At 42.6% G+C, this 52,981-nt stretch overlaps 2 protein-coding genes and 1 long non-coding RNA gene across 3 annotated transcripts; all 3 read right to left on the bottom strand.

The window, feature by feature from the left end:
* Positions 1-13,226: 13,226 nt before the first annotated feature.
* On the bottom strand, positions 13,227-15,368 carry LOC146716580 (uncharacterized). Its single transcript, XR_014919192.1, has 7 exons — positions 15,292-15,368; positions 14,789-14,990; positions 14,528-14,677; positions 14,215-14,358; positions 13,970-14,117; positions 13,359-13,853; positions 13,227-13,261 (listed from the first exon to the last, which is right to left on the bottom strand). It is a non-coding gene; the product is annotated as an uncharacterized LOC146716580 (long non-coding RNA).
* Positions 15,369-17,025: 1,657 nt separating this feature from the next.
* LOC146716579 (NACHT, LRR and PYD domains-containing protein 1 homolog) lies at positions 17,026-19,533 on the bottom strand. Its single transcript, XM_085452489.1, has 4 exons — positions 18,740-19,533; positions 18,170-18,289; positions 17,936-18,077; positions 17,026-17,792 (listed from the first exon to the last, which is right to left on the bottom strand). Exons 1-4 carry the CDS (start codon positions 18,941-18,943, stop codon positions 17,473-17,475), a joined length of 786 nt encoding a protein of 261 aa, XP_085308615.1. The 5' UTR covers positions 18,944-19,533; the 3' UTR covers positions 17,026-17,472.
* Positions 19,534-23,193: 3,660 nt separating this feature from the next.
* Positions 23,194-30,920, bottom strand: LOC146716578 (protein NLRC3-like). The gene is made up of 4 exons (XM_085452540.1): positions 30,697-30,920; positions 28,764-30,555; positions 25,758-25,934; positions 23,194-23,389 (listed from the first exon to the last, which is right to left on the bottom strand). Exons 1-4 carry the CDS (start codon positions 30,902-30,904, stop codon positions 23,194-23,196), a joined length of 2,373 nt encoding a protein of 790 aa, XP_085308666.1. The 5' UTR covers positions 30,905-30,920.
* Between the last annotated feature and the right edge of the window lie 22,061 nt (positions 30,921-52,981).

The raw sequence follows: 52,981 nt of genomic DNA, 5'->3' as shown, positions 1-52,981 counted from the left end.
CATTTTTAGAATATTGTCAGGAAGCAGGTTATTTATTGCTTTATATATAATTTGTGCTGTGAGAAAATGAACCAGATCTGTGAATTTTAGAATTTTTGATTTTAAGAATAGTGGATTTGTATGATCTCTGTAACCAGTTTTATGGATTATCCTTATGGCCCTTTTTTGTAGTGTTCATGCATGTGTGTTCTAAGGTGCATTTAAAACCCAGGAGGGCATGGAGCTACCTGCCAGAGAGCAGCAGGTAAGCGCATAGTCCCTCCTGCTAGCCCTCAATGTCTACGTGTATTTAAAATTGAGAGGTGGGCAACGACACCAGGGGTGAGGTGTACACCCTGATGGTAATTTGGACTCCGTGTGTCGTGCCCACCCCCAAGATCCCATATGTATGTGTAATGAGAGTGTGAGTAATGTGAATGTCTAAGTTGTGGGATAAAATTGAGGCAGAGGCAGCCAGAAGGGGACAGAGAGCGGGGGGGGGGGGGGGGGGGGGGTTAACCTCCTCTGCACCCTGGTGACATACCCCTACTCCAAGGCCCTGCATGTGTGGGTGGTTGTGGTGGAGCGGGAAGAGGGAGGCAGCTGGAGATGGGGAGGGAAGGAAGGGAGGGGCAAGTGACCCTCCCTGGGGCCAGCTCCCCCGCTGACCCCAGTAGGCACCCCCATACTCCGCGACCCGCCAGGGAAAGGGGGCCCAGGCCCATCCAGACCGGGGCCCAGCGCAGCAGCGCCCCCCGGCCCCACAGAGCCTGGGACAGTCCACCCAACCCCACCACAGAGAAAACTGCACCCACCCCACCATCCACTCATCTTCCAGACTACATAAGACAATAGACGCCCAGGCTGAGATCTTCCTCCACCTCTCCTGTATCTCCCCCTCCTGCAGAGAGAGTTCCTGAAGAGCGGAAAGCTCCTGCGAGATGTGACAATCTCCCCCACCAGTTGAAGAGCCCCCCAGGTGGCTCGACGCACCGGCGGCACCCTGCACCAGGGCTGGGCCCCCATGCACCCACCCGCCCACAACCCCGGCAACACACCAACCAGGACCCAAGCTCCCGAGGCCCGGCCAGGGCCCCCGCCCAGAGACGGAGCGCCCCCAGAACCTCACGCCCATCCCGGACCCACCCAGGGGCAGCCAGGCTACCAGGTCAGTAACCCACGTCCGTCAGCACAGACCCTCCCCTAGCCCCGCTGCACGCAGCCACGAGGAAACAGTCACCCGAGAGCCAACAGAGCCCCTAACCGGACATGACCGCTACCCCGGATTGAGCCCCCCAAGGAAGATGCCCCTGGGGAACCCCCCGACGCCCTAGGCCTGTCCTTACCCCCACACCAATCACAACAGTGAAGGCGGGACCAAACTATGACCCCCCCACCCCCACTAGGTGATGGAGCTGATCAAAGGAGCCCAGAGCAATTGATCTGGTGTGGTGGCAGAGGCTGTATCAAGACTAATGTAATCTAATAGATAATTTCTATATTGGTTAGAATTAAGATTATTTTTATTTTTCCAGTTCATGAGGACTGTTTTCTTGGCTATGCATAGGGCAGTGAAAACCATATGGGCTATATTCTTTTCTGAAGTGACATTATCTAAGCTGCCCAACAAACACACCAAGGGGAAGTTGGAATGTTACATTTCAGACACTTCGATAAGTCTTCACATATCTCGCGCCAAAACTTCTGAACTGGTGGACAGAACCAAAGAGCGTGGATATAATTGTCCGGTGAATTGGTTTGGCAGTGTGAGCAGTTGTTGGTAGACGTAAAGCCCATCTTGAACATCCGATGACCTGTATAGTGCATTCTATGTAATATTTTGTATTGAATTAATTGAAGACTGGGATTTCTGATTAGATGAAAGGTTTTTAAGCAAGTCTGAGACCAGAAGTTTTGGTCTAAGTTAACTGATAAATCCGCTTCCCATTTTGCAATAGGAAGTGATATTGATTCATCTGTTTTAGAAAGCATTCTATATATTTTGGATAGTAATTTGGGGGTTTTAAGAGTAAGAAATTGAACCACACTTGGTGGTGTTTGTAGTTCAACTTGACCCGGTTTAAATTTCTTTTTTACTATGGATTTAATTTGTTGATATTCTAAAAATCTTTTCTTGTTGATCCCATATTGTGTAACTAGTCCATCAAATGAAATAAATTCTGTTCCTTCTAGTATATGTTCTAAATATTTGATTCCTTTACCACTCCAATCTGAAAAGTTTATCATATTATTGTTTTGTAATATGTCAGGGTTGTTCCAGATAGGTGTACGTTTCATGGGATTAATGAAGATGCCGTCAATTTTAGAAACTCCCACCATGCTGTCAGAGAAGAGCTGATGTCGATGCTTTTAAAGCATTCATGTCGTTGGATGTTTGAGCTGATAAATGGTAGGTCTGAGATCTCTAAATTATTGCAAAGTGCTTGTTCTACACGACGTTCTTCCTTTTCAGATGCTCATGCATCGCCGTCATACTGTCATGCAAGGCAAGTTCCATTTTGCAGATTTTGCATTGGACCTTCTTTTCTTTTGTTTTGTCAAAATGCTCCCAGACTTTTGAGTTCCGTTGCCGAGTAGCCATGATAACAGAGACAGCTTCTGTACACCGTTATAAGCGTGCCACAAAACCAACCAATCACAGACTCGGATGCAAAAATTCTGATTGGCTGTTTTGGTCTCCAATCAGCTTGCTAGCTACTGTAGCTAAGCCCAGGCAAATATCCCAGAATGCATTTCATCCACAACTCAAATTGAGGCAGTGGTGGAGGAACGCAGAATTTGAAATATACATATTTCTTTCTGGGTCACAAAATAAAAGATATTTTCAGGATAGATTGTTGCTGTCAGGACATCACATATTTGCAAAAGTGCTCTAACATTTTCAAAGATGCCTGTTACCCACCAGCTGACCTCACAGCTGGACTGGCCATCGGGCATACTGGGCATTTGACACAAAGCTGGAGTTATTCTGTCTTTGCTGCACAGCTGCCTCTTCTCTCCTCCTCTCCCCCTCCCTCTCCTGTTGCCACTTCAATCATGAAACTGATCAATGATCAGCTGATCGGCTTTTCTTTCGCAAGTCCTGTCGGTCTTGTTTATCACCCACCTTGCGCCAAAAAGAGGAAACAAGCAGATGTCACGATGAACAACAGCAGCGTTTAAGCTTGATCAGCTGTTGTTAGAATTTATTTAATATTAATTTCTAGTATCAGCTGATGTTTGTTGGAGCCACAGCTGTAAAAGCTGCTGGTCATGATATCGGGTTGGATATGTGGTGAGAGGGAAACATGAAGATGAAACCAGGAGATGTCCTTAAGTGGTCATCTGGTGTAAACTGTATAGAAATCATACATACAGTGGCGGCTCCTGAAAAAAATCTCAGGGGGGGCAATTTTTATGATATCGACTAAAATGACCCATTTAATGAGTACATCAAACAACACAATTTTAATTTAAATTTAAAATGAACAACCATATTCTGGCCATTTGTATAGATTTGTAAAAATGAACAACCATATTCTGGCCATTTGTATAGATTTGTAAAAATGAACATGAACAGATTTTTTTTTTTTTTTTTTTGAATGAATGAAAAATAACTATTGAAAACAACAACTGTAAACTGATTGGGGGGGTGGGCTAAAGAGAGAAAGAGAGAGGGATGGAGAAAGAGAGTAAATATGGTTAAGGGTTCTTATTTGTACAAGAACTTTGCTCGTCTGTCTTTCTGAGTGGCAAATTTCTCGATGACCCTGGTGTTGAAATCAGGAAGTTCTTGTGTGAGTTTTTTCTCTATGGACAGCATAGCCAGAGCGTTGAGCCGATCCTGAGCCATATTGTTTCTCAGGAAAGTTTTTATCCTCTTTAAAGTAGAGAAACACCTCTCCGATTCTGATGTTGTCATTGGTGTGGTGATGAGGATGTTAAGAAGACTTACAGTTTCGGTGAATGTGTCTTGAAGGTTGTTTTCCATCAGAACCTGATAGAGCGCCAGCGCACCACTACAACTCTGAAACTCCTCGTTGTCGTAGATCAGGGACAGTTCTGTTTTAAGTCTGGCTTTGTCCAATGAGGGATAGGCTTCCACTGTGGTTTGTAGTGCTGCATCTGGAAAATTTTTGCTGTGTTGTTGGAACAAGTCTCCTTGCAACAGAGTGGCGCTGACAAGGTGCTTGGTGAAAGAAAACCTCTCCTTGGCATGGCTCATAATGGTGTCGCACACCTATCCAATAATATATAATTGGTAAGAGTTAGATTCAGTGGTAAGACTTTGGCACATGTCTCATGTTAATCATTATTCTGAAAAAAAAAATCTGTCCATAACAAAACAAAACAGTCATGACCACTATATCAAATGACATCTGACAGCATCGTCATTAGATTTTATCTGATGATCCGATTTAAATCAGACCAAGCAGCTAGTGCTTACCTCCAGTGCCAAATGGTGTTGCCTGTCTTCCCCCAATGTTCTCCGTCTCTTTGTGGGTGGGTCTTGAACAGGTCCCCTGTACTCCTCATCCACAACCAGATTAGGAAGTGCCTCCCTGATCCAATACATAAGTTTCATTAATGGCTTCTGAAAACTGAATAGGGATATATTAACCAAACACAAACCAAACAAAGGTTGTGTTCTAATTACCGGGAATTACCGGATTTAATTAATAACCGGACCTGGTTTAATGGCTGGGGGAAAACCAGTGCAAGTAAATAAAGGCCCTGGCCATAATTTCAGGAAATAGCCTATGGTATAGGCTACATCAAATCATTACTGGGAATATACTTCATCAAATATACTTAATCAAATATTTTTCATAAAATTACTTCAAAGGCTGATATAAATCAAAATTATCTGAATTCCATTAAACATTTAAGTCACAGAACACAGAATATATGCAGAGAATTTGATAGAATCTATGCATAGATAATTAACATTTATTCTAGGTTACATATTTATGCTTTTATGCCTACCTGATAGCCTGCATGCGGCTGATGAATGTCTGGGTGATCCCTGCGATGGTGACAGAATCGATGTTTCTCTTCTGTAGGTGGTTATACAGCATGTCTACATGTGGCATTATCTTGTGAAACAAGGCCAGGAAAAAACAGAAAGCTTCGTCTTCCAGCATTCTCACGAAACCACCGGCATCTCTCTTTGTAGGGGCATCAAATCCTTCACTGTTACGGATGGTCTGAAAACACCTCACCAGATCGTCTTTATGTTCATACACTGTATTCACAGCACGACTGTTGAAGTTCCAACGGGTTGCCGATGCACTTGGAAGTCGGTGCGCCACCACCTCGTCAAGCACTGCAGTCCTCTTGCTCGATTTAGTAAAAAAAGAAGCAAATCCTGCTATGTCGGAAAAAAAGTGACGGATTTGAGGGATGTGGGAGGTTGCTTGTTGCATTACCAGGTTTAACTGATGGGCATAACAATGTACGTAGTGAGCGTTAGCATAAATGTCCTGTATCTTACGCTGCACTCCTCCAGTGGTACCCCTCATTACAGCGGCCCCATCGTAGGCCTGGGCGATCAACTTTCTCTCTTGTCCCTGGGGGAGGATGAAGCGCAGCCTCTCCGATAAGGCACTGGCTATTGCATCTGCACAAGCATTGGGTAGCTTGATGAATTCAAAAAAACGCTCTTGAATACGGTTTCGTTGGTCAATGTATCTTAGCACCATGACTAACTGACAGTGTGTAGAAATGTCAGTGGTTTCATCAGCTTGAATGGCTAAAAACTTCGCTGCCTTTACTTCTTCCACGATCCTTTCTCTCAGAACTGCCAACATGCAATCCAGGATCTCGTTCTGGACTGTTTTCGAGGTGCCTTTAAATACAGTAGCATTTTCAAGGTGTTGCCTCAAGTCGTGATCAATTGATGCCATCAAGTCGACTAAACCTCTAAAAATCCCTGGATTGTCTGAGGAATCACTTTCATCATGTCCCCGCATTGCTAGCTCAAAAGCACCACAAAACTTAATACAATCGATGATTTTAGATAAAATATGACGGTTTTTATCTACCTCTTCGTTGTGCCTTCTTAAAGCAATCCGATGTCCATCATCTAGCTGCGCCGCTATGCTAGTTTTCCCTAGCACAGCTAGCTTTACACTGTTGTCCATATGAACTCGTGAGCTTTCATGTTTCTTGATTCGTTCGGAGAGGTGCTTTAAGTCGGTTTGTCCAGATTGTGTCCACGTCAAATCACACTTGTCACTTTTGAACAGTATGCACGGGAAACAAAAAAGTGCATTAGCTGTTCCACAGCCTGTCAGCCACGACTTGCGCTGGAACCAACTCCGACAAAAAGTCCTGTTGTATGCTTTTGACTTCTCCTTCGTTGCCTGGGTTAGTTGAATTTCGGGCTTGTCAGGTCCCAACTCTTTAACTTGCAGTTTTTCTGCCATTGTCCTTCTGGCAAAAGGGTAGGTTAGAAGCGATCTAACCGAATTTGGGGGAGGCTGTGCCTCAACCGTTAACAATACCGCTGCCATCGTCTCTCTCTGACCTTATAGCTCACTTAGGCTACTGACTGAGGTAAAATTCTAGAACAGCAAATCTTCGCGCGTTTTCTGCAGGGGCGCAATTTTAAGCGCCCCCAAACCATTTAATTCAGCGACGCTGATAGGTCAAATATTTATTATTTTCCCCTGGCAACCATTTAATGATAGGCTATTTCGCTGCATATCAAGGGCGCTTTGACGAGCGCCCCAGAAGAAGAAAAACACCGTTTGTTGGTTGAACTTTAATGAGTCAGCTGGTGAAAATGTTAAAATACGCCTGGCTGTATATGGGCACACACATAGTAAAACTATCATTGATGAATTTTTAAAAAATATATATTTTTACTCCTCCACATTTGGGGGGGCGGAGCCCGAGCGCCCCCTATGGGCCAGCCGCCACTGCATACATATATACAAACGAGACAGTGTACATCACTGTCACAACAGTGTTTGTGAAGCAGTATGTTTAAGATACATTGACAGTCTCATGACGACATGATTCAGATATAAGACGCAAATCAAGTCAATCAGACGAATGTAACATTTGTGTTAAATACTTTTGAATTTCACCCAAAACACCCTTTTTTAAAATTAAATATGTCATTTTGCATCTCACTCTCCTACCTGTGTGATCTGAGTCTGTGTGCATTCGTGTGTGTGCGCGCTGCGTGGTGACGTACGCGCGTGCATGTGTGCCCCGGTCACAGCTCGCTTCAGCAGCAGAGTGAAGCTGACCCCCCACCCACTTGAAACATAAAGGCAAATAGGCGGAGCGGTTAGTGCTACGTTTGTGCAGATTTGTGCAGGTAAAATTAGTGTTTGTGCTGCTACGGTGTTTGAGATATTAAACATTATTTTATAGGTCATTCAAAGGTCACCATCCCCCCAGACTGCTCCAAAACGGGCCAAAATGGTCTACTTTTTAAGTGCTACGTTTGTGCAGATTTGTGCAGGTAAAATTAGTGTTTGTGCTGCTACGGTTTCCGAGATATTAAACTTTATTTTATAGGTCATTCAAAGGTCACCATCCCCCCAGACTGCTCCAAAACGGGCCAAAATGGTCTACTTTTTTAGTGCTACGTTTGTGCTGATTTGTGCAGGTAAAATTAGCGTTTGTGCTGCTATGATTTGAGATATCCTGTTATGGTTTACTGCTGAAAAATGTCTTTTTCAAATGACCTTTCACTTTGTGTGTTCACTTGTTCAATAAAGTTCTGTTAAAAAAAACCCTCTTGTTGTATTTAATCAGCTAAATTTGTAATGAGTGTATTTTTTTTTAACTTCAATTTCTTTACTTCAATCACTTTTTGTTCATAAAACCACGATGCAAATGCTTGAGTATTTATTTTTTTTAGAGTGGATTAAAAAAACTTTATTGAAAACTACATTTGAACATTTTACACTCCCATGAACACTTTTTGAGAAACGAACAAGCTAGCAGTCTTTTGCATCAAATACACATTTTCTGGCAGAAAAAACTATTATTTGGCATTACTGTGTCTGAAGGATTCTTAGAACAGCGTTCATCTGATTTCTGAACAAGGTAAGCTTACATTTAAAATACTGAGGTTTTAGTTACTGAGTTAATACATGATATAGCTAACTATCTGGATCAAAAGGATTTTTTTTCAATGTTAAACATTTTCAAAAATGTCCAAGAAAAAAGTTTCTAAAGCACTTTAAAACATGTAGCACACTGGACTAAAGTGCTGTACAGTACATGGGTTAAATACTCAGACTCAATTTAATAAACTCACAAATTCAATAGCTCCATCTTAAAAACAATAATTCCACAAAATATGAAAGTGTAGATTGGTGGAGAACTTGGGGGAGGGGTTGCTCCTGGCTGTGTATATAGTTCAGAAATCACATTTTGCTCCATCATAATCATAGTGTGTTTTTTTTTTAGATGCCTCGAAAGCCATCTGTAGACAAGGTTTCCATTTTTGCAGTTCTTTGCAATTCAAAAGAGGCCATAGTCCAAAATGGCAAAATAGCCACTCCAGCTGCATCAGTCTGGAAAGAGCTGAGTCAGCAGCTAGAAGACAAGATGTCAGCAAAGGCCCTGTACACTTTTGTGAAGCTAAATAGACACAACATCTGGTCAGCTTTGGAAATCAGTGATCAGGAAAGTAATAGTGAAGGAGAGTTAGATTCACATTGCATTTCTCCTGGACAAGAAAACTGTCAAGCTTTTGAACTAGAAGTCCCTTTTGAGGACTGGGTTAAATTTATTCCTGAAAAGGTTGAATACAATGACAAGTTTTCGCCTACCCTAAAAAGGGAATACACAATTTTGAAACCTGGCACTTGGACTCATATCATCAACGATCTTATATGGAAGAAGATCAAAAATCAAGTCAAGTCAAGTCAAGTCAACTTTATTTGTCAATTCTGCCACATGTACAGGACATACACAGAATAGAAATTGCGTTACTCTCAAACCCTAGTGATTAGAAAAATGCAAATAAAATAATTAAAAAGTAAAAATTTAAATAAATACAATACAATTTTACGTATAACAAAAAAAAAGCTATGCAATATACAATATACAATATACAATATTCAAGTAAGGAGGCATAGTGGTGCAAAATAGGCAAATAGTGCAAATGGAGATTTCGTAGTGTACGGTAAGAGATAGTGTAACAGCAAAGTCTTATGAGGTAATGGCAGTCCAATGCTCCACAAAGTGACTGGAGCAGGCCAGTGAGTGCGTCAGAGAGTGAGTGTGTGTGTGTGTGTGACAGAGTTCAGTGAGACCGTGGTGGAGAAGAGGGGAGAGGGGGGCAGAATCGGGAGGGAGTTTAGCTTCCTGACAGCCTGATGGATGAAGCTGTCCTTCAGTCTGCTGGTCCTGGCCTGGAGACTCCGCAGTCTCCTCCCTGACGGCAGCAGCTTGAAGAAGCCTTGCATTGGGTGCGTGGGATCAGCCGCTATGCAAAGGGCTTTTTTAGTGAGACGGGTGCTGTAAATGTCCTGGAGGGAGGGGAGAGAGACACCAATGATCCTCTCTGCAGCTCTCACTATGCGTTGGAGGGTTCTATGGCAGGACGCATTGCAGGCTCCAAACCACACAGTGATGCAGCTCGACAGGATGCTCTCGATGGTGCCTCTGTAGAAAGTGTGCATGATGGGGGCTGGAGCTCCTGCTCTTCTTAGTTTGCGGAGAAAGAAGAGACGCTGCTGTGATTTCTTGGCCAGTGCTGTGGTGTTGTACGTCCAGGAGAGATCCTCTGTGATGTGCACACCCAAGAACTTGGTGCTGCTCACTCTCTCCACAGACGCTCCGTCAATGGTCAGAGGAGCATGTTGGGTGTGCATTCTCCTGAAGTCCACAACAATCTCCTTCGTCTTCTCCACATTCAGAGAGAGATTGTTGTCAGCACACCACGTGGCCAGGCGTCTCACCTCACTTCTGTAGTCGGTCTCATCCCTGTTGCTAATGAGACCCACCACCGTTGTGTCGTCCGCAAACTTGATGAAGAGGTTGGAGCTGTGTGATGGAGTGCAGTCATGGGTCAGCAGAGTGAAGAGGAGGGGGCTCAGCACACATCCCTGCGGGGCCCCCGTGTTTAAAATGATGGTGCTGGATGTATTACTGCCGACCCGTACTGCTTGAGGTCTTCCGGTGAGGAAATCCAACAGCCAGTTGCACAGTGAGGTGTTGAGCCCCAGCTGGACCAGTTTTTGAGTGAGCGGTTGGGGGATTATAGTGTTGAATGCTGAACTGAAGTCTATGAACAGCATTCGAACATATGAATCTTTTTTGTCCAGGTGTGTGAGTGCTGAGTGGAGTGCAGTGGAGATGGCATCATCGGTTGAGCGATTGGGCCGATACGCAAACTGGAAGGGATCCAGGGAGGGGGGCAGGACAGTCTTGATGTGTTTCATGACTAGTCGTTCGAAGCACTTCATCAGGATGGGAGTAAGTGCAACAGGACGGTAGTCATTAAAGCAGGAGGGAGATGACTTTTTTGGGACCGGAATGATTGTGGTGGCTTTAAAACATGTGGGGACGACAGCCTGGATGAGTGATATGTTGAAGATGTCTGTGAAGACATCAGTGAATTCCACTGCACAGTCTCTCAGTGCACGACCAGGAATGTTGTCAGGACCCGGAGCTTTACGTGCATTGATCCTGCTGAGGGATCTCCTCACGCTGTCCGGGGACAGAGTCATCACCTGGTCACCAGGAGGGGGTGGGGTCTTCTGTGCAGTGGTGCTGTTTCGGACTTCAAAGCGAGCAAAGAAAGTGTTCAGCTCGTTCAGCAGGGGGATAGTACTGTCACAAGTCTGTGGTGGGGGCTTGTAATCTGTGATGGTCTGAATGCCCCGCCACAGGCTCCGTGAGTCTCTGCTGTCTTTGAAGTGATGGGATATTTTCCTGGAGTACTGTCTCTTAGCCTCTCTGATGCCACGGGAAAGGTTGGCCCTAGCTGTCCTCAGGCTTGCCTCGTCTCCATCTCTGAAGGCAACATTCCGAGCTTTCAGCAGCCTGTAGACCTCTCCTGTCATCCATGGTTTTTGATTGGCCCGGACAGTTTTGGTTTTCGTGACTGTTACATCCTCAATGCACTTGTTGATGTAGGCTGTAACAGTCTCTGCGTACTCCTGGAGGTCAGTGGTGTTGTTGTAGGTGGCAGCCTGCTTAAACATGTTCCAGTCTGTGGTGTTAAAGCAGTCCTGTAAAGCCTCTGAAGACCCTTCTGGCCACACTTGTATCTGCTTACGAACCGGTTTGGTGGTTTTAACGAGCGGTCTGTAAGCAGGCATTAGCATGACAGTGATGTGGTCTGAGGCGCCGAGGTGGGGGAGGGGAAAAGCTTTGTAAGCTCCTCTCTGGGTGGTGTAAACAAAGTCCAGTGTGTTATTTCCCCTTGTTGGAAAGTCTATGTGTTGTTGTATTTTTGGAAACACGCACTTTAAGTCTGCATGATTGAAATCCCCAGCCAGGATGAGAAAAGCATCAGGATGGGCTGTCTGCTGCTCACTGATGTGCTGGTACAGTTCATTCAGTGCCTCGCTCCTGTTGTTGACATTGGAGGAGGGAGGGATGTACACAGCGCACAGTAGTATGGCTGTATATTCCCTCGGTAGATAGAATGGCCGGCACTTAATAACCATTAACTCCAGCACTGGTGAGCAGTGTTTCCAGACCGCAACAGCATCGCGACACCAGGCGTCATTGATGTAAACACAAAGTCCTCCCCCGCGGGTCTTACCTCCCGCGACGATGACTCTGTCAGCACGGTAGCATGTTAGCTGGTCGAGCTGAATGGCGCGGTCCGGGACACTGTCGCTAAGCCATGTTTCCGTGAACACAAAAGCACAGCAGTCCTTTACATTCCTTTGAGATGAACGTAGCAGTCGGATGTCGTCCAGTTTATTTTCTAGCGAGCGTACGTTGGCCAGAACGATAGAGGGGATGGCGGGTTTGTGTGGGCTAGCCGCTAGCCTAGCTCGGATGCCACCGCGCTTACCCCTCTTCTGCTTCCTCTGACACCGCTTGAGGCGCATCCATTGTGGGCAAAGTGCAGGAGTGGGGGTCGGTGATTGAGTAGGCCTTCGGAGCAAACCCAGATCTTTCAGCTTCTCGATGTCCACAGAGTTTAACTTAAAAAGTTTGTTTCTGCCGATGTCGAGAAGAAGTGTTCGGGCATATCCTCGCTTGCACACAGATAGACGCGACAAAGACTTACAAAAACACTGCAACTTACAGGACGAAAAACACGAAAAAGTAGTTTGTTCGGGAGAGAGAGAAGCCGCTGCGTGTGCACGCGCCGCCATGTTGAGATGCAGGTCGATGTGATACATGTACATGTACACTTGTGTTCCGTAGAGCAAAGGTCCATCCAACTGTCAACAATAATTATCTGGACATCAGAGGCGACTGTAAGGAGTGTCATGGCCAGTTAGAAATGTCATGTGACAGACAGCCAGCAATTAATAGTCCAATGGTGCTCCAGTGTTTCATGAGAAATACAGATTTCTCCCTGCACACTGGCCACTCCAAGCGGTTCATGTCTGGAAACCTGCGTGAACAGATCGCTAAAGAGCTGTGTGAGGGCAGAATGGAACCGGCTGTATGGAGGTCAGCGAGGGCAGCAGATCTGATGGATGTTGGAGATCCTGAGCCAAGCCACCTTCCAAATTTGGCCACTCTGCGAAAAGCCAAACAAGAGAGAAAAGACTTGGAATTAGGAGATAAGGACCCCATTGCATCTCTGCAATTGTTAAAATATAGTGTTCCTCACAGTGGTAGCATCCGAGATATTGGACTGGACAAGTTTTTCTGTCACTACTGGAGTCAAACACAGATGCATGTTTATAAGACATTGTCAAAAAAATCTCCCCCAACTGTGTGTTTTGATGCAACCGGTTCAGTTGTGAAAAAACTGCTGAGACCAAATGGCAAATCTGGCCATATCTTCCTTTATCAAGGTATTCTGAAAGAAAACAATTGCCCCAGTGTCCCAGTGGTGCAAATGCTGTCAGAGAAACATGATGTTAATGCCATCGCAAACTGGTTGACAGAATGGATTCGTGCAGGTGCACCTGTGCCAAAGTATGCTGTGAGTGACTTTTCTCTGGCAATTCTGGGAGCTCTGGTCAAGGCTTTCACTCCTCATCCTGATCTGAAGTCCTACCTTAATGAATGCTTTCATGTCCTTCTTGGAACCCAGTCTGCCAAACTCCCCCCTTGTTATATCAGGGTTGATGTTACGCACTGCATCAAGATGATATGCCAGTGGGATTGCCTGAAGAAGAAAACACATCGTGTTAAAGATTTCTTTGTCAGGTCATTAGCAAAACCTCTTCAGTCTCAATGTTTGGACCATGCAAAACAGCTCCTACATGCTATCACTGTTGTGGCCCTCAGTGAGGCAGAAGGTGATGACAGTTCTGGAGCACCTCTTCCTTCAGAAAGGTGCAAGAAATACTTGAAAGCCCAAATTGCTCAAGACTCCATCATCATTCCAGATGAACAGACGGAGGAAAGTGAGAGAGTGGATTCAGTGGATGAGATCCAGACTGACCTACGACAGTGGGTAACAGAAATATGTGAGGAGAGCAGGTCACTTGCTGCAGCAAATGGGGATAGAGATAATATTCACTTTCTCCCTGAGATTATTCCTCATATAATAAGACTGGCAAGTTACTTGCCACTCTGGACAGGAATAATGGTCCCTCTCTTCCAAAGCACCAGCATCACAGCAAGTTCAGCCACTGTTGAAGCTGATTTCAAAAACATAAAACATGGCCTTTTCAAACATGACAACTTGCCTCTTCGAGTCGATCGCTTCATTGCTCGTCATCTTTCCTTCATCGAGGGAAATATGCGGATTTGTTCTGCAAAAGAAAAGGTCAAAGATGAGGCAACGGTGGGATCACTGAAAGTCACAGATGCCAATTCTGGATCCATGACGACTCACAATGCAGAAGACAAAATAAAAATGGATGCTCACCCATTTGTGGGATCTGATGCTACCATAAACATTCTTCCGGCTGATGGGGATGCAGTTGAGAACTGGAGGGGCCTAGCTGTTCCACCCAAAAAAAGGAAGAGGACTTCCTACCTCTCTTCATGTACCGAATGGCTCCATGCAGATGAAACTTTTGGGGCCAAAAGAGTGAAAGTGGGATTATTAAAAAATGGAAACCTCCATCAGCCTATTAGATTAGGGGAATCGACAATCTCTGTGCTCAATACCTGTGCATTTGATGCATTTTTTCAGTGCTTATGTTGTGCCTTCTGTGACAGCTCCACATTTCAAAATGCTGTTCTGAAAGACAGTGAAAACCCAGTCCTGCAGCTGGTGAAAGCCATTGCCACAGATGGTGTGACCCAACAAACCTACAGAAGGAGAGCAGAGCTGCTTAGTGTAATGTTTGAAGCTGTCTCGTTGAGGTCTGCTGCGATCCAAATCGATGCTCAGTGCAATATCTCCGCTGTAATTGCTAAGACAATGAGGAACATCTCAAGTGTTTATTTTACCAAACACTGCTCTTCACAGCACTGCTACCTCAGCAAAGGGATGACAAGGGAAGTGCCATTTGTTTCTCCTGCCATCTCTGTCCTCAAAGAGTCTGGTATGGCTCATCTTGGCACGGCTGTGGAAGCAGGACTTGGCCTACCTGAGTCTACCTGCCTCAGGCCACTCTCCAATCCATCTCTGTGTCCATCAGAATTCAAAACAGAAGACAGCACCACAGGAAATGAGCTCTGTGCAGGGACAGTTACTCACAGCTACAACATTGGAGATATCGTGTGGATTGATACTGACCTTGCAAATCAAACAGAATTTCCACTGAATGAATTTCCCTCCAACCTGGTTCTCCAAGGAAAGTCGTTCACTTTGAGGGCATTAATTGCTTTCCATGGAAAGATGACCACTGATGGTTTGGGGCATTACACTGCATACTGCAGGAGAGCTCCATGTGTGTGGGAGTGCTATGATGACCTGGGAAATGGAGTGACAGGAGCATCTGAAAAGAAAAAAATACAACCCCATGCTGTGTTATACACAGTATATTGAGTGCTGCCTGCATTTTTCTGTTTTATTTGGTTCATTACAGTTACATGTGTTCAAATGGCTAGTGTGTGTTATCAGTAAGTTCAGTTTTGCACATAAAGTTAAAGTTCTAAATTAAAAATCTTTTAACACTCTTTTCTTTGTCAGTCTGATGTATATTTGCTTTTACACACCCAGTCACCTTCACCCATAGCCTTGAAAGTAACCGTTCCATTTTTCTGTCAATAATTTTCCAGTATTTCTTTTGTGTTTACCTGGTGGCTTAAGTCAGGGGTCAGCATCCTTTTCATTTCAAAGGGCCCCTTTCCCCCCTGCTGCTACAAAACCTGTCTAGAGCCTAAAAAAAAAAGAGCCTATAAATATCTAGAAAATGAGTTGTTATATCGTGTAAGCTATGGAAATGTAAATAAAAATGTTTATTTTTAGATTTGATAAGACAATGAATCATCAAAGCTTTATAACGGAAAAAAGTATTTGTTAAAATGAAGCCAGCTACGAGCATCCTTTCCATAATAATTGAAAATTAGGAAAGATGGGCAACCAACTTGAAAATTACAGTAAACAGATTTGAACCTAAGAAACATTAAATCACTTTTAAAAGCCTTGTAGATTCAATGAATAGTCAATGCAGATATTTCATAAAAAAAAAAAAAAACTGTTAACAGAACCCTTTCTTGTTGTCTTTATAATAAAAAAATGACTTACTTGGTCTTATAAGAGCCACAGTGGAGGGGCCGGAGAGCCACATGTTGCTTTAGAGCCGCAGGTTGAAGATCCCTCGCCTAAGTGCTGTGGAATATTCAGTTTTCTACACGTAGGTAACAATCTATCAAAGCAAACACTTCATTTTTTCTGAGACAGCTACATTAATAATAATAAACATATATAATTCAAAACAAAATCATAGAGGCCAACTGGGTATGTAAAAAATAATAATAATTTAGGTATACGTGAATCACTTCACATGAAACTCAGTTTTGCCACAGAAAAAATAAAAACTTTAGCCTACCTTGTGTACGTTTCTGCACTAGTAACAAAAGAAATATCAACCTTTCCGCTGAATAAATTGTGTTACTAAAGTGTAAACTAATAAAAGTTAATATGCAGCAAGCCTAGAAAAAGTGCAAAACTCCACAGCTGCTGAAACTCACTGCCACAGACACTGGTGTTATACAGCGTAGGCCGTAATAATTAAAATCATTATATCTCAGATACTGTAGCAGCACAAACGCTAATTTTACCTGCACAAATCTGCACAAACGTAGCACTAACCGCTCCGCCTATTTGCCTTTACGTTTCAAGTGGGTGGGGGGTCAGCTTCACTCTGCTCATCAGGAGAGGTGTACTGGCAGTCGCGTGACACACACAGATCAGACACATATTTCTGTGTTGCAGGTATGGAGATGTTCTTATGTTTTGGAGATGCAGTCTTTCATTCATTGTTTTTATAAGTACAGTGTTGTATTGCCTGTTGGATGGCGGTTATTAATATAATTGTACTGAAGTATAATGTTTGAACTATAAGCACTAGAATATTGGGTCCTGGTTATTGAATTGTATTTATCTGACTGTTTATTTGATTTTGAATTATTTTGTTTATTGTTCTTATAAGTTGTTTTTAATGATTTTTCAGTGACATGTTATTTATTTTATGCTTTTTGTTTTTGAGAGCTTAAGTTAATGTTTTAAAACAATTTGTTGTATTAGATTTATTATATTATTGTGGTGTTAATGAAGCTGCAGGCACAGCTCCTTTCAGCATGGCCGGAGGAGAGGTGTACTGGCAGTCGCGTGACACACACAGATCAGACACTTATTTCTGTGTTGCAGATGTGCAGTAAAGAGCCAAAGACCCAAGTGCTGTCTCCTGCCTCTTACTTTCACGCCAGAACACAACGCAATGACGGGTGTAACACATGAACGGGTTACACGAACAGGAAGCTCAAACTGTTTAAAAACACGAATTCAAACTCCAGCATAAGAAAGCAAACAGCAAAACTTTATTTATACAGTCAGAAACACAAAATGCTGCTCAGAGCAGAAGCTAGCACAGACGAGAACCTCAGTAATCAGATTGTAAACACTGATCATGTGATTCAACATGTTATTCCAGCATTAAAGGTAAAAACAGCTTCAGTTATATTGTTGGAAACAGATGCCGGTCACAGATAACTTGAGGTGTTGCTCTTCAACCTGTAGATGTGGTTCAGCATCTACAGGTTGGAGCTTCACATATTTCCTGGTTTGTGCACTAATAATGAGCAGCCCAGAGACTTACCGAGGTCCCAGACTCTGCTTCAGTCCATCCAATGTCCTGCTCAGCTTCTAGTCAGAGTCCAGGTTTTAATAAGAACTAAAGTCCAGTTTCCAACACACACATGAAGATCACAATAATGACACTGTCAGTGGTCTTTGAGATTTATTAGAAATCTGTCTTATCTTAAGTTCAGCTCTGTGAAAAGGCATGGATCCTCCTCACGGAGAGCAGCGATCAGAACTGAGGAGGCTATACTTCCTTTTAGTCGCACTGTGTCAATAACCTCTCGTGCTTTATCTGCTTTGCTCTGCTGTGATCTGACTGATCCCATCTCCTGATCATTGATAATATGCTTCTCCAGGAGTTTATCCAGAAGTTTGTTTAAAACAGGTTCAGACACTCTACCAATAAACTGTAAGCGAACTGTGAACAGCCTCTCGTCTGCTGGGACTCCGGACTCATCTGGGACATTTCTCATTAAGGTTTCTGTTCTTGGTGCTGAAGGAACAAAGAAAGATAGACATTTAACAGCACTCTGAACTGAGGATGAAAAGAGAAGTATGATTTCAGTTGAAGTTTTATAAAATATAAAATAAAAAGTTTGTAGGGTAATTTCTGCTGGTATTTGGCAGGAATCTTACCTGGCAGGCAAACAGATGATTTCCAGATTTCATTCCCCTCTTGGTCTTTGACTATCAGAGTCACAAACCCTGAATTTGTACTCAGGAAAACTTGAAATGTTGGATGGTAATTTGGGCCAGACTTTGAGCGAAACTGTGTTTGCTAAACAACAACAGAAAGGTGCCATTTTCATGACGAGTGGGTTATCCAGGACTTTCATTTCAGCAGCATATAGTTTCTAACTGCTGACTCACCTTCGGCTGTATTATCCTGCTCTCAGGCTCACAGTGGACACTGTACCTTTGACCGAAGCTGAAAAGACAGTCAGCAGGGGTCTGGATGTATTTAGCATCATCGTGTTGTTGGGCAGACACCTGCAGTGACAGGACAGTTTATTATGCTGGTAACGTTAATAAGTCTATTCACCTGTAGAGCTCATTTAAACATATCAGGTGTAGAATATCATGTGTCAGTATGAATCAAAAACAATCATTAGATAGAATAGAATAGAGATAGAATAGCTTTGCAGAGAAAAAAAAGCTCCATGATTTTATTTTTATCAGTGAAGTGTCAGATCTGACATTATGGGTCACAAACATCAAATGTTCACAGCTTAGGGTCATTACTGGGAGTGAATAAAGAAGAGCAGTGATTGGTCAACAATGTGGGTAAGAAAAGTTAAATGGAGCCTGACTCTTTGTCTCAGGTAATCAGAGTGGAGTGACCAGTAAACCTGTACATAACTTTAGTTTATTATCAGAAAGCTGCTGAGAATCATTTGGATTCTGAGAGGACCACAGAGTGAAGATGATGAAACTATTTACCTCTGACAATGGGATATTTTCCTGGAGTAGAAACACGTTGATTCTTGCAGGCTCTGAAGGTCGGAAGAACAGCAGAACTTGGCCATTTACTGTTATGTTCAGGAGCCGCTTAAAATCATCCCAGATGATGCCCCACCCAGAGAGGTGAGGAACCTTCACAACCACATGGGTGGCAGTGATCTCCAGCGGCTCCAAGATGCTCATCCCATCATCAGAGATGTGGGCAACAGACAGCAGGCCATCAACACACAGCGCTGTGAAAGGAAAGAGCTTTTCATTCTGAGAGTTCAGATTTACTTCTCACCTTATCTGAGGATTACATCTCTTGCAAACAAGTTCACCTCCATCCTTTTTTGTTATAAATGTGAACAGCCCAAAACTTTTGCATTATTTATTACATAAAGCTCAGAACTAGGCATCAGTTATGTTACACGTTTGTGCAGTTATATATGTTCTTGGTTTGTAATTAATTTGAAAGCCTGATGCTTAACATTGTCCAACCCAGCTGTGAAACTCAGAAACCAGTCTTACTTGTTATCATCTATCGTCCACCTGGGCCTTACACAGAGTTTCTGTCTGATTTCTCAGACTTTATATCTAATTTAGTTCTGAGCTCAGATAAAATAATTATTGTGGGTGATTTTAACATCCATGTAGATGCTAAAAATGACAGCCTCAACATGGCATTTAATCTGTTATTAGACTCAATTGGTTTCTCTCAAAATGTAAAAGAACCCGCCCACCACTTTAATCACACTCTAGATCTTGTTTTAACATATGGCATAGAAACTGAACATTTAACAGTGTTTCCTGAAAACCCTCTCCTGTCTGATCATTTCCTGATAACATTTACATTTACAATAATCGATTACACAGCAGTGGAGAGTAGACTTTATCAAAGTAGATGTCTTTCTGAAAGGGCTGTAACTAAGTTTAAGAATATAATCCACTCACTGTTATCATCTTCAATGCCCTGTACCAACACAGAGCAGAGCAGCTATCTGAACGCTACCCCAACAGAGGTCGATTATCTTGTTAATAATTTCACCTCCTCACTACGTACGACTCTGGATACTGTAGCTCCTGTGAAAACTAAGGTCTCTAATCAGAAGTACCTGACTCCGTGGTATAATTCTCAAACACGTAGCCTAAAGCAGATGACTCGTAATCTGGAGAGGAAATGGCGTGTCACAAATTTAGAGGATCATCATTTAGCCTGGAGAAATAGTTTGCTGCTTTATAAGAAAGCGCTCCGCAAAGCCAGAACATCTAACTATTCATCACTGATTGAAGAAAATAAGAACAACCCCAGGTTTCGCTTCAGCACTGTAGCCAGGCTGACAAAAAGTCAGAGCTCTTTTGAGCCAAGCATCCCTTTAATGTTAACTAGTAATGACTTCATGAACTTCTTCACAAATAAAATTTTTATCATTAGAGAAAAAATTACCAGTAATCATCCCACAGATGAAATATTATCTACAGCTACTCTTAGTACCATTGATGTTAAGTTAGACTCTTTTTCTCCAATTGATCTTTCTGAGTTAACTTCAATAATTACTTCCTCCAAGCCATCAACGTGTCTTTTAGACCCCATTCCTACAAAAGTGCTCAAAGAAGTCCTGCCATTAATTAATTCTTCGATCTTAAATATGATCAACCTATCTCTAATGATCGGCTATGTACCACAGGCCTTCAAGCTAGCTGTAGTTAAACCTTTACTCAAAAAGCCATCTCTAGACCCAGCAGCAATCTCCAACCTTCCTTTCATATCAAAAATCCTTGAAAGAGTAGTTGTCAAACAGCTATCAGATCATCTGCAGAGGAATGGTTTATTTGAAGAGTTTCAGTCAGGTTTCAGAGCTCAGCACAGCACAGAAACAGCTTTAGTGAAGGTTACAAATGATCTTCTTATGGCCTCTGACAGTGGACTCATCTCTGTGCTTGTCCAGCTAGACCTTAGTGCAGCATTCGATACTGTTGACCATAATATCCTATTAGAGCGATTAGAACATGCTGTAGGTATTACAGGTACTGCGCTGCAGTGGTTTGTATCATATCTATCTAATAGACTCCAATTTGTGCATGTAAATGGAGAGTCCTCTTCACACACTGAGGTTAATTATGGAGTTCCACAGGGTTCAGTGCTAGGACCAATTCTGTTTACATTATACATGCTTCCCTTAGGCAGTATCATTAGAAGACATAGCATACATTTACACTGCTATGCAGATGACACCCAGCTCTATCTGTCCATGAAGCCAGATGACACACACCAATTAGTTAAACTGCAGGAATGTCTTAAAGACATAAAGACCTGGATGGCCGCTACCTTTCTGCTTCTTAATTCAGATAAAACTGAGGTTATTGTACTCGGCCCTGAAAATCTTAGAAATATGGTATCTAAGCAGATTCTTACTCTGGATGGCATTACCTTGGCCTCCAGTAACACTGTGAGGAACCTTGGAGTCATTTTTGACCAGGACATGTCCTTCAACGCACATATTAAATAAATATGTAAGACTGGTTTCTTCCATTTGCGCAACATCTCTAAAGTTAGAAATATCCTGTCTCAGAGTGACGCTGAAAAACTAGTTCATGCATTTATTACTTCCAGGCTGGACGACTGTAATTCATTATTATCAGGAAGTCCAAAAAACTCACTGAAAAGCCTTCAGCTGATCCAAAATGCTGCAGCAAGAGTCCTGACAGGGACTAGAAAGAGAGAGCATATTTCTCCTGTTTTGGCTTCCCTTCATTGGCTTCCTGTTAAATCCAGAATTGAATTCAAAATCCTGCTCCTCACATACAAGGTCTTAAATAATCAGGCCCCATCTTATCTTAATGACCTTGTAGTACCATATCACCCTATTAGAGCACTTCGCTCTCACTCTGCAGGCCTACTTGTTGTTCCTAGAGTATTTAAAAGTAGAATGGGAGGCAGAGCCTTCAGTTTTCAGGTCCCTCTTCTGTGGAACCAGCTTCCAGTTTGGATTCAGGAGACAGACACTATCTCTACTTTTAAGATTAGACTTAAAACTTTCCTTTTTGCAAAAGCATATAGTTAGGGCTGGACCAGGTGACCCTGAATCCTCCCTTAGTTATGCTACAATAGACGTAGGCTGCCGGGGGATTCCCATGATGCATTGAGTTTTTCCTTTCCAGTCACCTTTCTCACTCACTATGTATTAACAGACCTCTCTGCATTGAATCATATCTGTTATTAACCTCTGTCTCTCTTCCACAGCATGTCTTTATCCTGTCTTCCTTCTCTCACCCCAACCGGTCGCAGCATATGGCCGCCCCTCCCTGAGCCTGGTTCTGCCAGAGGTTTCTTCCTGTTAAAAGGGAGTTTTTCCTTCCCACTGTCGCCAAAGTGCTGCTCATAGGGGGTCATATGATTGTTGGGTTTTTCCTCTGTATCTATGAAGCGCCTTGAGGCAACTTTTGTTGTGATTTGGCGCTATATAAATAAAATTGAATTGAATTGAATGAAATGCTGCTTAGGTTCATTGGTGCTTCTAAATTGGCTGTAGGTGTGGATGTGAGAGAGTGCTTCTCTGTCTCTCTCTGTTGGCCCTGTGATGGACTGCTCACCTGTGCAGGTGGACCACGCCTCTTGCCCTATGACAGCTAGGGCACAGGCTGCAGCCCTGTGAGCCTAAGCTGAATAAACAGTTAGCAAAAATGATCCATAGATGGCCTGAAATCCCCCAGTTAGCAGTTTGGTAGATAGCTATGACATGCTAATCCCATCCAGCAGCTGTATTCTACCTGTAAGCTGATCCCTGCTGAGCCAAAGCACTTTTTCATATACAAATTACAACCTTTAATAGAAACCTATTGGTCAGCATCTTATTAGCCTGCTGTTAGCTTCATTCCACAGAAAACTGAGAGAAACTAACAGAGTTGATAAAGAATAAAGAGAAATGTGCTGATTTAAAGCCTTTGAAGTGCTTCAGATGATCTCTGTCCACTTCTGTCCACTCATTCATTCATGTAAGCTTTCTAATGCAGCTTTGATCTTCACAGTCTGCTTCATGAAACTCATTCTAACCCTGAATGTCAGAGTGTTCCTCCTTCTCTTTCCCATCATTCATGCTGGCAGTGGAGGAGATTTGGATGTTGGACTGTGTTTTGGATGATGTGTGTATGTTTGTGTTGGACTGCTGTCTGTAAAGCAAACGCACATTTTGCTTTGGATTTCAGTGTCAGACAGACTTTAAGGTGGAATGAAGAGTTGGAGAGTTTCACAGTGAATTATCCAGTGGAGGATTTTTCTTCTTCTTTGAAGGTTTGAAATGTGAACATTGTTCTGCTGCAGTCAATGGACTAAACCAGAGAAGAAGAAAACAGACTTTACCATGAAGATCCTCAGTGTGGATCAGTATAATATCAGCCTGATGTCTGCAGTTTAGTGTCAGCACAACTTTCACATCATATTCATCTCAGCACAACTAAAACATGCTGACTGACCTCAGAGTTTCAAGTCCACATCCTGGACTCTCCAGGAAACCACACAGATGCTTCACTCCTGAATCCTGCAGCTTGTTGTTCAGGCTCAGGTCCAGCTGTCTCAGATGGGAGGGGTTGGACTTCAGTGCTGCTGCCAGATAATCACAGCTGATCTTTGACAAACCACAGCGCCACAATCTGTATAAAGAATGAAAGATGTAAGTTTATTAGACAAAGTGTGAGCTTGAAATCATTCAGTGTTTCATCATCTGTTCAGAGCTGAAGAAGGTTCAGAATGTAGAAGTTTAGAAAATGGAAACTCCAAACAGCTGAAGCCAACAGGAAGCAGCTTCAAACAGGAAACTGTGCAGAGTTTCAGACTATATGTCCTGATGCAGCCAGTTGGATTTTGGAGATTTGAATCTCTGTTCTGTGACTAAGTCCTTGAATCATTTCTTCCAGTTGGTCCAACAAGACAGACTAAGTGTTGGACATGTGTTGTGGCTCCATTAGGGGAGCTTCTAAATGTGATGTGATGGCCCCTCTGGGTCTGTCAGGTCACAGCACTGAAGAGAGCTCAAACTGGGCACACAGTTGTTCCAGTCTGGACCAAAGACTCTATACTGGGACTGAGGGACTGCTTTGACTGCACCCACTGGGACTTTTTAAAGGCTCATGTTCTCACTTAGATCATCGATTTCTACTTACATTTCTTTCTGGGAAAAATGGGGATTACTTTGGAAACAGGAAGTATTTTCCCCAATAAGCAGCCCTGGATTAGTAAATCACTCCAACATGTTCTCAGGCAGAAGAAGCTGTCTTGTTATGAGGGAGAGAAGAAAAAGATTGAGGCACAGAAACTTGTTGAAAGAGAGATAAAGCAGCTAAAATCAGGTGTAAAAGTAAAGCAGAGGATGAGCTGAATAAAGGACACTCAAGGCTGGCTTGGAAAGGAATGAAGTCCATGGTGGGGATGCAGGACAAGGAGCAAAGATGAATGTGATGCTGAATCAGCAGAAGACTTGGACTCATTGGATTCCAGCTTTGATATCATTGATTTCAATGAAGAGCTTTGTGATTGTAGCAAAGGGCTGGTAGCTCTGAGAGTCCCACTGATGAGGTGTTTGTGTGGAAACCTCTTAGTGGGACCAAAGAGAGAAAAAGCCCTGGTCCTGATGCTGTGGGAGGGAAATGATTGAAGTGTGCTGTGAGGAACTGACTGGGAGATTTTCACACATTTTCCAGTCCTCCTTGGAACAACAGGAAGTTCCCAGCATATGGAAACAAAGGTTAAGTGTCCTATGGCACTCAGTGATGATGGTGCTGTGGCCCCACCACCTCCACCTCTTTGTAAAGGAACTAACTGTAATCTGAAGCTTCAAATGGAACTAAGACTTCCTCCACTAGGTGGCAGTGTCTGATGAGAAAGTGTTAGTGGAGCTGGCCTGGAGTCAGAAACAGGAAGATGCAGGATTTGGGCTGAAATGGGGAAAAGTGGTTGGCACTAGTGCCTTAAAGCAAGAAGGTTGTAGGTTGAAGCTTGTTGGCCTTTCTGTGGAGGTTGGATGTTCTCCCACAGTCCAATGAAATGCTGCTTAGGTTCATTGGTGCTTCTAAATTGGCTGTAGGTGTGGATGTGAGAGAGTGCTTCTCTGTCTCTCTGTTGGCCCTGTGATGGACTGCTCACCTGCGCAGGTGGACCACGCCTCTTGCCCTATGACAGCTAGGGCACAGGCTGCAGCCCTGTGAGCCTAAGCTGAATAAACAGTTAGCAAAAATGATCCATAGATGGCCTGAAATCCCCCAGTTAGCAGTTTGGTAGATAGCTATGACATGCTAATCCCATCCAGCAGCTGTATTCTACCTGTAAGCTGATCCCTGCTGAGCCAAAGCACTTTTTCATATACAAATTACAACCTTTAATAGAAACCTATTGGTCAGCATCTTATTAGCCTGCTGTTAGCTTCATTCCACAGAAAACTGAGAGAAACTAACAAAGTTGATAAAGAATAAAGAGAAATGTGCTGATTTAAAGCCTTTGAAGTGCTTCAGATGATCTCTGTCCACTTCTGTCCACTCATTCATTCATGTAAGCTTTCTAATGCAGCTTTGATCTTCACAGTCTGCTTCATGAAACTCATTCTAACCCTGAATGTCAGAGTGTTCCTCCTTCTCTTTCCCATCATTCATGCTGGCAGTGGAGGAGATTTGGATGTTGGACTGTGTTTTGGATGATGTGTGTATGTTTGTGTTGGACTGCTGTCTGTAAAGCAAACGCACATTTTGCTTTGGATTTCAGTGTCAGACAGACTTTAAGGTGGAATGAAGAGTTGGAGAGTTTCACAGTGAATTATCCAGTGGAGGATTTTTCTTCTTCTTTGAAGGTTTGAAATGTGAACATTGTTCTGCTGCAGTCAATGGACTAAACCAGAGAAGAAGAAAACAGACTTTACCATGAAGATCCTCAGTGTGGATCAGTATAATATCAGCCTGATGTCTGCAGTTTAGTGTCAGCACAACTTTCACATCATATTCATCTCAGCACAACTAAAACATGCTGACTGACCTCAGAGTTTCAAGTCCACATCCTGGACTCTCCAGGAAACCACACAGATGCTTCACTCCTGAATCCTGCAGCTTGTTGTTGGAGCTCAGCTCCAGCTCTCTCAGATGGGAGGGGTTGGACTTCAGTGCTGCTGCCAGATAATCACAGCTGATCTCTGACAAACCACAGCTCCACAATCTGTATAAAGAATGAAAGATGTAAGTTTATTAGACAAAGTGTGAGCTTGAAATCATTCAGTGTTTCATCATCTGTTCAGAGCTGAAGAAGGTTCAGAATGTAGAAGTTTAGAAAATGGAAACTCCAAACAGCTGAAGCCAACAGGAAGCAGCTTCAAACAAACACAACAAGAGAAAAAACTCTGAATGTTTCACATTAAAGTCGTACATTTCTCATAAAAACAGGACAAAGACTTGAAAAAGTCGTGTTTTTCCTTCCAGGAACCACAAGGCTTCACTTTTAAAGGTGAAGTGTGAAAGAAATGGACATATTTGAAGTCCAACACCTTTTTCCAGTCACATTATTAAAGCAGACAAACTACAAGCTCATTTTCATTCCAACAAGTCATCTTCTGACCTGGACTAACAACACTGGTCTCTATGTGCAGCTGGCTGTGAGACCAGTGCTCAGGGAGCGTCTACAAAGTGGAACACTGAAAGAACATCACACACTCATTTGCTTCCATCATCCAACCTGAAGAGGAAACAGAGACGCCTCCCCTTCAAAGTAAAAGCTGCTCCTTTTGGACACAGTATCAAAGAAAGTCTACAGTATAACATAGAAAAGACAGAACAAAGTTTTGGTTGTTTTTAAATTGTGCAGAAATGAAACTACACTAAGCTCAATTATGTGACAGACATTTCATCCCATGTCAGTTTGGCCTCATCCTGGGCCGGATTATCCAGCACACACTCTGACCACAGGTCCATGTTGAGCAGGATGAGCTGCTGGCTAATCTGGAGGCTGTAGCAGCAGCTCACAGTCACAGTGGATTTCCACTCATGAAAAAGCTCTGGCTGCTTCATTTCTCATCTCATATCAGAGACTTTAATGCTTCACTGAAGCTGTACTGTGATGCTTCCATATCCCAGTGAGGCCTCCATAATGATTTCAGCTGTTCTGTACACACACTGTGTGCCCTGTATGGCTCAAAGTCTCTGCAGCCTGTTTTTATCTGCTATCATCAGATCTTCATCATCCTCATTCACATCCCTCACACACTCTACAGCCTCATCAGCACTGACTTCATCTTCACTGACTGATGGAGCACAACATGAACCTGTGGAGGCTGAAACACTGTCCTGTCAAACATCTCCCCGTCACCACTCCACTTCTGTCAGCCTTTAAATGAACCCTGCTCAAGTCTGTCACTTCTGTTTGGAGCCAAAAGAGGTTAAAGATTACGCCACTACATTCTTGTCTAGAAAATATTAAAGTGTATTTGGTGACACACAAAAAAGGGTAAAAGTATAGTTTGGGTCCACACATGTCCAAACCCTGGTGTGTAGGCCTACTTAGTATTGAGAAAAGCCCACTAAAAGAACGCCCACCAGACCAAAGCAATGGTGTTGACTTGATCAGCATTAACCCCGCCCCCTGACTTTGATGGGTGAAGCTGACAAATAAAATGTATTTATGAACAGCGATGCAGGGCCAGGAGTAGCAACGTGAATTAAATAAATACATCATTAAATAATTCATTAAATGTGTCAGTAAAATAATTAAAATAGAAAACAAACCAACAAAATATGTAATTAACTAATTTGAATTGTACATAAATACATAATGAATTATTTTAAATGAAATTAACTGATAATTAATTATCAATATATTTTTTTTAATTAATTATATACATTTTTAATTAATCACTGAAATAAATAATTCATTAGTGATGTATTTATTTAATACAACCATAAAATTATTGCTAGTTTAATCAAAATAAATTTAAGACATCAATTTTAAAGGTTAAATTATGATAATGAATACATGCAACTATAACTGATGACGTAAGAATTTGGATTTTTTAAGCTAAAGCGATTTTTTAAGCTAAAGCGAAGGTGCTGACTCACTTGGCATGTTAGGCTACGTTCACTCTGCAGGTCTTAATGCTCAATTCCGATTTTTTGATCAAATCCGATTTTTTTATCTGCTCGTTCACACTACAAATAAAATGCGACAGCAAACGCGCTCTAGTGTGAACGCTGAAAGCGGCCAGCATGCCCAAAAGAAGATGTCACACACAACGTGCTCTGTTTAGACCCAGAGCAAACAATATTGTTTGACAGATGGCCCTTAATATAAAGACTTCGGACTTTACGTTTCCCAATTTTTGCTTTAAGTTATTTTGTTATTTACATAATAATGTAGATAACCTAATAATGATCCTTATTGCTGTTTTAGAGGAGCGGTGCTTCAAAGGATAGCTGCAGATTTCTGTCAGAATCTGCAGATTATACAGTACAAATAAAAAGTTCACGTTTCTCCAACGTTGTCTTCCCAACAGTTTCACTGACATCTACACGGGATGGCCAGGAAGCGTTTGCGATGTCTTATCGGGCGCTGATAATTGGCGTCTGTCTTGTGTTGGTGACGTAAAAGACGGATTTAATGCGACTTGACCATTCAAACAGCAGTCGCTTTCTAAAACATCGGATATGTATCGGATTCAGGACCACATACGAAAGTGACCCAGGTCGGATTTGAAAATATCGGATTTACGCCGTTCACACTGTCATAGCATGATCGGATATGGGTCGCATAGGGTCAAAAAAATCGGATTTGATGCGCTTTCGCCTGCAGTGTGAACGTAGCCTTACTCTCAAATCCTCCCTAATAACAAGAACATAATTACACTTTAGCCACAAGAGGGCAGCAGCATTAAGTCACATGTATATAAAAGGTACAGTGATTATATTACAGTGATTTTGACAAAAACAAAACAGAGGTTCATGGCAGTGTGTTTTCCATAACATACCAACCAAATTAAATAATAAAAACTTTATAACTTACAGAGCTTTTTTAGAGGCTTTGACCACTGGCAGCAGCCTCAGAAGAGCCTCCTCTGAAGCAAAGTATTTCTTCAGGTCAAACACATCCAGATCTTTTTCTGATGACAGTAAGATGAAGACCAGAGCTGACCACTGAGCAGGAGACAGTTTATCTGTGGAGAGACGTCCTGAACTCAGGGACTGTTGGATCTCCTCCAGTAGAGAACGATCATTCAGTTCATTCAGACAGTGAAACAGATTGATGCTTTTCTCTGCAGACAGATTCTCACTGAGCTTCTTCTTGATGTACTGAACTGCTTCTTGATTGGTCTTTGAGCTACTTCCTGTTTGTGTCATCAGGCCTTGCAAACGAGTTTGATTAGTCTTCAGACCCAAGAGAAAACGAAGGAACAAGTCCAGGTGTCCATTGGGGCTCTGTAAGGCCTTGTCCACAGCACACTGGTAGAAGTATTTCTCTGAAGATTTTCTTGTTTGAAACACCTTCCAAGTTGTTTCTTGCTCTTCCAGCAGATTGAGTCCAGAGTTGATGAAGGTCAGGTGGACATGAAGAGCAGCCAGAAACTCCTGAACACTGAGATGAACAAAGCAGAACACCTTGTTCTGGTACAGTTGTTTCTCCTCTTTAAAGATCTGTGTGAACACTCCTGAGTACACTGAGGCTGCTCTGATATCGATGCCACACTCTGTCAGGTCTGGTTCATAGAAGATCAGGTTTCCTTTCTGCAGCTGATCAAAAGCCAGTTTTCCCAGTGACTCAATCATCTTCCTGCTCTCTGGACTCCAGTGTGGATCTGTCTCAGCTCCTCCATCATATTTGATCCTCTTCACTTTGGCCTGAACCACCAGGAAGTGGATGTACATCTCAGTCAGGGTGTTGGGCAGCTCTGCTCCCTCTCTGGTTTCCAGCACATCCTCCAGAACTGTAGCAGTGATCCAGCAGAAGACTGGGATGTGACACATGATGTGGAGGCTTCGAGCTTTCTTGATGTGGGAGATGATCCTGCTGGCCTGCTCCTCATCTCTGAATCTCTTCCTGAAGTACTCCTCCTTCTGTGGGTCAGTGAACCCTCTGACCTCTGTCACCATGTCGACACACTGAGGAGGGATCTGATTGGCTGCTGCAGGTCGTGTTGTTATCCAAAGGCGAGCAGAAGGGAGCAGGTTCCCTCTGATGAGGTTTATCAGCAGCTCATCCAATGAGGTGGACTTTCTTGTTTCAGTCAGGATTTTAGTTTTGTTGAAGTCCAAATTAAGTCGACACTCATCCAGACCATCAAGTATGAACACAACCTGGAAGTCTTCAAGCATGCAGATTCCTGATTCGTTAGTTTGATTAAAGAAGTGATGAACAAGCTCCACCAAGCTGAACTTTTCCTCTTTCAGCACATTCAGCTCTCTGAAAGTGAATGGAAATATGAACTGGATGTCCTGGTTGGCTTTGTCTTCAGCCCAGTCCAGGCTGTATTTCTGTGTTAAGACTGTTTTCCCAATGCCAGCCACTCCCTTTGTCAGCACTGTTCTGATTGGTTCGTCTCTTCCTGGTGAGGCTTTAAAGATGTCTTCTTGTCTGATTGTTGTTTCTGGTCTGTCTGGTTTCCTGGATGCTGTTTCAATCTGTCTGACCTCATGTTCCTCATTGACCTCTGCAGTCCCTCCCTCTGTGATGTAGAGCTCTGTGTAGATCTGATTCAGAAGGGTTGGGCTTCCTGCTTTAGCGATCCCCTCAAACACATACTGGAACTTCTTCTTCAGTTGGGCTTTAAGTTCACGTTTACAGAGTGGAGCAAATATTTCTGAAGGTAAGAAATTCAGAAAAAAATATTATATAATAAATATCATAGCCTTTCAGTACCCTGAAAGGATGAATGTCTATTGGTCCATTTCTTGAGCTATTAGGAAAGATCAATATTCAGTCTTTAGAGAAATTCTCTTACTGCTCTGCAGATGGTCAGCCATCTCATGCTGCTTAAGTCTCCTCAAGAAGTGGAGTGTGATCTTCAGAAATGCTTCTCTGCAGCTCTTTCTTTCATCTTCATCCTCACCTTCAAACATCTCCTCATCCTCCATCTGGCTCTTTAAAGTTTCTGGGTGATCTGGACTCAGAAGCTTCTGGATCTTCTTCAGCTCGTTCTTCACAAACATGGTGATGTTGTCCTCCAGCCGCTGGAAAAGAAGACTATATGAATTACCCAGTGGTAAATGGACTGGTTCTTATATAGCTCTCTTTGATACTCTGTGCACACAAAGCATTTTATACAACATGCCTCATTCAACCAAGCACATTGTTCTATGCTTAAATACTTTCTTTCACACTCTGATGGATGCATCAGAGGGCAGCTTGGGTTTAGTACGTTACCCAGTACATTTGCCAGCCAGGATTTGATTCACAAACCTTCTGACTAGTAGCTGACCTGCTCCCCTCCTGAGCTACAGTCACCCCAATCTGACTGAAATCATGGAGCCCAAACTCTGATTTATGTTGGACACACTGACAATCCTCTGGTCCACAAAGTGCAGCATAGAGGTGACTGAAAAGAACAAATGTAAACGTAGTACTACAAACCATAACCACAGAGTCCAGGTGTGTTTGATGTTGCTGTGCAGACTGACCAGTGGAAACCTCTGCTCTCTGCTGGTCCACTCTGTGGAGGAGTAATGTATAATTAGCTCATGTTATGTCTGTCCACACACAGACACAAGCTAAAGGTCCATGAAGTGATGTTTGGATGGGTTCAGTCAATCAGATGACTGTCATGGTGGAGCTTTGCTAGTCCTGCTGATCCCACTGAGAATTAACAACTCAGTTTCCAGATGTCTGTAGTTTTCTGCTCAGTTTCTTTAGTCCCAACAGCTCTTACCATCTCCTGCATAAAGCTTTCCCTCCATGCTCAGATGCCCTGGAACAAGGTGCTCTCTTTATATCAGTGACTGGTTTAAAGGGACAACTTGCAGTGCTCGCCAAACTTTGTGTCAGCAAAAGTAGTTCTAATGTTTCTTACATTTATTACATTTTTACATTTTTACACACACAAATCAATGAACGCAAAAACATGAACTTTCCAGATATTTTGTTTCACAATGTTACAAAACTCAGTTCAAAACTACACAGTCTGATTTACAAGTACAAAATATTTATGACCACAGTTTGAGCCGATGTATGTCCCGAGTCTGTGGACTCAGTAGTTTTGTTTTGATTGTTATTGTCTTTTGTTACAATTTCATTCTGATTAAGATTTTCTAGTTCTGAGGTTTTGGTTTCTGTGTTCCCTCTGTACTGTGTTAGTATTGTGTCTCTGTTCACTTCCTGTTTTATTTTGACAGTGCCATGTCCTATGTTAGTGTGTCTACTTTTGCTTCCCCTTGTCTGGTTACGTCCAATGAATCCTGCTGTGTCTCCCTTTTCTCATTCCCTGATGGCTCTTTTGTGTATATGAGCCCTTTGTTTTCTCCTGCTTGTTGCTGGTTCGTCTGTGTTGTCTCCCCGTGTCTCCGTTTAAGGTTTCAGGTTAGTTTTGTAGTTTTTTCAGTAGAGGTTATCTTAGCTTCTGCACAGGCCATCTCCACTGCACTTCACCGTTTCAATAAAGCTCACTCACTTCACAGCAGTGTCTGCATCTTGGGTCCTTTATTAAATTCAACATGGCTCGCCCCGCTAGCCATGACATAAGATGTGAAAACAATATCCAAAAAACACGAGAGACAAACAGGAAATCGTTTTGAGGTGCAGGGCCAACAAACTGAGTCTAGCCATGAACTCAGAGTTGATTGAATTAGCATTTTGAATTGGCTGATCTGAGCAATCAAGTCTATGTTCACTTTGAGTTAAGATTATACGTGATTGATGGAAAAGAAAAAAGCCGTCATCAGCAACTGATTCTGATTTAGCAGGTTTTCAAATCTAAACGGTACCCATCCCTAGCTGGCTGTAGTTAAACCTTTACTTAAAAAGCATCCCTAGACCCAGCTGTCTTAGCTAATTATAGGCCGATCTCCAACCTGACAATCCTTGAAAGAGTAGTTGGGGGGCGACAATCAGAGGGGCAGTGTGATAATCTTAGGTTACAAACTACCGCAGTCAAGTCATTAAGGGAGACGGGATCAAACTGCTCTAAGACAGCTGAGCACACAGGAGAAAGACTCGGATCTGAGGCAGCAGTCGGCGAGACAAGAGCCCTAATAGATAGAAGCTTGTTGTTAAAAAATGCTAAAAAGAGTGACGCTGAAAAACTAGTTCATGCATTTATTACTTCCAGACTGGACGACTGTAATTCATTATTATCAGGATGTCCTAAAAACTCAGTGAAAAGCCTTCAGCTAATCCAAAATGCTGCAGCAAGAGTCCTGACAGGGACTAGAAAGAGAGCAGATTTCTCCTGTTTTGGCTTCCCTTCATTGGCTGCTCCTCACATACAAGGTCTTAAATAATCAGGCCCCATCTTATCTTAATGCTGCACCACAACACCTGATCTCTGGTTTCCTCACCTCTTCAATCCCACTTTAATACTTGACTAAACTCATTTTCCTGTTTAGGTGTTGAGGCAAAGCCGCCCATCTACAATGCAGGCAACAGCAAACGGAGCTATTTTTGATTCCCTTTGGGTTTTTTCTACTTTTGTGCTACAAAATGTTCAAGCTGATTAAATTCATTAGAATAAAAGTTCAGATAATTTTCTCCTATTAATGTTGGAGGTAGAAATTCAGGTAACTTTGCACAAAAACTGGCAGAAATTTCCTTCAAAGATGGCGTTTTTACTTTAATACTGTGAGTACATTTCAGAGCCTGGACTCTTTTACCTTTACTTGAGTAAAGAAGCTGAATCAGTATTTCAGCTTTAAGAGGGTATTTTAACACAAACATCAGTCCTTCTACTTAAGTATGTTTGACACTTTGTTTAATCATCATTTTTAATGATCAAATATAATTATGTTTGTTATTTGTGGATTTTAAATGTCCTTGACAGAGACAGATGATGATCATTATCCTGCACTGTGGTCTCAGGTTTGGTCGAGCTAGCACAAAGAATGGCTATGTTGAACTTCCTCCTGGGATCTACACTAAGAAGTGAGTCCAACATTAGCAGGGTCTCTTTCCTTTATCTGATTCACTTTAGCATTCACAGTCACGTGAAGCTTGTTATTAACTCGATAAGTCAACCCAGGGTTTCAGCTGAGCGCTCACATGAAACACATGGTGTTGGCAGCATCTGATCAATCATATTCATGGAGACGTGTATCAGCAACAGAGCAGCTGAGTTTGCAGAAGGAAGTCAAACTAAACCACAGGAACAATATGAGGAGATTACACACATAATAAAATACTAGCAGTAACACAGCTGCTGCAGACAAATCAGTCGTGTGATCGTGTGTGAGAGGAGAAGGACTGTAAAGGAGTTTGGTGTTAAAAGCTCTGTATGAATGTGGGAGACTTTGAAGGGCTTTAAAAAGGCCAATATAAAATAAAAGGCAGCAAAATTGCTGAGTGTGAAAGTCACCAGACTTATCAGACCTCTGTGATTAAGACCTGTAAGAACACCTGTTTGTACTTGTTGGCATTATATCAAACACACACGTATATTAAGCCTTTGTTTGAACTCTGGTTGAATTTGTTACTTTCAGACTGTGAAACATCACAGAGGCTGCAGCTGCAGATCTTTTATTCACCTGGAAATTTACTTTAAATGTTAGATGGAAAATGTGTTGCTCAGTTTAACCAAAGTAAGAACAAGAATCCATAAACCTTCATAAAGACAAACATCTCCCAGAACATTGAGCTGCTGAAGTGTCACTGAAGGGAAAAACTATTTGTCCTCCTCCATCCAGCAACACCTGAAAGACCTGAGTGGAAGCTCCTCCCTACACTGTGTTTGAAGCAAAGCACAAAGGAGACACCTGCTGGAGCAGCTGGAGTCCTACAGACACTCAGCCTCTTCACTACACAAACACCTCCTACAACATCCACTCTTTCCACTCTGACTGCTGTGTTTGTGGAAACACTCCAACACACACCGCTTCACATACCAACATAGAAATGTGTGTGAAAAAGAGCTGAGCTGATATTAAACATGAGGATTTATTCAAAAATACAGAGTCAGGAACAACATCTAGACACACATTACCTCTCAGCAGCAGAAGAACAGCCTTTAAAGTTTATACCAAAATCCTTCGACTCGTTGCTCTTTAAGGAAACACAGCTGGGTTCAGGTCCAGGAGATTCTGGCCTCTTATTGATCCTAAAAGAAAAACAATAAATGTCACAGCTTCATGAGACAGGAAGGAAAAACTGGAAATATTAAATTAAAGACATGATGAACAATCTCATAAAAATAATGTACTTACTCTTTGTCACATAACAGTCTTTTGTTAAAGTTTACAACAACACCCTTCGACCTGTTGCTCTTTAAGGAAACACAGCTGGGTTCAGGTCCAGGCTCTGGATTAGTTTCAGGGTTATGTCCAGCTGAGCCTGGTACGCCCCACAGCTCTGGGCTTTAAAACAACACACACAGAGGTATGAGTGTGAATAATGATGGAGCAGTGATTTGAGTGCTGAGCTGTGACATGGAGAAGAGTCATGGACAGTTAGAGATGGTCATCTCACCTCTGAGCTTTGGTCTGGCTCTCATGTTCCCCACACAGAGTGCTTTTAGAGGGAGGGACTCCCTCCTCTCTGTCCTCACACTGATCCATGCTGCTCAGTTCACATCAGCTCACACACACTTTCTACCTTCACCTGCAGAGGAAACACAAATCATTCATGTGCACATCAACTGAGAGCTGCAGAGGTCGTGTCTGATGTGTTGGACTAACATCCATCTGAGACGCAGCTTTCATCAGTTCACTACAAAAAGTGTCACAGAGCCCAGTTCAGCCTCCAAATCCTCCATTACTGTAGTCCTACAAAGCAGCAGGTCAAACATGGCTGCAGAGAGCAGCTTTATGTCAGTAACCATGTCCAGGACCGAGCTGACTGCTTACAGAGTTCATACTCTAACTGCTAGCTGCCCTGCTAGCTAAGCTAACTCAGTAACAGTGACTCTGACAGCAGTTACTGTGGAACAGCGGCCGAGCTCAGGACACATTCAGTGTGTTTAGTCTGAGTCCTGGACTCTGATTCAATGGATTCAATCCAGCTCAGAGTTTCATGTGTTCATCAGAATAAAATACATGTACTAATATAACAGAAGTAATGCTCTGAATGCAGGACTGTAATGGAGGATAAATAAGGCTTTTACAGCCTGAAAGAAACATTCAGTTCATATATTTGTAGACAGTGAAGCAGTTTTTAATACTGCAGCTGTTTCCTTCACCTGTGTGTGTGTGAGCCACACCTTCATGTGCTGCTTTAGAAATATGTGGTCTGACTGCTCAGACTGAGTCTAGGAGGAAAGTTCACACGCTGGAGAAAGTTTTGTTCCTAACTTTGTCAGAGTTCGGCTCCAAAGACAAAGAAGACGGAGCTCACAGTCTGTAGATGGTCCTCAGTGTGTGTGTGAAGCACACAGGAGTGTGTTTATGTCAGCAAATCAGTGTGTGTGAAGAGTCTGAGGGAGTGTGTGAATGAGACTCAACACTGAACAGTCCAAGAAAAGCGTCTGGACTTCTTTAAGTTTAACTTAAAGAAGTCCAGACGCTTTTCTTTTTGTCTCCATAATGTCTCCATAATGCTGCAATGTTATCTGCCCCAGAAACACTGTGCAGAAGCTCTGATGGTGACACAGAAAAGTCACAGTGGAGATACTTCTGTCCACCTTTGATTAGACTCATTATAAAAAGGAAAACAAAGTTTGAACACAGTCATGTTTCCAGTTCACTGACTTACATTTATTCCATGGACACTCACTCTAACCTGAAGCACAGCTACAACCCAACATTGTTGAGGCCTCATCTCCTCCTTTCCTGACTGTAGAGGTTAAATATGCAACAACCGACAAATAAAAGAATTTGGTTCATTTCAAAGAAATTCACACGGTGACCAAGTAAAGTAACCGTAGTAAAGGAGACAACATCCCGTTGATGGTGGGATTATTTGAAAGATTTGCTTTAGTCACGTCACCAAATGCAGTTGAACCACCTGTGGATCCATGTTTGACCATTCTACCACTCTGAGCTCTGCTTTTGAATCATTTTATTATTATCATCATTCATTTATTCATTCTTTGGAGGGGGGCTATTTCCTAATGCCGCCCTAATAAGCTGATGTTCAAGGGGAAATATAACAGAAACTCTTTCAGTGTTATTCATTAATAAATTAACAGATAAACTGTGAAGAAGAAAAAAACTGAGATTTAAAGGAGAGAGTGAGAAACTTGATCATCCATCCTCATAATACATGTTTATCAGTATCTGCTGTGACCATACTGCAGTAATAACTACAAGTCTACATTTCTGTGACTGTTGATCAATCACAGCAGGAATCTGAGCTCATCTCTGCACACAGAGCAGCTTCAGCTCTGGGATAAACTGCTCGCTTCACGTCCTTCTCAGCTCACAGACACTCATCCTGATATTTTCCTTTAACATTTGATGGTATCTGGAATAGTTGGCAGTAATAAGGATGATTTTCTGTAAAATCATATTGATATGACCGTGAATTATTCGTAGATGAGCGTTAGATTAGTTTGATGGGTTAACTCAGAGAGCTGAAGATATCGTGGACATGCTGACCTCGCTCCGTGGTGTACAGGGCCGTTTACCCTCATGATTAATATTCACAATAAAAAAATGAGGCGAACATCATGAAGTCTGTGTGTGTTTCATAGTGTCGAACCACCTTTGTACAGTTAAACCTAACAGTTACTACATGACGGAAACACCAACGTTATTTCTTTTATGTGTTTATCAGGTCACGCTGATTATTGAACAAAAACCCAAACATCAGATGTTAATCGAATCTTTTTGCTCTCTCTCCTCCTTAAACATGTTTTTAATGTTAGTTATAATTCAGAATTGGCGACTGGAACACGTATGACACATACGAACATCAGGAAATAAAAACACGATAAATATAACCTCTGTAAATGAAGTCAGTGTGCAGCGGGGGTTATTACAGCTGTGTACCGGCCTGCGCTTTGTCGGTGGTAATAGCAGCTCGATTGCTTGCGAGGCGAGCGGGTCTGTCCCACGCTTTGCCGTGAGACTGGGCTGGGCAGACATCTCCGAAATCATCGAAGCACTTTTGCAAAAAAGCTGTATCTTGACAAACCGACCAGACATCTGAAGATTAAACCGCTACATTCTCGGCTAAAAAATATTAAAACGGTATTTGGTGAGACACAAACTGTCATGGTCCCCGTGTCTGCCCGGCTGACTCAGGTTGGCTACATATGTTTCTTGTTTACATCTACCTCTCTCACGCTAGCTGTGTCTCGCCAGGGCGGAGCTCATTGCGGGCTCCCGCCCCTGGCCCTTGCACCTGAAGTTAATCACACATCTGTGGCTCATCGCCTAAACTCATCCACTACTTAAGGCAGAGGCTGGAAACATCTCGTCGCTGGACTATTGAGTAACCTCGGTAGTAAGCTCCGGAGTACTAGTCTCTTGTTGCCTTTTCGTATCGCTGACCCTTTGGATTAATCACTTGTTGTCTGTAAACAGGAATTCCGTTTCCCTGGAACCCTTGGTGTGCTGTGTTTTTTATGAAGTCCCTCGTGTGTGAAGAGCTCCTTTCCCGGATTTCCCTGTGCCCTGGATTCCCCCTGCCATCTCACTTGTATATATTTGCACCTGGTGTTGTATAGTAAAAAACGGAACTGTATTCTAGCTGCCTTGTCTGCGCTTGAGTCCATCCCACACACAAACACAAACAGGGTTTTTCAAAGTTCAGTTCTGTTAGTTTCCACATGGCAGTTGTTGGTGTGCAGTAACGCCTTCTAAAAACAATGGCCACCAGGCCAAAGCAATGGTTCTGACTCGATCAGCATTAACCCCGCCCCCTGGTTTTGATGGGTGAGGTTGACACATAAAATTTATTTATGGTGAGACCTGAAGGAGTCAACTGTGCCAAAATGAATTAATTAAATACACCATTAAATAATTATTTAAATGTGGCAATAATTAATTAAAACGTGAAATAATTAATTAATTAATTAAATGTGTCAAAAAATGTTTATTTAATTATTTATTTCCCATTTTGATTAATTATTTCAAATTTTAATTAATTATTGTCACATTTAATTTATTATTCAATGGTGCATTTAATTAATTCATTATGGCACTCCTGGCGTTCCATACTGTGGTTGGGTCGACTTTACTATATAGATGTTTCACATGTTTCCATCTCAGCAGCCCCGTTGACAGATCACAGTATTATTACTTTTAAACTTAACCCTGAAAATAAAACGCAGTTTAAAAAAGATTACAGGAAATTAAATGCAGATCTATTAATTGATGACGGGTATGTTAAGATAGTTAAAGAGCTCCTCCATAACATTTACAACAACGTAACAATTGGCAATTACATACATAGATGGGAATTTTTTCATTTAAAGTTAGAGAATTTTCAATTACGTTTAGTAAAATGAAAAGTAGACAACAGAAGGAATTTGAAAGTAAATTACTTTACGATATAAATAACTATTGTAATAGACATTTTATGTCAGAGGCTGATAAGAAATCCCTGTTGTCTTTACTCAATTAGATGATCTATACAAGAAAAAGGCTCATGGAGCTTACATTAGAGCTCGTGCAAAATGGATAGAAGAAGCTGAAAAAGTGCTTCATATTTCTACAATTTGGAGAAACGGAGGCAAGAAAAGAAATCTATTAATACATTAATCATAAATGGGGAGGAATGCACAAATCATAAGACTGTAGCGGAAGAAAAACATAAATTTTACTCAAATTTATTCTCCTCAAAATATTTAATTGCTGATTCATTAACTTTTTGTGATCAGATTGAACCTTATACTCCAAAAATCGATTCTGCATTCAGAGAAATTTGTGATTCTGATATATCACTGGATGACTGAGATCAAGCCTTAAACAAACTGAAAATGACAAAGCTCCTGGTCAGGATGGCTTGACTGCAATCTTTTATAAATTCTTCTGGAAAGAAATAAGAATTTTTCTTCAAAACTATTACTGAAATCATTAGTAATGAAATGTTAGCAACGACAATGAAACAGGGTCTTATCTCCCTTATTCCCAAACCTGGTAAAGATAAAAGACTAATCGATAATCTACGACCAATAATATTAGAATGGTTGTAGATCTACTGGATTCTAATCACTTAATTGAAGATGATGGTGTGATTCTTTTTTTAGACTTTTATAAGGCATTTGATACGGTCGAACATCCTTTTATTTTAAAAGCTCTACCCTATTTTGGTTTTGGTAAACAAAACTTCATAGATTTAATTTCTTTATTATACTCTGACTCAATAGTTCTGTTTCTTTACCTTTTGGAACATCTAAACGCTTTAATGTTAGACGAGGAATCGTCAGTTTTTATAGAACATGAATGAAATTTCAATTTTCTCAAAGGCTTCTGGTTTGTACCTGAATATTAGAAAATGAGAATTATTAACTATTCGTGATTGTGACCTAGTAGCTCTCTTAACATAGCTGTTAAAACTGACATTAAATATTTGGGTATTATAATGTCAAAGAACACAAATAATAGAGAAAATCTACATTTTGAGCAAATTACCCAGAAATCAAAAAGATTACAGGCTACAAAGACACCTCTCCATCTTTGGACGTGTCTTGCTTACTAAAACAGAAGGTATCTCTGGATTGATTTATCCATCACAATGTTTATATGTTTCCAATAGTCTAATCAATAATATAAATCAAATTAATTTCAATTACATTTGGAGAAACAAGCAACATTATGTTAGGAAGAATGATATAGTGAAGTCATTTGAAGAAGGAGGTTTGAATGCGATTGATTTTGAAGCAATGATGGTTCCATCAAACTCAAATGGTTGCAATCTTTCATAAATAATTCACAGTATTTGGTTTTATTTTCCCAAAGTAATTTTGGAGAAGCTGGGTGGCATTGAATTTCTTATAAAGTGCGACTTTGAAATTTCCAAATTAAATTATCCAATTTTCACAAACAGGTTCTCCAGTACTGGAAAATGATACACAAGCATATTTTTTCTCCACATACAAATTCGATTTGGAACAACAGATGTATACGATAAAAGAAAATCCATCTTTTATAAGGATTGGATGGATCATGGCATTTGGACGGTTTTACACCTTTTAGACAATGACGGAAATGTGTTAACATATAACAAACTCATAGATAATTATGGCATATCATGTACTCAGAGTAAATTCATTAAAGTTGTGAAAGCCATTCCCCCTGCAATGATTCAGATGTCTTCCCCCGACTGAACAACAACCCGTCAACAACATGCTGAGCTGTGACTCTTCTTCCCTCTAAAGTCCTGGTGTTAACACTCACCCTGCATCAGCTTCACCTTTTTTTAATTGTTTTTACTTTTCAAACCGACGGATCATTTGAAGCCAACCATCCAAAAACTGCTTCAGCTGTGTTTGATGTTTATGCTACAGCCTGTTTACCAATATAATCAATATCAGATATCAGAGCAACAGAAACCTCGGTGATCAGGACGCTGGGACTGAGAACAGGAAGTGGCTCAAACGTCACAGTTTCATAACGTCACCCTGAACTCCACTCACGGAGTTTCTGTCGCCATTGTAGTTTTTAAAGTCCCGTGATAAAGGCGGGTCTTTCTGTGAATCCGCACGCTCATTGGCTAATAGCTCGAGATTGACACATCGTTATCCAATGAGCGTGCGGGAACTTCCGACATAAAGTTGTTTCCTTTGAAAAACCAAAGTCTGATTATTTTTGCCTCCACTGACGGAGCCTGTTGTTCCCGCCACAGAGACACAGTAATGTCAGAGCGGTGTTAACACTCACCCTGCCTCAGCACAGCTCTCACTCTCCTCCTGCTCTCTCACACTAAACGGAGGCTCAGCTAAACTCACTTCCTCTCTACTTACAGGAAACCAGCGCTCAGAGGAGCCGACCGGCCTCACATTTCACCCACAGACACGAACAGCGTGGAATTATTTTATGTCATAAGAAGAAACATATTCATGTTAACACTCACCTGCCTCAGCTCCACCTTCCTCCTCCTGCTTTCACTTTCACTGCTGCTCCCTAAACACAGAGGATGCTGGGACTTGTAGTTGTTTCCTTCCGGTGCGGTCTTCCTCTTTGTTTGTTTGTGTTTGTGTTCAAGTTATTTCGATCATGTAAACATCAACAGAACACGTGAAGCCACACAGAGTTTGTATGTCAAGGTGGGTAGGAGGGTTTGAGGGTTTGGGGAGGGGTCAGAGGGAAGAGGTCTCTCAGTCTTGACAATCCACATTGATGGCATTGCATCTTTCAACGTGTTTGTGGGTCGATTTGGATGCTCCAGGTGTGAGAGCAGCCACTCAGCCTCTACTGCAGATGTGTGTCACAAGTTCATCTAGTAGTAGGCTATGGCACTTGGCCACAGGTGGCAGCAGTGGACTGGCCTCCATGTGAGACTGCTCCAGCTGCTATGTGATAGTCCAGCTGCAAACTGAAGATCATATGCAAGTTTTGGAAATTAAACTGTACAATATAAAGCGCCTTGAGGCGACTGTTGTTGTGATTTGGTGCTATATAAATAAAATTGAATTGAAATTCAGAATATTCTTAACTTAGCTTTAAAACCAACCCAATCTCTCCTCCACACTCACAAACAAAGACAAACCAACTGACACATCTGAGTCCCTCACTTTCTTCAATCCACTCACTCTCACAAGCTCCACTTAGTCACACTGGCTCTGTTTATTACTAATTACTATTGTCTCCCCAGAAACACTTCCGTTTTCTTTTTTCCTATTTCAGTTGTGTTTTTTGTGCTTTTGCAGCGTTTTTTTTTTTTATTGCTGGTGTTTTCTTAAGTTGCAGTCCGTTTGGCCTCTCAGGGCCACCGTAGATAAGGGCCAAAAATAAATACATAACATCATTTCAATCAGTTTAAAGGTTTATTTGCAAGACACAAAAACAGAAAAAATGAAAAGTTACAAATGTATTGTGCATGAAACAGGAATTCAAACGTGGCTCAAATGTGTGTCACAAGTTAATCTGGCTGTAGGCTATGGCACTTGACCACAGGTGGCGCTAATTGACTTGACTCCATTTGAGTGCGCACAAAGTAAACTGCACACTTTAGTTGTGAAGCGAAAACGCTGAAATCGCAGTAATAACACGTACGAGGGGAACGATAACGAAGACCAGATGCTCCTGATCGTTACTCTTGCTGTCCTGTGAACAGCATCGGCGTGGTGTTAATGGTTTGCTTTTGTTTTGGCGAGCGCCCCGTGAATGAGAATATGACCAGGTAAACCTGCGACATTTTTAAATAGTTTGTCGTTCAACAGCAACAAGACTGACGGAGTGTGTTTGAGGAAACCTCACAAATGTCACAGATGAAATATTTGGTGTTTATTTGCTGGTTTGTCGGTAGCAGCTCCTTCAAAGTAAGTCTACCACACATCTGTTTGACCAACGCCAGTTGATTTGGATCACCGGTCCAAACAATTTGAACGATTGTTGTGTTACCTTTGTGTTGAGTTTGACTGATATTTGCTGGATAGCAAATGTTTTAAAGCTGTGCAACCTTTATCTGCACATAGCAGTTAAACTGTTTAGATCAATCTTTATTGATAATATACATTATTTATTTATGAATTACTGTGTACACAAGAATAAGTTAATGTATTAAGATAAACTGGCTGAAATTTTTGTATTATTCTTGTGATTTTTGTTTTATTGGCCCTGTTTATTTACAGGCCAGGTGACCCTTTAGGGGTTTAAAATGCCGAGCCAATGAACGGCTGGGAGCAGGAATCTTTCCTCACTGAAGCTTCCACTTCCACGGGTCTGGTAGGAAGTTGTCCAAGCCAACAAATCAAACAGACAAAAAATCCATCTATCAATCACCTGGATCACCTGTTGAGAAAGAAAAAAGAGAAAACAAGCAAACAAAAGAGAGCAATATAATAAACAACAGCATCGCGATGATCTATGTGAATATAAATGTAAATACTAAATATTGAATATTATTGTGCAGCACGTAAGATCGACAGCGCACAGTGTGCTTTGAGGTAGCAGCCAAAATGCAAGGCAAGTTTCTTTATATCGCACAATTCAACAACAAGGTGATCCCAAGTTCTTTACAGAACATTAAAAAACAAAAACAGATAAAAAGCATGATTTAAACGTGACGTGCCCGTGAGCTCCGCCGGCAGCCAGCTGTGCCAGAGTGACCGAGCCCCAGGCTGAGAGGCCAAAGGCACCCCACCCCCGAAGGAGCCCGAGCGAGCCCCAGGCTCCAGGCCCCGACAAGCAGCCACCAGGAGTGAGCCGCTGCGTACCTGGACGCCCATCCCCAGACACAAAGAACCACCAACGCACCGATGTCTGAGGGCGTCTGCCACTGGCAGGGGGAGTGGTGGGGGGAGATAGGCCTCCATACCTTGGAGGGCCTGAGATGTCCCCAGAGAGGTGGCGTCTGATACCCAACCTGACATATGGACACAGACAAACAGGCACACACAGATACAAACATCCATTCCCACCCTCATGCTCTCATATGCAATTACTCAGCAGCAGGTAAGCGCAGAGCCCCTCCTGATAGCCCTCAATGTCTACGTGGATTTAAAATTGAGAGGTGGGCAACGGCGCCAGGGGTGAGGTCGTACACCCTGATGGTCTTCTGGATGCCGTGTAGCGTTCCCACCCCCAAGGTCCTATATGTATGTGTTATGAGAATGTGAGTAATGTGAATGTCTAAGTTGTGGGATAAAATTGAGGCAGAGGCAGCCAAAAGGGGACAGAGGGGGGGATGCCTCCTCTGCACCCTGGTGACACACCTTTACCCCAAGGCCCTGCATGTGTGGGTGATTGTGGTGGAGCGGGAAGAGGGAGGCAGCTGGAGATGGGGAGGGAAGGAAGGGAAGGGCAAGGGGGCCCAAGCCCATCTGGACTGGGGCCCAGTTCAGCAGCGCCGCCCGGCCCCACAGAGCCCAGGACGGCCCACCCGATCCCACCACAGAGAAAACTGCACCCACCCCGTCATCCAAATTCAAATTCAAATTCAAATTTTATTTGTCACGTACACAGTCATACACAGTACGATATGTAATGAAATGCTTGGACAACTGCTTGTGACCTAAAGAAAACAAAAAAGGAAAAGGCTATGAATAAGATAGGAAATAAATATGAAAAATTAAAAAGGGTAAATTTAACTAGGAAGGAATAAAATATAAATTAAGGTTAAAAATGAAATAACTGTACAACACAAATTAGAATGAAGGGTAAATTTAACTGGGAAAGAATAAGATAAAATATATAAATTAAAGTTGAAAATAAAATAACTGTACAACAAAATACACAATATAGAACTATATAAGAATGTATGAAGAAATATAAATAAATAAATATATACACAATAACAGCAGCTGTACAAGTATTAACTGGAAATGAAGAATATAGTGACCAGTGTTGTGCAATCCACATTATTTAGTGTCTTGTGCAGTGCAAATATGCTTAAAGTGATTTAAGTGATGAAGTGAAAACAATGTCCAGAAATTCCAGTGTGTGTGTAAGAACTGTATGTGTGGGTCAGTACTGTGTGGTGGTGTGATTGAGAGACCGTATCGCCTGCGGGAAGAAGCTCCTCCTCAGTCTCTCTGTGTTGGTCTTCAGGGAGCGGAATCGCTTCCCTGACCTCAGCAGAGAGAACAGTCTGTTGTTGGGATGGCTGAGGTCCTTCACGATCTTCCTGGCCTTGGTCCAGCACCGCCTGCTGTAGATTGAGTGCAGGTCAGGGAGCTCGGAGCGGATGGTGCGCTCAGCTGACCGCACAACCCTCTGTAGAGCTCGTCTGTCCTGCATGGTGCTGTTCCCGAACCAGGTTAAGATGTTTCCCGTCAGGATGCTCTCTATGGTGCACGAGTAAAAGTTCCTGAGCACCTTGGAGGGCAGTTGGAAGTCTCTCAAGCGTCTGAGGTGGTAGAGACGCTGACGGGCCTTTTCACCACGGTGTTGATGTGACAGGACCATGACAGGTCCTGCGTGATGTGAACTCCGAGGTATTTGAAGCTGTCCACTCTCTCCACTGGGCACTCGTTGATGATGGGGGTCTGGTAGTTCCTCTCCTGCCTAGTGCTGAAGTCCACTATCAGCTCCTTTGTCTTACTGACGTTTAGAAGGAGGTTGTTCCTCTGGCACCAGTTCTCCAGATTCCTAATCTCCTTCAGGTAGGCCGTCTCGTTGTTATCAGAGATCAGGCCCACCACGAGAGTGGTGGAGGCTGAGACATGTCCGCCCATCCTTACGGCCTGTGGTCTGCCAGTTAGGAAGTTGGAGATCCACTGACACATAGATGAGCTGAGTCCCAGATGCTCCAGCTTGGTGGTGAGTGTTGAGGGAATTATGGTGTTAAATGCAGAGCTGTAGTCTATGAAGAGCATTTTAACATAATTCCCCCTTCTAGTGTCCAAGTGAGTGAGTGATGTGTGGAGGAGATGAGAGATGGCATCGTCTGTGGAACGATTTGGACGGTAAGCGAACTGTAGTGGGTCCAGTGTGTCTGGTAGTGACCAGGCGTTCAAAGCACTTCATCACTACTGAGGTGAGGGCTACAGGGTGATAGTCATTGAGAGAAGCAGGGTGGGGTTTCTTCGAGACAGGAACAATGATGGACTCTTTGAAGCATGTGGGGATGACCGACTGAGATAAAGAGATGTTGAATATCTCAGTGAACACAGGAGCTAGCTGGTATGCGCAGTCTCTGAGGATACGACCTGGGATGCCGTCTGGTCCTGCTGCTTTCCTGGTGTTCACTCTTTTGAAGGCTCTCCTTACTTCATGCTCGGAGATGACGAGCATGTTTCCGGTGCTGGCAGTATGTTCCTGTCTGCAGCCGTTAGCGCCGCTAGCACTAGCATTGTTGGAGTCCTTAGCTGCAGCCTCGAAGCGAGCATAGAAAGTGTTCAGCTCGTCTGCCAGAGTCACGGCCGCGTTCGTCATACCGGTTGTTGGTGCTTTATAGTCCGTTAATCCACTCATCCTCCAGACTACACAAGACATAGACACCCAGGCTGAGTTCTTCCTCCACCTCTCCTGTATCTCCCCCACCTGCAGAGTGAGTTCCTGGAGAGAGGAGACCTCCTGCAAGATGTAACAGCCTCCCCCACCAGTCTTCCATACAAACGTTAATCATGCAAACACTTAACACAGCAACACTGAAAGCATTTGAGTGTAAATTTCATTCAAATCAAACTTTATACACAATTACAATAATGGAAAAAAGTCTAAATATTAAAACACTACAACCACCGAAGAAACAAATAAAACCAATCACAATCAACATCAAAATATGATCATAGAAAAATAGAAGAAGAAGATGACAGCTCCAGCACCGCCCACGACCCTGAAAAGGAGATGTGGAAGCGAACGGATGGATGGAAAAATAGAAGAGACATATCATACAATTCATACACGTTCATGTGATATCTTTGGGTTCAAAAACCCAATAACCTTGAATCCTTCTTTTAAATTACATTTAAATTTCAGCTGGCAGCAAAGAAATTAATCACAAATTAACCACAATTAATCTGCAGCTTCATCAATGTGATGCTGAGTTTCTGACTGAAATTCAGTCTGAACATGTCTGACTCTGTGAAACAGTCAGAGTGTTTCTCTGACAGCAGGAGCCTCTTTACACTCAGCTTCACACAGACGATCAAGCAAACTTCTTCTTCTGTCATTTTTTTTTTCTTTTTTGTGTCCCGTTTGGATCTTTAGCCATCAGAATTGTTGTCTCAAGGCCAAGAAAGATGCCAAGCGGATTTATTTTACCAACTGGATCATCATGGCCTTGCCATATTGGTCCATTTGATTGACCTTTATTATAATTATGTATTTATTTTATTTTCAGTTGTTACAAACGGGACAGACATGACTGGGGGATAGGACAGGGAGAAAGAATGAAAGAAAGAGAGGGAGAGAAAGAAAACCAAAGGGGAGAAGAGACGGTGAGAAGGGGGGGAAGAGAGAAAAAAAAACCAAAACTCCTGGGTCACCTGTATGGAGAAAAAAAAAACAGAAGAGAAAGCAAACAACAAAGAGCAACATAATAAAAAAAACCCAGCACCATCACAATAAACTAGCTAGCAGTAGATATCAGTAGATACTAAATAATAAACGATATTGTGCAGCACGCAAGATAGACAGCGCACAATGTGCTTTGAGGCAGCAGCCAAGAAAGCTGTAGTCCGTGTCTGTGAATACCCGTGTATACACCTGTGTGTATACCTGTGTGGATCAGCATGCTTGCATTCCAAAGGTTTCTCCATGTAACGATCTGCTAGAGGGTGTGGGGAGCCACAGCCCCGTCCTCCAGGGCATGAAGCAGGTATGGAGGAGATCAAAACTCCAGACATCCAGAGGCCCCCAGAACACAAGAGACCAAGGAAGACCAACAGAGGGGCAGCCGTGCCGCCAGCGGCCAGCTGTGCCTGAGTGACCGAGCCCCAGGCCGAGAGGCCGGGGGCACCCCACCTCCGAAGTGGCCCGAGCGAGCCCCAGGCTCCAGGCCCCGATAAGCGGCCGCCAAGGAGTGAGCCGGTGTGTACCCAGACGCCCACCCCCAGACACAAAGAACTACCAACACACCAACACCTGAGGGAGTCCGCCACTGGCAGGGGAAGTGGTGGTGGGGGGAGATAGGCCTCCAAACCTTGGAGGGCCTGAGATGTCCCCAGAGAGGTGGCGTCTGATACCCAACCTGACATATAGACACAGACATACAGGCACACACAGACACAAACATCCATCCCCCCCCCTCATGCTCTCATATGCACTCACTCCACAGTCAACCAACGTGGAGACAGACATAAAGAGACGCTGTACACACGATCACACTCCCCAAGCGTACTCTACTAACCGGGTCTAGGTACCCTTGCCCCTGGAGGGGGGAACTGCACCCAGACCCAGGTGGTGTTACCCTTTTCCCTGCAGTGGGGAGAGGCAGACCACCCCGACTCCGCAGCAGCAGGGAGGCCCCACACTCCAGACCGCAGTCGGACGGCCAACTCCTCCTAGCCCCCCCGGCTCCAGCAGGCCGCAGAGAACGGGGGTGAGAGAAGACTCCAAACCTCCCTCCACCCGCTCATTGTAGTGTTGATGCATGTGTGTTCTAAGGTGCATTTAAAACCCAGGAGGGCATGGAGCTACCTGCCAGAGAGCAGCAGGTAAGCGCATAGTCCCTCCTGCTAGCCCTCAATGTCTACGTGTATTTAAAATTGAGAGGTGTGCAACGACGCCAGGGGTGAGGTGTACACCCTGATGGTAATTTGGACTCCGTGTATCGTGCCCACCCCCAAGATCCTATATGTATGTGTAATGAGAGTGTGAGTAATGTGAATGTCTAAGTTGTGGGATAAAATTGAGGCAGAGGCAGCCAGAAGGGGACAGAGGGGGGGGTAGCCTCCTCTGCACCCTGGTGACATACCCCTACTCCAAGGCCCTGCATGTGTGGGTGGTTGTGGTGGAGCGGGAAGAGGGAGGCAGCTGGAGATGGGGAGGGAAGGAAGGGAGGGGCAGGTAACCCTTCCCTGGGGCCAGCTCCCCCGCTGACCCCAGTAGGCACCCGCATACTCCGCGACCCGCCAGGGAAAGGGGACCCAGGCCCATCCAGAAACAGTCAGAGTGTTTCTCTATCAGCAGGAGCCTCTTTACACTCAGCTTCACTCAGACGAGCTGAGGAACGATCAAGCAAACTTCTTCTTCTGTCATTTTTAACAGCAGCTTGCATCCAAAGATGTTGCACTACTGCCATCTCCTGGCTTTTACTCTTACTTCTCCTCCAGATCCTCAGATCCTCTTGATGACATCAGTATTTCTCAAAAATGAAAAACCACTCCTTTCACCTCATCAGGACTTAACTGATTAACCACTTTTTCAAACGTAAGTTTCATTTCACCACCAGTTCCCACCCTCAACACTCTCCTTTGACTTCTATACTTCCTGCAACTAATAACCACATGTTCAACCGTCTCCATCCCAGTCGGATGTTTCCCCATCATAAAAAGAGAACCATTCAGAAAGCAATGACCTGTTTGTATTCTCCTGCTGCCTATTTAACCCACTACTCCTCTTAACTTCTATTGTGTTTTGTACCCCATGTCTCCCTTTTGTTCCATTATCCCATGCCATTCTCCAGAAGTTCTTACTTTGTGTCCAAACTATACTTTCCCCTCAGATTTCAACAATGGTATCTGCACATCTATGTCTACTTTTTTAACAGCTGCTTTAGCCAACCTATCTGCTCTTTCATTACCCACAATACCTCGGTTGAGGGCGTCAGACCAGCACAGTCTCTTTCAGCACACATGGATATTTCATCAGTCTCATAGACACTGAGAACAATTTGTGTATGAGACTAAAGAAACAGTCCACACATAATTGAACAAAAGGCCTCTAAAGTTCTGTGGTTGCCACATTTCCACATGACTGTTTAATTACAGCAAAAACCATCATTATAATTATCTTGATTGATATTGTAATCTTAGTTTTCAACACAATTGTTCATTAACTTAAACAATGTTACAAGATAAATATATATTCTTAGTGCTTATTTTCTGATTAGATTGTTTTATGTATTTTAATAAGAGAGGCCTTTATAAACCAATCGCAGTGTGTGTCTGGCAGGAAGTGAAGCAGGAAGTCTGAATATAGCTTGTGAGCTTGTGAGAGACGTTTCAAAATGAAAACAGAGGAATTAGAGAATGAAAGTGCAAAGTAATAGTAATGAAAATGATATGAAATAAATGTCTTAGTGTGTTAATACAGGTGCCCATGGACTTGCTCAACCTCCTGGAAGAATACAGCAGAAAAATGATAGATTAACAGAATTGGGAGGAAAACAGGCTTTGGTTTAAAATGTCACAGCTTCACCTCTCATCCTGTCCTTATCCTGAGAAGAAGCTTAAAGGACAGTTAATCTCCTGATGAAGACAGAAGACAGACAGAACAACACCGTGGACTTGAAGAATTAACAGCAGGCAAAAAGACAGTGCACCTGACCTACAACACTGAAGGGTCCAGCAGCATGTATGTTGATGGAAACATGCGCTCTGAATTACAAGCTGGAAAGTGTACCAGTGACATGACTGTGTGAAACCACTGGATGGGACTGTCTGAGTTCATATTTGCCATGCTGGGAGTTAAGCGCCAAGAAAAGACTGAAAAGAGGAAGAGAGAATGAAGAGAGAAGAAGAAACAGCTGATTTGGGCCTGTGTTTGATTTGGGAGGCCACACAGGAAGTTGAGAGAAGAGGGGACGAGGACCGGTGAGAGGTGAAGGCTGGACATGTTAAAGTGACAGCATAGGAAAGTTGGGTTGAACATTGAGGCTGAATTTGTGGGTTTAGAAACATCCAGAGCATCACAACAGAAAGGTAAATAAAAAAAGAGAGAGAGATAAAGAAATAAATAAACTAATAATACATAAATGAATAGAAAAATATAAAACACACATGTAGAAATTGTCACATGTGAAATTGTTTTTGGAGAGAATCAGAAGTGAGACAGTTTGAATCCACAGTTCAGCGCAAAGATGCAGGAATTAAATCTGATTATAAAAACACATCGAGGCAACGAAGACCAGCTTACACTCAATATTAATATGAACACACAACATACACGCAATGAAGACATGCTTACACTCATGAATGTGAATACATGACATAAATGCTGAATGGTGTAGATTTAACACACTTAAAGGCTGAAGCTGAGGAATAACTCAGGAAGTTGCAGGACAATAGAGCGACTTTTGTGACAAGGAAAAAGAGACTGGGAGGACCAACCAGGGATTAGAAGCTTAAAGCAGGTTTAAAATAGTGAATTAGAAGTGGTTTCCAGCTGATTGAGCAAAAGAAGTGACGACTGTAGAAATAAAAATAAAAGAATAATAATTGAATTATGCAGCAATGTTTTGAATATGCATTTCTGTTGTCAGGGCAACTTCTCGAGATGTGACTCAATATGCAAATTAGTTGAATGAGTGGGGACAGAAAAAAAAGAAAAACTCAAGTTTCCTGTCTGAGACATGAGTGAAGTTTGCATTGAGAGAAATATATCTGTGACTGTGTGAGAAGAACTGTTTGGTAAAATATATGATAGCAGCCGCAGGACAATTAAATAAAGTCTGTGACTAAGTGCAGTCGTGCAGACCTGGAGAAGAAGTTTATAATTTAGTGATGACACATTGTTATAAAGTGTTTAGAAAGGGCTTAATGGGAATATTACTGTTGGGCAAACTGTGCGGCTTTAACAAGATTTTCTGTGTATTTAGCAGGTGAAACTCTGTCAGCTGACTTCAGACTGTCAGGAAGCTGAAGAACCTGAGGCCAACCACTGAAACATGATGTGGGCAAAATGAACAGAGGGAGGGATTTTAAAGGTGAACATTTAGGACTTACTGCAAATGTTACTATGTCAAAGTTACTGTGACTCAAACAGAGGAAATTCTGATTTTTTTATTTCCACACCCAGCATGTTTTGGGTGTTATATGCTATTAAATACTTTTAAATAAATTAAAAAGTATTTAATAGCATATAACACCCAAAATATGCTTCGGTTCACATTTAACTCCAGAAAATCATCAATCAAAACATGGATATTACCTGACCACAGATTCATGGTGACGTCACTGCTCTTTTAACTGTTCGGTGTCTTTGTTTGTTTGCTGGTTGTAGAAATGGTTTATATGAGCTTTGAGCTGAGAGTCAGAGGTTTCTGTGGACACTGCTCATGTCGGCACTTATATTTCTGACCTTTTCTTATAACCGATTAAACATGATCTCCTCCCTTTTGCCCCCATTTTTGGTGGTGTAGGTACAAATGATCAGGCATGACATTCTCATAATAAATAAGATACTGCAAATAATTATTTCTGCATTTGTGCGATTGAAGTGAATTGAAAATGTGTATGAAATGACACTGTTTTAAAGATTTGGCCTAAATAATTTTGGAGTGAATGAGTCTAAACATGATGACCTAACTAGTGATACCCTGACACACACACACACACACACACACACACACACACACACACACACACACACAGCATGTTATGCCAGTTTCAGCTGAAACTATGTTTCAAACCATGTTCCGGGTTTTTAGTTCACCAT

This window comes from Copadichromis virginalis, linkage group LG3 (genome assembly GCF_057382275.1).
Source record: "Copadichromis virginalis isolate Kocher_CV1m ecotype Utaka linkage group LG3, C_Virginalis_male_GT1.1, whole genome shotgun sequence".
Lineage (NCBI taxonomy): Eukaryota > Metazoa > Chordata > Actinopteri > Cichliformes > Cichlidae > Copadichromis > Copadichromis virginalis.
Note: the sequence above shows the minus strand (reverse complement) of the source record. Positions and strands in the feature narration are given on the sequence as shown.

Bases quoted from the DNA above. Each gene is read 5' to 3' on its own strand.
- LOC146716579 (XM_085452489.1), bottom strand. From the start codon at position 18,943: ATGAGCATCTTGGAGCCGCTGGAGATCACTGCCACCCATGTGGTTGTG. The intron at 18,290-18,739 runs GTAAATAGTTTC...CTGTCACTGCAG, and splicing joins AAAATATCCCATTGTCAGAG to GTGTCTGCCCAACAACACGA. The intron at 17,793-17,935 runs GTAAGATTCCTG...TTGTTCCTTCAG, and splicing joins ATCATCTGTTTGCCTGCCAG to CACCAAGAACAGAAACCTTA.
- LOC146716578 (XM_085452540.1), bottom strand. From the start codon at position 30,904: ATGTTTGTGAAGAACGAGCTGAAGAAGATCCAGAAGCTTCTGAGTCCA. The intron at 30,556-30,696 runs GTAAGAGAATTT...TCTTACCTTCAG, and splicing joins GGCTGACCATCTGCAGAGCA to AAATATTTGCTCCACTCTGT. The intron at 25,935-28,763 runs GTAAGTTATAAA...TTCTTTATACAG, and splicing joins AAAGCCTCTAAAAAAGCTCT to ATTGTGGAGCTGTGGTTTGT.